This window comes from Brachyistius frenatus, unplaced genomic scaffold (assembly GCF_029030835.1).
Source record: "Brachyistius frenatus isolate BFR_SWC_R1_liver_20210118 unplaced genomic scaffold, ASM2903083v1 Contig_199, whole genome shotgun sequence".
NCBI lineage: Eukaryota > Metazoa > Chordata > Actinopteri > Embiotocidae > Brachyistius > Brachyistius frenatus.
In genome coordinates, this window is record NW_027210798.1 from 443612 (window position 1) to 515000 (window position 71389).

General features: G+C 43.6%; 3 protein-coding genes across 8 annotated transcripts in view; 1 reads left to right on the top strand and 2 right to left on the bottom strand.

The window, feature by feature from the left end:
* Positions 1 to 6556: 6556 nt before the first annotated feature.
* On the top strand, positions 6557 to 15655 carry tmem175 (transmembrane protein 175). Its single transcript, XM_069718770.1, has 10 exons — positions 6557 to 6958; positions 9539 to 9577; positions 9721 to 9818; positions 10677 to 10728; positions 10832 to 10867; positions 10954 to 11037; positions 11126 to 11290; positions 11777 to 11855; positions 11939 to 12074; positions 13691 to 15655. Exons 1-10 carry the CDS (start codon positions 6761 to 6763, stop codon positions 14361 to 14363), a joined length of 1560 nt encoding a protein of 519 aa, XP_069574871.1. The 5' UTR covers positions 6557 to 6760; the 3' UTR covers positions 14364 to 15655.
* Positions 15656 to 27859: 12204 nt separating this feature from the next.
* Positions 27860 to 60147, bottom strand: cds1 (CDP-diacylglycerol synthase (phosphatidate cytidylyltransferase) 1). The gene is made up of 14 exons (XM_069718798.1): positions 59862 to 60147; positions 47527 to 47684; positions 42298 to 42394; positions 42117 to 42214; positions 39788 to 39927; positions 38229 to 38287; positions 37253 to 37335; positions 36857 to 36944; positions 35477 to 35545; positions 34949 to 35101; positions 34631 to 34750; positions 33598 to 33701; positions 31751 to 31870; positions 27860 to 28823 (listed from the first exon to the last, which is right to left on the bottom strand). Exons 1-14 carry the CDS (start codon positions 59922 to 59924, stop codon positions 28811 to 28813), a joined length of 1365 nt encoding a protein of 454 aa, XP_069574899.1. The 5' UTR covers positions 59925 to 60147; the 3' UTR covers positions 27860 to 28810.
* Positions 60148 to 66512: 6365 nt separating this feature from the next.
* Positions 66513 to 71389, bottom strand: part of wdfy3 (WD repeat and FYVE domain containing 3) — a 110310-nt gene continuing 105433 nt past the window's right edge. For 5 of the 6 annotated variants that reach the window (XM_069718776.1, XM_069718777.1, XM_069718773.1 and 2 more), the window contains 5 exons: positions 70760 to 70903; positions 68703 to 68942; positions 68476 to 68587; positions 68174 to 68371; positions 66513 to 67283 (listed from right to left, as the gene is read on the bottom strand). In XM_069718776.1, the coding sequence (XP_069574877.1) occupies positions 67163 to 67283; positions 68174 to 68371; positions 68476 to 68587; positions 68703 to 68942; positions 70760 to 70903 (815 nt within the window). In that variant the 3' untranslated portion in view covers positions 66513 to 67162. The remainder of the gene's footprint in view (positions 67284 to 68173; positions 68372 to 68475; positions 68588 to 68702; positions 68943 to 70759; positions 70904 to 71389) is intronic. The other variant, XM_069718774.1, reaches the window with a different exon arrangement.

Sequence of the window (71389 nt, forward strand, 5' to 3'; positions counted from 1 at the left end):
GTTGGGTGGTAAACACAAACACAGACATGATTGGTCAGCTGATCTGAGGGATGTGGAGGTGTGATTGGGGATGACGGATGCAGGTACTGAATAATGTCTGAATGATGACAAATCACTTTTCAGAGATGAACACAAATTAACTAAAATACAAGTCGTCTCTCAGATGATGATGTTTGCATGTAATTCCCCAAAATGATCTATTTATTTCTAATCCTGCTTGGATTTCAACCTGACAACCATTCTGTGTTTACTTCCTTTGAGCGTCTCTTGAATTAACCAGAACTAATATTATACAGTGAGACTGAGAACATTTAACACAAATCCTAAAGCTTTATCAATAAATGAAATGTACTGAAACATTGAAATTCACAGCGGGCTCATAATCTCACTTTTATTTCATTTGAAGAAAGTTTTTTTCCACAACAGATAAGCGCTGTAATTAATCCCATTTTCTCTGCAGGAAGATATAAAGAATTCATATTGCTGCCTTGTAATTTCCCCCACTGGGTTCTGGGGGTGAAACAAACCTGTCAGAGGCCCACTTCCCCTGATCTGCTGTAAAAGTGTTTATTAGAGACCTCATAAAGTGAAATGCTGCTTTCATTTCCAAAGCAGCACCTCAGTGCATCATCGCTGCAGTCACTAATGGCTCTAATGATGAGTCATATATCAGCATTAGTGTGTGTCACCTCTCATCTCATCACCTCACTGCTGGAACTGAACATCACCTGAAGAACTTCACTCCTTAACTGACCTTCACACGTTGAAATGGGATTTATTGATTTGTTGTGATTAAAGTCCAAACAAATGTTAATGTTTCCGTATGTGTCCGACCGTCTCCGGTCTCTGGTGCCGGCCTCTCACTCTGTGTCCTCAATGAAATCCTTCCCTCAGTTCACACAGATTTGATTTCTGTTTGAAAGTTGTTCTCTGAGTTCTGCTGCCGACGCGTTTCTCATCCGTACTGAGACAGAAACCATCAGTGCAGATAAATCTTCTGTTTCTCATCATTCTCAGATACGTCGGCTTAAGACTTCAGACCTTTTCAGACACTGATGCATTTATGAAATGTGATGTGGTGTTAAAGCCACAGATGTGACCACTTTGCATTTCTTTGTTTGACTTTGGTCTCCATCAGTTCGACGTCATGCTTCTCTGGTGACTCAGAGGATCCAGACTTTTTGCAGTTTTCCCACAATAACAAATATTGCATATTCCTCTGTGAGTGCCGGTTTTCTGCCATTTATTTTGTATTTCTGTCCCAGACACAGTCTACCATCAGAGATGAGAGGCACTCTGTAACATTTCCCATCATGTCATGTTCATTCTACATACACAGGTCCATTAAAAGGTATCATGAGACCTGCACCAACCAACTACAAACATCTGTTCCACTGTTAGGACATGATTTCTGTTTTCTAAAGTTTGCAGGTTTTTAGAGTAATTCCACTTTGACAGCAGCTTCCTCAGATTAGCAGATTTAAAGTTTTGACACAAACATTGTGAAAAACATTTTTAATTCAGATGTCGGGTTGTATATATTTTATATGTTATATCAAATTTAATAGAAAATTGTTACTACTTATTAATATATAAATGTACAAATATATACCTCATACATTTTATTTTATACTATATTTAATATACATTTTATACTATATTTATTTTTTCCTTACATTTATACTATACCACTGCATAATATATATACCCCATGCATATTACTCATAAAGTAAACCATATCACTGATGTGCAATTTCTGTGCAATATACAATATATCCTGAAAATTCAGAATATTTTTATAATATCTGTTTTTCTTTTCATTTCACTGTATATGTCAAGCTGTAGTTATTTATTTTGTGTATATCGCTTGTGTGTGTATTTATTTACATTTACTTATATTTTTTTACAGTTTACAAAAAAAAATTTTTTTTTATTCTATTCTTTTTTTTATTGCATGCGTATTTGTATTTTTTTTTTCTGGGGTGTACTTCTCTGTATTCTTACGCTGTTCTGACAGTCCACAAGTCCAAAACACAGCATCTCCGATTTATTTATCCACATTCAGGTTTAAACAAACATTCATTTGTACGTCCTCCTGATCTTCTCTCTCTCGTCCAGGAAATAATCCACCTGTCTTTTATTGATAAAGAGTTTTACGTTGTTCAGCCAACACCTATTGTTGTCCTCCAGAAACTGATCTTATCCTGTGATTATATGAGCTGACTGTAACCCAAAGCAACAAAAATAGAACCACAATCACATGTCAAACAAGAAAATATTATCATCTAATCTTATTTTTAAGGATAAATCAACTCTTCTTTTACCATAAAAACTGACTTGACTCTTACACAGGTGAATCGTAAAGAAAACTTTGATTCGGTTTTGAAATGTGTCCATCAGAGGTGTTTGTAATGATCTGTGGTCACAACAGGAAGCTGCCAGCGTCAGCAGGCCTGTTACATCTGACAGAGTTTATTAAGTCGAGGTGATGAGCTGCAGATCCAGACAGCAGGGGTTGTGATGGCAGCCACCACCGCTGTCCAAACTGATTAAGATACCGAGTGTCACGGCTGGGGGGAGGGGGGCAGTCTGAGAACAACAATATATCCCAGACGCAGTCATGTCTTAATAATGGGATGTGAGCGCTCAGATGGGGCCGGAGGAGGAGGGGAGGGGAGGAGAGGAGAGGAGAGGAGAGGAGAGGAGAGGAGAGAGGAGAGGAGAGGAGAGGAGAGGAGAGGAGAGGAGAGGAGAGGAGAGGAGAGGAGAGGAGAGGAGAGGAGAGGAGAGGAGAGGAGAGGAGAGGAGGGGAGGGGAGGGGAGGGACCGTGGTGAGGAGGAGGGGAAATGAGACGAGGAGAGTGATAGGCTATCACAGAAAGGACTCCTGAACACGAGACCATGCTGGGAAGTCTTTCCGGGGAGATGGCTTCGGATGGGAGGTGGAGAAGTGAGGAGAGGAGAGGATGAAGAGGAGGGGAGAGGAGAAGTGAGGAGAGGAGAGGATGAAGAGGAGGGGTGTTCTGGTTTCTGGGTGAACCGTAGCTGCGTTGTGTTATTACTGGTGTGTGTTATTACTGGTGTGTGTTATTACTGGTGTGTGTGTGTGTTATTGCTGGTGTGTTATTACTGGTGTGTGTTATTACTGGTGTGTGTTATTACTGGTGTGTGTTATTGCTGGTGTGTGTTATTGCTGGTGTGTTATTACTGGTGTGTGTTATTGCTGGTGTGTGTTATTGCTAGTGTGTGTTATTACTGGTGTGTGTTATTACTGGTGTGTGTTATTGCTGGTGTGTTATTACTGGTGTGTGTTATTGCTGGTGTGTTATTACTGGTGTGTGTTATTGCTGGTGTGTGTTATTGCTGGTGTGTGTTATTGCTAGTGTGTGTTATTACTGGTGTGTGTTATTACTGGTGTGTGTTATTGCTGGTGTGTGTTATTGCTGGTGTGTGTTATTACTGGTGTGTATTATTACTGGTGTGTGTTATTGCTGGTGTGTGTTATTGCTGGTGTGTGTTATGTGGTGTGTGTTATTGCTGGTGTGTGTGATGTGGTGTTTAAGGCTGCGGTCACTGCTGGTGTTGTGATTTTGTTGATTTTTAGTGTGTCCGACCCGGTATCATGGCAAAGCGTGAAATAGACACGCATGACAGTTTAACGTTTTCCTGTAGTGGATGAAACCTACTGCATGTTTAGAGCTGTGTGATTTATAAGAAAATGGAACTTTTAGCAAAAACACATGGTTCTGGTTGCAATTTAAGAAAAACGTTGACACATCCCAGATCCAAACCTCGGTCACATGATCCCACATCACTTGACATTTACGCATTTGAAATTTTCACACTCATACAACATTTAACTTTCACGCCTAAACAGCCAAAAGCGTGGCTATCTGACGTTTTGCTGTTTTGGACCGGCGTGTCTATTTCACGCTTTGCCGTGATACTGCATCGGTTTGTGCAGTACTTTGGTTTATGATCAAACATCTGCAAAATTAATGAAATTATCATCAGCTTCAGTTACTATATAGTGATACTCAGTAAATGTTAAATTATATGGTGAATCTTTTACATTATATTATAATTTATTTTAACGCACGACATTATGTAACATTTCACTGAATTTGCTGCTGGTTCTGAGTCAGGGTCTGGGTCTAGGTCTAGGTCTGGGTCTAGGTCTGGGTCTAGGTCTAGTTCTGGGTCTAGGTCTGGGTCTAGGTCTAGGTCTAGTTCTGGGTCTGGGTCTGGGTCTAGGTCTAGTTCTGGGTCTAGGTCTAGGTCTAGGTCTGGGTCTAGGTCTGGGTCTAGGTCTAGGTCTGGGTCTAGGTCTGGGTCTAGGTCTAGTTCTGGGTCTAGGTCTGGGTCTAGGTCTAGGTCTAGTTCTGGGTCTGGGTCTGTTATTCTTATAAGAAACGACATGTTAAATAAAACTACTACACTTTATTTGAACCCGGGTATACATGCAGAAAGGTACTGAGTGAATCAAAGAAACAGAAATCATCACAGACACTGTAAAACTAAAACGTTATGAATAGATATTCACTTTAGTTTTAGATTCAGCAACAATAAGAACGATGAAGGGCGGAAGAAAACTTTGCCTCACTAAAACAATTGTTCAATAACTCCATATTGTGCATTTTTAAGCAGAATATAGAAAATGTCCAGTATGACTGAACATTAAAAAAATGCAAAATGTAATCATATATTTCAACACATATATGTAATGATATGTTAAGTTTCCAATATTAAATGAATAACATACCAATTTCTAACTAAAATGACAGTAAGAAATCATTATTTTATTGTGTTCATTATTAATTATGTATAATGAGTACCGAATTCCAATTTTAAATTGGAAAATATATATATTTAATTTTTAATTTTTTTTAATTTGCTGAAATTATTTAAATTAAAATGGTGTGAGATGAATCAGAGATGGAGGTTCGAATCCAGGACGTGACAACGATGTTTTTTGTTTCCTAACCCAACCACCTTTTCTTTCTTAAAAGTTTCATCCTCCTGTAAATCACATGGCTGCATGCATGCAGCAAGTTTCATATTCTTCCACTACAAGAAAATGTGAAACTGTCACGCTTAGAGAGGCCAAAGTGTGTCTATTTCACGTTTTGCAGTGATACCGGGTTGGTGGTTTTGGTTTTGCCGGGCTGTTCTGTACCGAGCAAAGGGCGGCTGGCAGCTAGCGGGTGAACAGAGGGGAACACTGAGCAGCTAAAGAAACGGATCTCCTCCTCATAACACAGTGAGTTGATGCCTCTGTACACACACAGGGAGTTGTGTATTTCAAAAGCTGGACGCTGCTGGTGAGTGTTGTGATCACTGCTGAACTTACTCCTTCTGTAAATGAGTATCAGCAGCGATGAACCTCCTGCAGCTCAACTGTTCCTATTCGTGCTGCTGAAATCGGACTTATTGCCCTTTAAATCTTCCTGACTCAGCTGTGGATCACAGAAAGAGTTCCTGTGGATGCTGAGATGTCATCAGGAGAGACATCCTCAGGTGCTGCCTGCGGCGCTGGCAGCAGAGCAGCCACCTGTGGTTGGATAAGACTGCAGAGGCCGACAGACAGCAGCAGAGCGTCATCACAAAGAGGGATGAAGCAAGGAGCTGCAGAGAACAAACCTTCACAGGAAATAAAAGATATATTCAAAATAACACCAGTAAACATGTCAGTGTGCTGTGTAAAGTCACAGGACACAAAAAACAGCTCCAACCCCTTCAGTGACAGCTGAAGTGTGATGTCGCCCTCTGGAGGCAGAAGAGAGCTTCACATGTCTAATCTGTGTTTGGTAAACCGTGTTACATTAACAGACTTCAGAGAGTTATTCTGAAAGAGTTTGAAAAGGAGAAATCTTTATTAAATATCATCCTGAAGAAATTAGGAAACTCACTTTAAAATGAAAAGCGACATCTATCCTTGTATTGACTTCCCAAGACAAAGATTTAACATAAAGATAAAAAAGAAATGACTGTATTTTAGGTGATTCTTACATTGAAACTTTGTTCTCTGCTTGTCATCATACCAGACGGAAAGATGATAAGCACTCTGAATCAAATTTGGAGTTAGATTACAAGACCGGAAAAGGGAGATGCTGTATAACAGCCTGATTATTACGGCCAAACGATTCATCCACAGATGCAGATTCATTCATGTTTAGAAGACCACTCTTCTTAGTCTTCATGAATGAGTTCATTCATTTTAAGAAAGCTTTAAAATGACTAAAAACTAAATCACATACGGAAATTTCTTCCTGATTAGATCTCTTGACTTCTTTAGTTATTTTTTTATGTCTTGTTTTTGTTTTCTTTCATTTAATTATTGTTATTATTCTCTTTATTTATCTATTTTCTGTTGTTACCACTGGATTATGATTATAGCTCAGTTTATGATATATTGTTCCTACTGTATAATTTATTGTGTGCTAAATTTTATTGAAATAAAGTTACAAAAAAAGTGTCTGAAAGAGTAAAGTACAAACTGATCAGACAGTGAAACCACCTTGTGAAGTACACCAGTTGTTTGAGTGTACTCAGTTTATTTCCACCTCTCAATCAGAGACCTGGATCCGTTTTTAAGCTCAGAGTGGCGACTCTGTACAACTGACGATCTTTGCTGAAAAACAGGAAGTGAGCCGCGCCGCTTCTTCCTGTTTCTTGACCCCGCCCCTCAGTCAGCTGTGTCCCACTGTTTGCAAAGCGCTCCGTCCGTGGGCTCCGCGCTCCCCGCTGCTGCCACCGCACGATGGGGGACACCGAGGACATCATCGAGCACCACGTCGAGGAGGACATGGAGAAGACGGGCGCGAGGAGCTCCTCGTCGTTCCTGGGCAGCGTCAGTCCGTCCGGCGGAGAGGGGGGGGGGGGGCCCGGGAGCACGCAGTCCTCCCACAGACTGCTGGCCTACAGCGATGCACTCATCTCCATCATCGCCACCGTCATGGTAAGACGTCGGGCATCCGACAGCTGGGAGGAGAGAGGAGGAGGAGGAGGAGTGAGGGAGGGAGAGGAGGGGAGAGGAGGAGATGGAGGAGGAGGGAGGGATGGAGAGGAGGGAGATGGAGGAAGAGGAGGGAGAGGGACGAAGAGGAGGGAGAGGAGGGAGGAAGAGGAAGGAGAGGGAGGAAGAGGAGGGAAAGGAGGGAGAAGAGGAAGAGGAGGGAGAGGAAGGAGAGGAGGAAGAGGAGGAAGAGGGAGGAAGAGGAGGGAGAGTTTACCACCCAACATGAGAACTTCCCCCTCCAATGATATCTTAAGACCCAGATGACAAACTGGATATAAAACTACAGACTGGATGTAAAACTACAGACTGGATATAAAACCACAGACTGGATATAAAACTACAGATGATATAAAACTACAGACTGGATATAAAACTACAGACTGGATGGATATAAAACTACAGACTGGATATAAAACCACAGACTGGATATAAAACTACAGACTGGATATAAAACTACAGACTGGATATAAAACTACAGACTGGATATAAAACTACAGACTGGATATAAAACTACAGACTGGATATAAAACCACAGACTGGATATAAAACTACAGACTGGATATAAAACTACAGACTGGATATAAAACTACAGACTGGATATAAAACTGGATATAAAACACAGACTGGATATAAAACTACAGACTGGATATAAAACCACAGACTGGATATAAAACTACAGACTGGATATAAAACCACAGACTGGATATAAAACTACAGACTGGATATAAAACTACAGACTGGATATAAAACTACAGACTGGATATAAAACTACAGACTGGATATAAAACCACAGACTGGATATAAAACTACAGACTGGATATAAAACTACAGACTGGATATAAAACCACAGACTGGATATAAAACTACAGACTGGATATAAAACTACAGACTGGATATAAAACCACAGACTGGATCTAAAACTACAGACTGGAGATAAAACACAGACTGGATATAAAACTACAGACTGGATGTAAAACTACAGACTGGATATAAAACTACAGACTGGATATAAAACCACAGACTGGATATAAACTACAGACTGGATATAAACTACAGACTGGATATAAAACTACAGACTGGATATAAAACCACAGACTGGATATAAAACTACAGACTGGATCTAAAACTACAGACTGGATATAAAACCACAGACTGGATATAAAACTACAGACTGGATATAAAACCACAGACTGGATATAAAACTACAGACTGGATATAAAACTACAGACTGGATGTAAAACTACAGACTGGATATAAAACTACAGACTTGATATAAAACTACAGACTGGATATAAAACCACAGACTGGATATAAAACTACAGACTGGATATAAAACTACAGACTGGATATAAAACCACAGACTGGATGTAAAACCACAGACTGGATATAAAACTACAGACTGGATATAAAACTACAGACTGGACGTAAAACTACAGACTGGATGTAAAACTACAGACTGGATATAAAACCACAGACTGGATATAAAACACAGACTGGATATAAAACTACAGACTGGATATAAAACCACAGACTGGATATAAAACTACAGACTGGATATAAAACTACAGACTGGATATAAAACTACAGACTTGATATAAAACCACAGACTGGATATAAAACTACAGACTGGATATAAAACTACAGACTGGATGTAAAACTACAGACTGGATATAAAACCACAGACTGGATATAAAACACAGACTGGATATAAAACTACAGACTGGATATAAAACTATAGACTATTTATAAAAGAGTTCGTAGCTTCAGGTCTGTAAAATGGTTCTGATCCAGAAGTGTCTTCGGCTGCAATACCAGCGAGTGCCACTAGAGGTCGGCTCCAAAAAGCCTCCGGCTCCATAGACTCCCATTCAACTTCTCTCATCAAATCCAAAGTGAATAAAATGTGTCCATCAGTTATCTCGGTGTTGTTAGCTAAAGTCACTCCTTCTTCTTAGTTTTCTGGAGGTCCATCTGAAAATAATCCCTCATTCATTAGAAAAGAAGATTCAAGAAGACCTGTTTTTGGGGGCGTGTCTGTTTGATTGACAGGCCTGTGGTGCAGTCAGGTTACAGCTATCGGTGGGCGGGACGTAGTATCGCCAGGTTTCCGATCAGATCGGTCAGATCCACCTCTGGCTCCTCCCCCAGCTCGTCCAAATATGGTCACTTCCTGCTCCAAACCGCTCCGAACTAGTAAAGATGGTGACGGACAGAATCTGAACTGGAGGATTCATAACGTTCACAAACCAACGATGACATCACTGATGGTTGATGACATCACTGATGGTTGATATTTAGGGTGGAAAGTGTCCAGAGTTTCACTTCTTCTTCTTTGGAGCGTTCTGAGTGCTTCATCCTGGAACTTGTGGTGTTCTGATGTTTCTGTACTGACAGAACAGAAACATCTGGAACACAGCTCAGGTTTCATGTGACATCCTCTCATCCTGAGGTGTGCAGCGTCTCCAGAGGTGGAACATCATGTGACTTCATGTCTTCTGACCCTGTTTCCTTTATTTACAGATATTACCGGTGGCCCACACCAAAGTAGAAGATAACGAGGTACCGTTGGACTTCAGTAACACATCGGCAACATGTCGTCATTTTTCTTCCTTACAAACGTCCTTCAGTGAAACCTCCTGGAGCAGTCGGTGGTTTCACTCTGAACGTTTCACACTTCATGTGCGATTGTTTTTTGTCTGCAGGAGTTGAGGCAGAGCGTTCAGCTGCTGCTGACAACAAAGATCGCTGTTTACTTGATGACGTTCCTCATTGTGACGGTGGCGTGGGCCGCCCACATCAGGTAACCGGCTTCTTTACAAGGAGATGTTCAGTGTATCAGAATAAACCAGCAGCCATGTTGTGATGAAGCTGGATGAAAGAGTGCAGCTCTGAACCCTGAATCATCAACTCTGAGATCCTGGTGGACGTTTGTTTTACTGAACGACGTACGTCTTCGACTCCAGAGGATGTAATGAGGTTCAGAGGGAGCGGGAGTCCTGCAGCCGTGGTCCTGAGGGGAGGGACGGTTTCAGACAGCCAGAGATGTGAGATCAGAGTGTCAGTGAGGTGTGTTGAGACTAAAGGTGGTCGGTATCACCAAGATGGCTCTCTTTTAACCTGGCCAGATCACCATGGTAACTGATGCTGCAAACTGAACCTGGTCCGGAGCAGGATAAAGCCCCTCCTACTGACCAATCAATTCTCTCCGAAAAATGACATCACCAATCGGAGAAGATTCATTTAGTGAGACTGTCCTCTGAGGAGTGAGACGGTCCCCTGTGCAGTGAGACGTCCTCTCTGTCTTTGCCCGATGATTTATGAGATATAGATTATTTCACTAGTTTTCATATCTGACAGTAAACCTTCCTGCTGCTTTGAATTCTGATTTTATATTCATTAATTTGCTCTTCGGTGCGTTTGACTCCTCGGAGGCTGCAGGTGAAATGAAGAGACTAAAATGTTCATACACGTCATGAGAATACATCTAATAATAAATTCATTTCATTAAATAAATACGTGTAATTAGTCCGATCTTCCTGTGCACTTTATGGTGATATTATCAGTCTTTCAACTTCAGCTACACTTTCACACACTCTGAGATTTTTGTCACGTCCTTAATCATTCAGCAGACGTGCTGGTTCTCGTTTATTTTCCGCAGGTTATTTCAGGTGATTGTGCGTATTGATGACAGCCTGGCGCTGCTGAACCTCGTAAGTACTTCAGTCAGTGAGATCTCTGTGGCTTTCAAATATTTTCTGATTGTGTGACCTGAAGTGTATCGTCGATATTTGATGAAGTCACGTTGTGTTTCAGGCCTGCATGATGCTGATAACCTTCCTGCCGTACACAGTGAGTACGAGCATCTGTTCCAGTACATGAAAGAAATACATGTTTTATGTGTTTTATTTAAGCTCTCGAATGTCTTTTGTTCGCAGTTCTCTCTGATGGCGACCTTCCCTGAGAACATCCTCGGGATTCTGCTGTTTTGCGGATGTGTGATGGTGATCGGCCTCATTCAGGTGAAGCCATTTAAACCTTTCATTGTCGTCCTCTCGTCAACACTAACCGTCGTATCGTCACAGCTCAGTCTGTGTTGTTGTTCCGTAGTCGGTGATCGTGTTGTACGCCTTCAGCCGCCCCTTCCTGCTCAACGACCAGATCCAGATCTCAGAGAACCAGATCTTCTACAAGCACAACATCCTCAAAGTCATCATGAGGGTCCCCATCATGTGCTTCTTCGCCAGCATCTTCTCCTTCATCTTCTTCCAGCTGGTTGGCGTCACTTTTTCTTCAGTGGTTTAAAACTGCTCCAGTAAACAATAGAACATCAGAGGGTGATTATGTGACAAGAGGGTCGTCTCCTGTTGGACATCGCTGCATCATTTTCTCAGTGAATCAACCAACTGTTTAATCCAGAAATGTAGAAATAGGAAAAGTGTATGTTTCTAGATCCTGAGGTGACGTCTTCCTATCGAAGCCTTCAGGCCTCCGTGGAGCCACGTCAGACAGCAAAGACACAAATCTTCACCGTGTTTTGGCATTTTTGAATAATATACCAATTTAACCAATTTGATTTCTCTCACCAATCAATTAACCAATAGTTTCGGCACTCATTTTTGTTGTTGAGGCTTTTTTTATTCCCGATCTGGATGCAGAAATGTTCAAACAACCCAACAACAATTCTGTTGCTGTCCCTTGTTCAAGTATTCTGGTGTCTGAATCTTTTCCGTCGTCTAACGTTCTCATTTCCTCCTCCAGTCGTACGTTCTCTTGGCCATCGTCATCTTCCTGCCTTACATCTCGCAATGTTTGAAGTGGTGTCGCAGCAAAGCCATCGGTAAGCAAAGCGCTCGCCTCTGTTCACATATCCTTTATTTCAGCGACATGTGCATCACTTTTCTTAAACACAAACCCTTTCAGGTCATGTGGAGGAGACTCCGGACTCCATGTTGTTCTACACCTACCTGCCTAACGAGCCCCTCAACAAGGAGCGAGTGGAGGCGTTCAGCGATGGAGTTTACGCCATCGTAGCAACGCTTCTCATCCTCAACATATGGTTTGTTTTACTTGTCTCCTTTTTTTCGTCTCTTCCCTTAAATTTTCAGTGAAATCTCCATAGCTGCTTTTAAAATGGTTCATTCCCTGCTGCACTCACAAAAAATACCTGATGAGTTTTATCCAAAAACAAATGAAGTTTGTACAACCCCGTTTCCAAAAATGTGTAAAATGTAAATGAAATCAAAATGCGATGATTTGCAAATCACATAAACTCATTTAATTGAAAATAGGCCAAACACAAAATATCAAATGCTGAAACAGAAATTTGATGTTATGTAAAGTTAAAAGAAAAAATACCTGGTTGAACATTTCACAACTAATTTTGTTACCATGGCAACAGATCAGTAACATGATTGGGTATAAAAGATGATTTCAGAGAGGCAGAGTCTCTCAGTAGTGAAGATGGGGAGAGGTTCACCACTCTGAAAGACTGTGTTGGAAAATAGTTCAACAATCTAAGAATAATGTTCCTCAACGTAAAACTACAAAGAATTAGTGGATTTCATCGTCTACGGTTCATAATATCATTAAAAGATTCAGAGAATCTGGAGAAATCTCTGAACACAAGGGACAAGGCTGGAAACCAATATTGGATGGTGGTGATCTTCAGGCCTTCAGGCAGCACTGCATTAAAAACACACTATTCTGGAGTGGAAATCACTGCATGGGCTCAGGAACACTTGTGAAAACCATCGTCCGTGAACACAGTTCATCGCTGCGTCCACAAATGATGTTAAAACTCTCCAAAGAAGAAACCAGATAGAAACATGATCCAGAAACACCGCCGCCTTCTCTGGACCGAGATCATTGAAGATGGACTGAGGTGAAGTGGACAACTGTCCTGAGGTCTGATGGATCACAATCTGAGATTCTGTTTGGAAATCATGGACGCTGCATCCTCCGGGTTAAAGAGGAGAGGGACCATCCAGCTTGTTATCAGCTCAGTTCTAAAGCCAGCATCTGTGATGGTACAGGATGCATTAGTGCACGTGGCATGGGTAGCTTGAACATCTGGAAGGAAGCATTAATGCTGAATGATATATTCAGGTTTTGGAACAACATATGCTGCCATCCAGACAACGTCTCTTTTAGGGAAGGTCTTGTTTATTTCAGCAGAACAACGTCCAACCACATTCTGCACGTATTCCAACAGCATGGTTCTCTAGTAGAAGAGTCCGCTGATAAACTGGCCTCCTGCAGTCCAGACCTGTCAATCATTGAAAACATCTGGAGCATCAGGACATGAACAATACAACAAAGGAGACCCTGAACTGTTGAGCAGCTGAAATCCTCCATCAGGCAAGAATGGGACCACAGTTCACTTTCAAAACTCCAGAAACTGGTCTCCTCAGTTCCTGGACATTTAGAGTTTCAACATTTGATATGTTGTTTTTCTTCTATTTTCAATTAAATATAGGTTTATGTGATTTGCAAATCATTGCATTGTGTTTTTGTTTACATTTGAAACTCCCAACTTTTTTTGCTGTAGAAGGTTTTGTTGGATTTTCTGAACCATAAACGATTATGGATTAAATGTGACTAATAGGCTAAAAGGTGCATTCAAGTGGTTTCAACAAGCTCGTACGTTAAACTCTTCTGGTTCCTTCCTTTTAGCGAGGACAATGTTCCCGACCCGATAGTCGTGCAGAAGCAGTTTAACGGGAGCCTGGTAGCGGCTCTGCAGGTCTACGGCCCGGAGTACCTCGCCTACTTTGGTTCTTTCGCCACCGTCGGCCTTCTTTGGTTTGTCCATCACTCACTCTTCCTCCATGTCACCAAGGCAACACGCTCCATGGGCCTGCTGAACACCTTCTCGCTGGCGTTTGTCGGGGGTTTACCTTTGGCCTACCAGCTAACGCACGAGTTCCCGCATAACTCTCGTAATGAACTGGAAGCCATTCAGATTAGCTGTGTCATCATTTTCTTCGCAGGTATATTTCAGCTGGCCATTTGGGTGGTCGCTCTTTACAATGAACAGGAAACTCTGCACCCCTACGTGTGGTACGGCGGGCGTGAGCACGCGTTCATGTTCGCGAAGCTAGCTTTGTACCCCTGCATAGCCTTGGGGACGTTTTTCCTCACATGTATTTTGAGTAAATTTAGTGCTTCAATTTTCCACCTGATGGAGATTACGGTGCCTTTTGCTTTTCTCGTGTTGAGGCTTTTAGTGCGCGTCGGGTTAGCGCTGCTACGGCTAATCTTCTGTCCTGACAGGCCCGATCCGAGGACGGTTCTGGAGGAGGAAGCTGACGAAACAAGAGTCCCATTTAATGCTCTTGTCACCTAGCTAGCTTGATGGGAAGTGGCCACAGAAAATGAAGGGGAAAAGCTGTGAGGCATTATCGCTGAAAGCTCTCTGACAGAGGTACCGTGTAGGTTTGACTTCCCATCAGGAGCCTGTTGATGGGGTCATGTGACCACCCATGTTGAGACGTGGACCAGAGTGGTGAAGGATACAGTACTGATACTGACAGACAAAGCTCTTTCAGTTTATTTCTGAACAACACCATTAAGAATATACTCATGTAAGTTAGATCAGCAAATACTTAACAACCATCTTGAGTGGGCTCGTCCTGAGATGATAACCAGGCACTCAAGGGCTCAGTTTATCCTGCTTTGTTGTGCACAGTTGGTGACTGTTGGCCTTAATTCATTTATTTTGGACCCTCTGGTCACCACAGAGGAGTTTCTGAGCATGTTCAGACACATCCAGCCGCAGAACGCCAAACAGCTGATGGCTGAAGTATTTCTAAATACTTGTTGGTGAAAGGTGAATGTTGTAAATGTGGGAGATGTTTTAAGACTGGAGTATCGAGCACTTTAAACACTGTTCTGAACTGGGATGGCCATAACATTTCAAATTGCACTATTTATCTGTCCGATATGTGTGTGTAGTACCCACGGGAATGGACTCTCACCTTACATCACAATATTGTTTTATCTCTACTGTTATATTTGAATAATGCGCTTCACTCACCCCTAAAACTTTGGATGTAAAAACAGAAAAAGATCCGAGTGCGAATGGCTGTTTCTGATTTTTTTTGTTGTAATTTTTGTTTCAGATGTGTTGTAATAGTGACCTGGACGCACTTTAATAGAAACCTGCCAGGTGATGGAAGAGGGACAGAATAGGGACAAAATAACCGTGGCAACAAAAAAAACAGTTGTTTTTTAAGATGTATTTGGTCTGTTTTGGATCACGTTCAAAGCGAATTAAGTATGGCTATTTTATGTGTAATATTAATATTTAGTGGGATCTGGAATCATTGGTGATAATTTTGAAAAGGAAAACTAAAATCTCTATGCTGTTATAGAGGAATGAATGCCAGGATTTTATCTCCTTTCCATCAAGACGCTTCCTCTAGAAACAAATATTTTCTCTGTAATCACCTTTCACTCGTCACTCCTCCAACATGGTGGTGAGTTTATTGAGGCCAGTTGAGTCGGAGGGGAGAATCTGAGGAGCTCTCAATGCTTTGATGTCTGTTTCACACTGTGCAAAATATCTATTTTTTAAATGTCAAAATTGTCACGCTTTGTTTTGTGAATAAATCCGAAGTTGGTCCTTTAATGTGAAAATGAATTCTCTGTCTTGTCATTGAAGAGATATTTCAACCGTGCAAAGATGATGTTTGTATGAAACCTGGTGCAAATATTTCTTAAAATTGGTGCTCCATGACCAGAGAAAAGAGAGAAAATGGGCTTTAGTATTCATTTTCGCTCAAAAGGCAGAAGTCTTAAGAAACCCAGAATGCAGTGCACTCGTTGCGTTCCCTTTCAGGCCACTTCTGTGTTGTTTCTATAAATCAGACCGGCACTTCCTGGAACTTTGGGTTTCAGCACGTCCACGCCCCCTTTTGGGGGAAAATAGCATCACAAAAACCAATCCATTTTAAACCACCGGATCAAAATGACACGACAGCACAATGTCCAGGGATTATATTTCCACTCTGCCATACAACACGCTGGATAGATAAAAAAAAAAGGTTGATTTGATGCCTCCTCAGTCACATCACGACAGTCTTCCCTTGTGTAGAGTGGTGCCATAGAGCCCTTCTATCAGGATCTTTTTTAGGACATGACAGGGAAAAAGATTGGAGATAAGAGTTTTCACATCATTGTTGGTTCAACTAACTAAAAAGCAACTCTTTGGCATTATTTAAACTGGTTAGTTTGAAGGAGAAATTTGGATAAAAGTCTCAGCGACTAAATATTGTCATCCAGGGCGGGCTGTCATCACCACGCTCCTTTCTGAGGGAAAACACGCAGACTGCTTTGGCAGCAACGGAGAATTGAAGGAAGTTGAGAAAATGTCCCTGTATTGCTCTTGGTCCAAAATATTATAGTCTAGCATGTGGTCCAAAATATCATAAAAATGTCTTAGTGTAGCATTTGGTTCAAAATATTGTAAAAATATAATAATATAGCATGTGGTGCAAAATCAGATAAAAAGTCATCCCATAATATCATAGGATAGATCAGACAGGAAGAGGAGCAAAAAAGAGACAGAAAGAGAGTCAACTTTTTTTGAAGTAAAGATTGTTGACAGACAACTATAACAAGGAAAGAGACAACGAAGGAGAGATGCTCAACGTAAAAAAGAGAAGCTTAAAAGCCCAAAATCTCCTGAAGCCCAGCGGGTCAACACCCACGTTACAAAAGCCCTGAAATGTCACTCTGCTGTTTTGAGAGCACTAAAACGTAAATACAAAAGTTGTAAAGACTCAAAATCAAAACGAGGCTTAGACCGGAAATTTAAAAAATGTAAATTACCTGGAAGAGTCGTGAGTTGTTATTTCCTCTAATGACTGAACAGGCTGACGGAGCGTCTCAGCAGAGCTGCTGCAGCAGGAGGAGGCGGAGCTCGTTCCACCCGAGGACTTGTCTCTTCCCTAGTGGACAGGCTGTTTATCTTCAGGAGACCTTTTTAACATTCGTTGGCAATACAACACATACAAGAACCTCAGAGAGAACTACGTCTGTAAATATTCCAATGAACTCTTTGGGGGGTCACATCAGCAGGTGACCCTCCACCTGCCATGTACCATCTCCCCCAGCAGAAGACAGGACCTGCTTTATGGGCTCATTTGGATCCTATTCTTCAGTTCCTGGGAAAGGATCACCCCGATGTCGTTTTTAGTGATGGACCTGCCAACAAAACGCTCAAACCTTTACATCGTATCAACTGAGCCGCACCAGAAGAGTTTCTCCACAGTGACGTGGAGCTTCTTCGAGGCAAGTTGTGGAAAGGGTGCACCACATTCGTTCGTCAAGGGAAAGATATCCCTGATGCCCGGAGCTTTTTCCAGCTGCTGAAGGATACAAGTAAGGTGAAACTCTATGATGGGAGTGAGGAGAAATGTGAAAAGGAAGCAAATGTCCTTGTTCACCATTAGAGGCACAATGAAAATGCACGAGGTCCTCAGCGTGTCTCCTGGCGTCCTCATGTACAGGGATGTCAGCTGTTTCTGCAAATCTGGCGAGGGAGTGTTTGACTGTCCGAGCCACCATCTACAGGAGGTTCCTCTTGTTGCTATGGATACAATCGATCAAACAAGGAAAGATTACAGACCCGAAGAGATCGGACAGAAACACATCGGCCAATGGTATGTTGTGCAGGATGATGAACACTTGCATCATCCTTCAGGTGGAGGAAAACAACGGGAAAGTCAAATGCACGCAACGGGGTGAACAAGTTCTTCTGGCCGAGCGCTAGAGATGATAGTAACCATGGCGACGACCAGATCACAGGCCTGATTTCAGAGCCCAGTTCACATTCCTCAGCCTTTCTGGGAGTTCATTATGGACATGGAAACCAGGTACCATGACGGCTGCATAAGTATGAGGCACCATGAAATGGAAAAGACTTCAAATGTGTTTTTAAACTGTTGTTTGTTCATTTTTTACAAAAATAACCAGCATGAAATGTTCAATGCTCAGAGTTTAACACTATTAGTCACAGACTTGTAATATAATATCAAACAACACAACATAACTTTCATTATTATAATTGAGTTAAATTGTGTTTTTAAATAATTGTGAATGATCTTTCACAACATTTTAGTCTCATCTACTTAAAGGCGAGAGTTTGACTTTTAGGCATCTGTGAAAGATCTTCTTCCTGCTCTCCTTTTCCAGCCTCTAAACGTCTTCGGGTCCTCGTCAGCCTGCCTGTTGAACACAAATGAAATGACTGCTCGTGCAATAAAGCCTTCTTTGACAGTAGTGGTCCTGACGGACATGAATTAAATTCACATCAACTACAAAATTGCTTTGACTAAAAGTGATTTGCTTTGTTTTGCGTGCATTTCCTGTCCCAGCGGCCCCTTTAAGGCCAATGTTAATAACACAACGACTTGTCAGCTGTTTTAAAAAATGGTATTCATGCTTAAACTGTGTAAATGTGAAAGAAGCCACAAGTTGAGAAGAGACTGAAGTTACAGTGCAGTGCGTGTCTGAAAGCGTTCAGAATCTGTGTTTAGTCCAGCCTAGTTCATGCAGCGGTATACACACATGTATTCATGTTTTATTATATTTTTGAAGAGTATTCATTTGTGTTCGCGGTCGTTTTATTTTTATATTTGGCCATTGTAGGTTTTGAAAATAGTTTTACGTCTTTGGTTGGTGCTGTTTGATTTCAGTGGTTGCCTCCAAAATCAAACCACCATCCAAGAAATCGAAAATAAAACTACAACCTTACTTTAGGTGATTTTTTTTTTGTAGGAAAAACCGGAGTTCCCGGAGTAAACCTAATGAGATCAAGTTAACTTACGACAGCATACGTGTGCAGCTGTGGATCAGCTGATGAAGCGCGTTGTCCACTAACTGGATTCAGATTGTAAAATATCTATTATCGTTGTAACTGCGATCGGAGGACGTTTTCTCTATATTTGGTAACATCTGTCGAGATTCGGTGGAAATTTGATCTGGTGTCACCGCGGTTTGACGGGATCGGTGGGTTCCTGGCCGGTGAACAGGTGTTTGACGGTTGCCCGCAGGCCTCGTTGGCCGCGTTTGTCCACTGCTGTTGGTTGGTGGAAACGGGTGGAAGGACAGACTTTGCGGACGGCCGTCTGACTGTAGAGACGGGCGTGAGGACCGACTGTGTCGGCTGCGTGTCGGTAGAAATGGGCGGGAGGACAACCTTCGTGGGCTGACGCGCGTCGGTGGGCGAGCGGTAGTCGATACCTCCGACCGACTCCCTTCCACCAAACCTCTGCCGGGCCCGTCCTCGAAGGTGCCGTAGACGGCAGGACTCCTTGTCCTCCATTGGAACGGGCAGGATGCTGAACGGCTGACGGAGTTGAGGGCCACCGATCTTGCCACGTTTGAGCAGTGGACCGCCGGTCTGTGAGCAGCGGTGGTCGGACACCTCCTCCTTGTCCAACACACATTGAGGAATATCAACGGGTCCTTCGGCTCGGAGAAGTTGGCCCTGAAAACGCTGCTGGAGACATCTTTCCTTCTCAGCAGCCTCTTCTGCGTTCTTCACTTCAGCCATTTGTTGGTTCCTCCTCAGCTGCTCAGCAAAGACACGTTTTCCTGCTTCCATGGCCAGATTGCTGCTGTCAACACACAACCTTCCTTCTCGCCTCCTTTCAGCTGCTTCCTGTTTTTCTATTTTATACAAGTTGTCTGAATCGATTTGCTCTTCAATCCACTTCCTGTTGGTCTTTTCCTCACTTCTTTTCTCCTCCTGCTTCTGCCTCATCTTTGTGTTTCTGAACCCTGAAATAGACTTGAACATTGCAGCTCTTTCCTCCTTCATCTCCTTCTGCCGCTTCGCCTCTTTGGCTTTTTGCTCAGCCACCTGTTGCCATCGGTTACTCTCCTCCAGAGCCATCACGGCAGCCTCCTCTTTCTGTACGGCTGCCAAATGATCAGTGAAATCTTCTGTGCATAACTGGCGCTGTCTTACTTGTTCAGCGAGGTATTTCTCCCCCAGCTTGAACTTCTTGTCCATTTGACACTGCACATTTCTTCTGAATTCCTCCTCATACAGGACTTCTGACTGTTTTTCTTTCTGGAGGTTTTTAATTGAGATTTCCTCGAATCGCTCTTTGGTGGCTGTTTTTTGATACTCAGCTTTTCTTAAGGCTTTGACTCTCATCTCCTCTTCGTACTCTCTTTTCATGGCCATCACCCTGTCTCCCTCTTTTCTTTCCTCGTCTTCCTTCGCTTGGTTCAATTCTTTCTTCTGTCTCATTTGTTCCAGCTGGTAATAAGCGAGAGCTTGCCTTTTACGCATATTTAAACGCATTTGTTCCTGCTCTCCTTTTGCAGCCTCTAAACATCTGCAGGCCATGTCCTCGTCAGCCTGCCTGTTGTAATCTATTTCTCTCTTCTCATTTCCTTTTTTTATCTCTATGAGCTCCTTATTTTTTTTTAGCATCAGTGCTGCATTGACTGCCTGGTTCAATCTTCTGTCACAGCCCTCCTGTTGAAAGCCCGACTCGACCTGACTGGATTTATCCAGCAGTCTGAGCCGCTTCTGTTCCCTGAACTCGGCCCTCTCTGCAGCAGCCCTGCTCAGGTATTCCTGATTCACTTGGTGCTCGGCTGACCTCCAATTACTCAACTGGGCCGCCGCGATGGAATCCTGTGAGGAGGAAGAAGGAGCCCTGGGAGTAAATCTTCTTTGTGGTGAAGCCATTTCAGACAAACTGATTGTCTCTAAGGTGTTAATGTAGTTGATGTTGTTGTGAGAGCGTGCGCGTCGTTCTCATTAATATGTAGTCAAAGTGTAGGCGGCGCGTCCGGCTTCCTTTCTAAAGTGGATATGGACAGAATGTGGCTGATTATGACATCATCAGAAGGACTCCTTTGATGTGTTCTAATGCTTTGTTTACTGTTGCTATGCAACTGCATGCCCCGCCCTCTTGGGTTACTGTTTTCTTCCCTGTGATTTCTTTTACTGCCTTAAAAAGATCTCCAGAGTGATTGGAAGATGAATGTGACTCAACCTCCTCGCACTTCTTTTCAAGGAAAGCCTGCTTCTCCTGTCTAGTCCTACGTTGGATTGTCCTGCTCAGATCTTTATACTGCTTTTTGTCCTTTCAGATTGTAGGCCCTTTGCTTTTATCAGCCTAAAGTCGCTCAGATCTAGTCGCTGCCTAGCAGAGCGTAGTTCTGAGTTGTACCACGGAGACAACTTCCTCTGGTTCATGACTCTTCTTCAGAGGGGCGACATCATCTAGAGTTGTAGCAGAGATACTGCAGTGTTTTCTACCAGATGATCCACTTGTGTGGGACTAAGATCAACGTAGATGAAAGGAAATGGTGTTCCAGAAATATGGCAGTGTGTATATATATATATATATATATATATATAAGTATAAGGGAAGAAAACACCAAAGTTGAATGTAGTCAAGGATGAAGATGGAGAAATTCTTACTGAGGATGATCAAATCAAGCGAAGGTGGAAGCAGTACTGCCGAGGGTTGAATGCTCGTAGAGATGGTCTAGGACAGGGGTCGGCCTCCCTCTGCCGTGGCTCCCTGTGGCTTTGAGGAAATAATGTGAATAAATAATGGCTATTTTAAGTTCAATACATTTCATTCTATTTAGTTAATTTTGTCAATTTAATAATTATGATTGTGGAGATTTGAGTGATCTTGTAACATTGAAATAAAACGTGTTTTAATATTTTGTCGATCAAAATACGAGTCGCACCTTGTGTGCGTCACCTGTCGCCGACAGGCTGGTGACTTATTTTGAGCTCTGGAGCTCGCCATGGATACGTCCAAAAAAAGAAACGTCTCTGAGGAAAATAGAAGGTTTAATGCTTCATGGACAGATTCATTTGCTTGGGGGCGGGGCTTGTAGCTGCATCACACCTCTTGGGGGCGGGGCTTGTAGCTGCATCACATCTCTTGGGGGCAGGGCTTGTAGCTGCATCACACCTCTTGGGGGCGGGGCTTGTAGCTGCATCACACCTCTTGGGGGCGGGGCTTGTAGCTGCATCACACCTCTTGGGGGCAGGGCTTGTAGCTGCATCACACCTCTTGGGGGCGGGGCTTGTAGCTGCATCACACCTCTTGGGGGCAGGGCTTGTAGCTGCATCACACCTCTTGGGGGCAGGGCTTGTAGCTGCATCACACCTCTTGGGGGCGGGGCGTGTATTGCATAACAACAGTAACCCAAGAGGGCGGGGCATGCAGTTGCATAGCAACAGTAAACAAAGCATTAGAACACATCAAAGGAGTCCTTCTGATGATGTCATAATCAGCCACATTCTGTCCATATCCACTTTAGAAAGGAAGCCGGACGCGCCGCCTACACTTTGACTACATATTAATGAGAACGACGCGCACGCTCTCACAACAACATCAACTACATTAACACCTTAGAGACAATCAGTTTGTCTGAAATGGCTTCACCACAAAGAAGATTTACTCCCAGGGCTCCTTCTTCCTCCTCACAGGATTCCATCGCGGCGGCCCAGTTGAGTAATTGGAGGTCAGCCGAGCACCAAGTGAATCAGGAATACCTGAGCAGGGCTGCTGCAGAGAGGGCCGAGTTCAGGGAACAGAAGCGGCTCAGACTGCTGGATAAATCCAGTCAGGTCGAGTCGGGCTTTCAACAGGAGGGCTGTGACAGAAGATTGAACCAGGCAGTCAATGCAGCACTGATGCTAAAAAAAAATAAGGAGCTCATAGAGATAAAAAAAGGAAATGAGAAGAGAGAAATAGATTACAACAGGCAGGCTGACGAGGACATGGCCTGCAGATGTTTAGAGGCTGCAAAAGGAGAGCAGGAACAAATGCGTTTAAATATGCGTAAAAGGCAAGCTCTCGCTTATTACCAGCTGGAACAAATGAGACAGAAGAAAGAATTGAACCAAGCGAAGGAAGACGAGGAAAGAAAAGAGGGAGACAGGGTGATGGCCATGAAAAGAGAGTACGAAGAGGAGATGAGAGTCAAAGCCTTAAGAAAAGCTGAGTATCAAAAAACAGCCACCAAAGAGCGATTCGAGGAAATCTCAATTAAAAACCTCCAGAAAGAAAAACAGTCAGAAGTCCTGTATGAGGAGGAATTCAGAAGAAATGTGCAGTGTCAAATGGACAAGAAGTTCAAGCTGGGGGAGAAATACCTCGCTGAACAAGTAAGACAGCGCCAGTTATGCACAGAAGATTTCACTGATCATTTGGCAGCCGTACAGAAAGAGGAGGCTGCCGTGATGGCTCTGGAGGAGAGTAACCGATGGCAACAGGTGGCTGAGCAAAAAGCCAAAGAGGCGAAGCGGCAGAAGGAGATGAAGGAGGAAAGAGCTGCAATGTTCAAGTCTATTTCAGGGTTCAGAAACACAAAGATGAGGCAGAAGCAGGAGGAGAAAAGAAGTGAGGAAAAGACCAACAGGAAGTGGATTGAAGAGCAAATCGATTCAGACAACTTGTATAAAATAGAAAAACAGGAAGCAGCTGAAAGGAGGCGAGAAGGAAGGTTGTGTGTTGACAGCAGCAATCTGGCCATGGAAGCAGGAAAACGTGTCTTTGCTGAGCAGCTGAGGAGGAACCAACAAATGGCTGAAGTGAAGAACGCAGAAGAGGCTGCTGAGAAGGAAAGACGTCTCCAGCAGCGTTTTCAGGGCCAACTTCTCCGAGCCGAAGGACCCGTTGATATTCCTCAATGTGTGTTGGACAAGGAGGAGGTGTCCGACCACCGCTGCTCACAGACCGGCGGTCCACTGCTCAAACGTGGCAAGATCGGTGGCCCTCAACTCCGTCAGCCGTTCAGCATCCTGCCCGTTCCAATGGAGGACAAGGAGTCCTGCCGTCTACGGCACCTTCGAGGACGGGCCCGGCAGAGGTTTGGTGGAAGGGAGTCGGTCGGAGGTATCGACTACCGCTCGCCCACCGACGCGCGTCAGCCCACGAAGGTTGTCCTCCCGCCCATTTCTACCGACACGCAGCCGACACAGTCGGTCCTCACGCCCGTCTCTACAGTCAGACGGCCGTCCGCAAAGTCTGTCCTTCCACCCGTTTCCACCAACCAACAGCAGTGGACAAACGCGGCCAACGAGGCCTGCGGGCAACCGTCAAACACCTGTTCACCGGCCAGGAACCCACCGATCCCGTCAAACCGCGGTGACACCAGATCAAATTTCCACCGAATCTCGACAGATGTTACCAAATATAGAGAAAACGTCCTCCGATCGCAGTTACAACGATAATAGATATTTTACAATCTGAATCCAGTTAGTGGACAACGCGCTTCATCAGCTGATCCACAGCTGCACACGTATGCTGTCGTAAGTTAACTTGATCTCATTAGGTTTACTCCGGGAACTCCGGTTTTTCCTACAAAAAAAAAATCACCTAAAGTAAGGTTGTAGTTTTATTTTCGATTTCTTGGATGGTGGTTTGATTTTGGAGGCAACCACTGAAATCAAACAGCACCAACCAAAGACGTAAAACTATTTTCAAAACCTACAATGGCCAAATATAAAAATAAAACGACCGCGAACACAAATGAATACTCTTCAAAAATATAATAAAACATGAATACATGTGTGTATACCGCTGCATGAACTAGGCTGGACTAAACACAGATTCTGAACGCTTTCAGACACGCACTGCACTGTAACTTCAGTCTCTTCTCAACTTGTGGCTTCTTTCACATTTACACAGTTTAAGCATGAATACCATTTTTTAAAACAGCTGACAAGTCGTTGTGTTATTAACATTGGCCTTAAAGGGGCCGCTGGGACAGGAAATGCACGCAAAACAAAGCAAATCACTTTTAGTCAAAGCAATTTTGTAGTTGATGTGAATTTAATTCATGTCCGTCAGGACCACTACTGTCAAAGAAGGCTTTATTGCACGAGCAGTCATTTCATTTGTGTTCAACAGGCAGGCTGACGAGGACCCGAAGACGTTTAGAGGCTGGAAAAGGAGAGCAGGAAGAAGATCTTTCACAGATGCCTAAAAGTCAAACTCTGGATTATTATAACCTCCAACAAGTCAGACAGAGGACACAGTTAGAAGAAGTTAAGGAAGACGAGGAAAGAAAAGAGTGAGACAACGTGACGGCCCTGAACGAAGAGGACGGAGAGGACATGAGAGTCCAGAACGAAAGAAATGCTGAGTGTCAGAAAACATCCACCAAAGAGCGACTGGAGGAAATCTCCTTTAAAGACCTCCAGAGAGAAAAACAGTCAGAAGTCCTGTATGAGGAGGAATTCAGAAGAAATGCAGCGTGAACAAGAAGTTTCAGCTGTTTTCAGTCAGACTCCACTGAACTATTAACTTCAGTTTGTATTACTCCTCTTCGGTGGTCCCAGATACCGTCCGCTGGAAAACCAACGTGAGCCGAGTCGGTTCTGTCGGTGGAGAAGCGGCTCCACCTGGAGAAAGAAGCTCTTCCTGTGGCAGTAGGTCATCTTCATCATCATCTTCATTTGATGGTGATCTTGTTGGTAGGATTTGAACCGTGTCTTTCTGTGTGTGTGCAGGTGTCCTCCGTCATCTCCCCTCTGAGAGTCATGGAGCCGGAGACACAGCGCTCCTTCTGGGTGGACCAGATGTTCTGGATGTGGGAACCCACCGGACCGACTCCAGGTCAGTGTTGGCTCCTTATGGGTGGAGAGGGACTCGGTTATCAGTCCCTCCAGGAAATCATCATCTTGCGATCACAATAATTAACACAAATTCAAGTAAACTCCACAATATTTGCAGGAGTTTGCAATTTTTTTAGATTCCCTGGATTTTTCTGCAAAAAACATCGTCATCAGAATCTGTGCTGAAAGTATTAAAAGCAGAAAGTTCATATTTACAAACAGAACTCACTTTATTAGCACAATTAACTTCTCATTTACAGGCTCTCCTCCGTTCATCTCCTCACGAAAACCAACTCTGTTCACTGAGGAAACCAGAACAAGTGGAAAAACAGGAAGTGGCGGGGAAAATGTGTTCTTCACATGAAAATGATGATTAAATGTTTGTGATCAAAGGAAGTGATTCCATATTACTGGATGTTAAATGAGTTTTCTCCACACGTCCAGTTGTCAGAGATGTCTCTTTGTTTGTTTCATCCAGCAGCATTTTTACTTCTCAACTCGCAACTTTTTGTAATTCCTGCAATTTTATTGAAACAACTAATTAAAACTCCACAAATTAAATCTTAATTTTTTAGAAAATCCACCGCAAAATCAAAAATGTTTGATCAAAACAATCAAAAAAACCTGAAATCCTGGAGGGCGTGAGTTCCTACCACCCCGGTGACATTTCAGAGGCGTCTCCGAAGACTTCCTTCCCTTCCAGCGCTCCAACAACGTTCACCGTCTATGGACGTCCTCACTGCGGCTCACTGAACAAAAACACGAGGTGTCCATGTCTGTCTGTCTTTCTTTCTATGTCTGTCAGGGACTGAAGACGGAGGACGGTGAAGCGATCCGCCTCGGGGCCTTTTATACGATTCATAGTTGCAGACCTTCCAAATTCTTGAGTGTTGATATTAAATACTAAGAGTCCATATTGGAAACTATCCAAACAATGGCTGCAGAGCCGGCTGGGCCGGTTCCCCCTGAGAGGAAGAAAGTCCGAGTCAGACTCGTATACCAACACAGAACATTATCAGAACAACAACGGTATCTGAACCCAGCAAGAAATATCTGGAGAAACAAATGAGGAAATCATGTCAAATTTATATTATGAAAATAATCTGCAACTCACTGATAATCCAAATAGAAAATAAACTGAGATATTTTAAACACTGGAAACGAATCTAATCCATTCAGAAACTAGAATTTAGAGAAGTTAAAAATTGTGTGAAATGTTTTTGCGTTGAGTGAAATATTTGAAATGTTTCTGTGTTCAGTGTTTCCTGTCAAGTCCACCGTATTTATCGATTATAAACTTCCGACCCAAGTTTGAATGTTTTTCTTTTCAGCTTGTATGAAGGGATGAAAGTTATGTTCATACAAGTATCATATCTCCATATATTCTTATTGACACTGAGCCTGTGTTTCCTTCACCGACGCAGACAGACATGAAACAACTGCATCAGTCGAGCTCAGGATGAGGAGATGATGAAGATGAAGATAGAGGAAGAGCAGCTCCCGTCCCTCGTCATGTGTTTGACACATTTCTAGAATTCAAATCTAAAATGTGGTAAACTCTAACACTGGAAAATAAGTGTGTATGATTTGACTAAATTATCTTTAATATATTTTGGCCTGAGACACGAGAGAAGACGGAGATGAACAGAAATCATGTAACGTTTAGGAGAGAGAGCCCAAGAAGAGATGAGAGACAGCTGCTGTCTGAGTTTGATCAGTTGAATTGAAATGTATTTCCAGATTGTTGTGAGAATCATTGAATGCAACATTTAACCTGATTCTCACTTCATTTATCCACTTTGAATAGATTATAATCCACTTGTTGCTCTTCATTTGCCTTAAAATGCATTTCGGAGAAATCAAAAATTCAAACCCTCCATCTTTGGATCTAGTTTTTTCTAGAACGTTGGGCACAGCCATGCTCATCAGTAAAGTCATATTCTGCTGGCTCCTCCCCCAGCTCGTCCAAATATGGTCACTTCCTGCTCCAAACCGCTCCGAACTAGCAAAGATGGTGACGGACAGAATCTGAACTGGAGGATTCATAACGTTCACAAACCAACGATGACATCACTGATGGTTGATGACATCACTGATAGTTGATGACATCACTGATGGTTGATGACATCACTGATAGTTGATGACATCACTGATGGTTGATGGTTGGGGAAAATCAATACAAATCAGGTTGAAAAGTATTCATGAAACAATGAAGAAAAATGTGAGACATTTTAAAGAAAACCAACTTTATTCACCTCCTTACAATAAACAGCTTCACAATAACCCTAACAATATATCAATATGTGGTTTTACACAGGACTTCGTCTTGTCCCAAATATTAACAGCATAGTTCTTCAGTATCATTTTCATCTTGTCCGCTCCAGAAGCTCGAGGTTTTCATTAGAAAACATTTCTGCTGAAAGCAAATCACACAAAATATGCACATGATAAATTAAAAAGAATCTGCAGTGCATCATCCCGACACCTGAGCCGCCAAAACTACTGCTGCTCATTTCTACCTCTTAAAATAATAACTGATCTAACGGTGGAGTCTGGAGCACCACAGGAATAATACACCTATTAAATATAATCATTAAGTTTTGCCAATTCACAATTCTTTGAAATTTTATTGACAATAAATTTACGGATGAACCAAAAACAATTTAAATTTGAGAGCTTTTGTTTTAAGGAAAAATGATACAAAGATGCATTATTCAGTTTTTTGTTTCATAAAGGCACTTTAAAAATGCATTTTAAAGTTAATTTATTACAAAATTGAATCTTTAATTTGAAACTTTAGAATTAAAATAGTTGACGGTTGATTTATTTGTGATTCTGAGGACCAGGGTTCAGAGATAATTCATGCTTTCTGAATGCTGATGAACTGATCGGTGTTGAATTATTCCGGCGAGACGCTCCAGACTCGTCAAACATCAACAGGAAGCTTCAGGAACTTCCTGCTGACGTCGGCGTCCTATTTTTGGTCAGATCACTTTCGTGTCACCGCGTCTGCAGGTTTGACGTCGTCCTGTTCGGTATGAAGGTCCAACAGCAGCAGCATGCAGAACGCTCCTTAAAGCAGTAGTGTGTTGATCAGTGTTTGGGTTTAAAGTCATTCATACAGAACTCGGCTGGTCCCGGAGATCCGCCCGGCGCCCCGATTGAAGGGCAACACGCTAAAATGCACTTCTAAAAGGAAAACATGAGGAGAACAGTGGAAAATAAATTAGAACATCTCTTCAACCGACAGCTGAAGGACGTGGACACATTGCACGAGCCACGGATGCAGAAGGTCGAGCTCCCGTCTGCATTTTGGGTCCAAACGATTCTGACCGCCCGGACCAGGACCTGGACCTGGACTAGAACCTGGACCAGGACCTGGACCATGACCAGGACCAGGACCAGGACCTGGACCTGGACCTGCAGCTCCTTCACCAACAGGAGATCAGAGGTGATCACGCAGTGCTTTGGTAAACATTTCTCTCTGACAGGAAGTGGTTTCCATCAGAAAACGGCCTCGTAACTCGTGGAACGCCTCGTCTGATTGGTCGCAGCGGGAACGCTTCCGGTCCGGAAAACCATCCGACCGCTGTTCTGACGGGTCCAAAGGAAACTTGCATAAAATACAGTATTGCTAATAAAACCACCTCCCAGAGTTTCTACTTCCTCAAACGTGTGACGACATCAGTCCACACACACACACACACACACACACACACACACGTCGTACAGTGTCAATCATTGGAAACATCTCAACCTGCAAACTACATTCAAAACTTTCTTCAGATTCAATGTGGAGGAACTCAAACAGGCCGAGGATGAAGAGAACCTTCAGAACCGTCTGGTGGAACCCCCCCCCCCCCACCCCCTACAGTGCAACTAAAATCATTGGTTTAATCAGTAATGGAAGCACTGCCTTCTTAAACCGAATATTTGAGCTCACTTGTTTTCTTTGTCAGACGTGAAGGTTGTCTGTCGTTTCTAAACATCCAGCTCAACGCTGGAGTCTGAAGTTCCTCCTGTAAAGATCACATCCAGATCTGGGAGCAGTTTAAGACTCAGTTTAACCATCTTTAACTGGAAACAGCTGGTCTGTCAGTTTTTAACAACCTGACAGCGTTCAGAGGAACAGGAACTTCCTTCATCTCCTCTCGCCGGCCGCTTCGCTGCTTCTCCAACTTCACTGAAGTTTGAGTCGACGAGTTGATCAGCGAACGTCTGACGGACGTCGAGGAGTTCAGTCCATTTTTACATCTCTTACATGTACAGTTCAAATCATTCATTCACATGTCAAATGTTCACGTCTAGTGAATTTGACCAAAATGTCAGAACCAAGTGAAACAGGAAGTTCAGACGTGGTGCTGAAGATGTAAATGAAAACTATTTCCCTTTTTGTTTTCTACATTTGAATGAAAACGATCAGGTCCATAAAGTAAAGTGAGGTCGTCACTCAGCTGGAACGACTGCAGGAGCTGCTCTCAGTTTATGTTCCAGGAGAACGCCCATTAGTTTGGACATTTTAGGAAAAACAAAACATGGAAATAGTTCAGATTTACGATGAACATCTAACGATGAAACCTGCTGGTCCACTATAAATTCACTGGAGATGAAATTATAACATGCATGAGTGATTTTGGACTTCTCCAGTTTCAGTCTTCTAGTTCTCCTGAAGTAAAACAGATGTTCTGACCTTCTCTGAGCTGCTGTGGAGACGTCCTGCTGCTCGTTGTGAACTGTGCAGATTTCAGAGCTTCAGTGAGACTCGTGCCATCTTCATGCTATGCTAAGCTAAGCTAAGCTAAGCTAAGCTAAGCTAAGGCTCTCCCGCCGCTCGGTGCTTCAGGTCCAGATGTGATAGCGGTACCGATCTTCCCTCCAACAAAGAAAACTATTATTTCCCATGTTTTGAAGGACCTTTTGAAGCTCAGCCTGAACACTCCCAACAAGCCTCGCAGGTCATTTACATCGCTACCGGCTACAAATCTAGTTTGTTCATGCTAAGAGCTAAAAACGAGTTACATCATCTTTTTTTTTTTTCATATCATTTCTCATAACTTCAAAGTGTTTTTCTTTTTCCGCAGCAGGTCACATAAGTACTTATATATTAGGTATTTGTTCAGCTAAATATTTTCAGTATATTTATGTACAATATGTATTCAAGTGTTGAGTGTCACTCTACGCTCTGAACATGCCGACGGTCGACCGGCGCCGACCCAAATTGTGCAAGTTACTCCAGAACCTAAAAGCTAAACGTCGGGTTTGTGGAAGTGGAGAATAAAACATCCAAACATGCTACATGTTCTGTAATGCTGCGAGTTTAGAGATAGAAAACCACGTCGACAGGACGTCCGACAGCCCGACAGTCCGCTGGCTGAAGCTCGGGTCCACGTGTCGGCCCGGTTCTGCTGGCTGAAGCTCGGGTCCACGTGTCGGCCCGGTTCTGCTGGCTGAAGCTCGGGTCCACGTGTCGGCCCGGTTCTGCTGGCTGAAGCTCGGGTCCACGTGTCGGCCCGGTTCTGCTGGCTGAAGCTCGGGTCCACGTGTCGGCCCGGTTCTGCTGGCTGAAGCTCCATACATCCCTTCAGATAAAGTCAGTACAATATTTTGAGCTCCTCCTCCTCCTCCTCCGTCTGGTGCCCAGAGCTCCAGGTCGCTCTGATCTTCGGTCCGTGGTGTCCGTGTGACGGGTCAGAGTCCAAAGGAACCGGCTGGTTGGTGTTTTTCTATTCGGATGCTTCCTCAGGTTCAGTTGTGATTTAGAGCTGGTCGGAAGTTGAATGAAGAGCTGACAGGAAGACGATGGAGGCTCCGACACCATGTGAGTGAGTGTGTGTGTGTGTGTGTGTCTGTGTGTGTCTGTGTGTGTGTGTGCGTCTGTGTGTGTGTGTGCGTCTGTGTGTGTGTGTGCGTCTGTGTGTGTGTGTGTGTGTGTGTGTGTGTGTGTGTGTGTGTGTGTGTGCGTCTGTGTGTGTGTGCGTCTGTGTGTGTGTGTGCGTCTGTGTGTGTGCGTCTGTGTGTGTGTGTGTGTGTGTGTCTGTGTGTTCATGCTTACACAGACTTTCCCACCTCTCTCTCTCTCTCTCTCTCCCCCCCCCCCTCCCCCCAGGTGTCCTCACTCAGGGGGGGGCAGCATGCCTCGGTCCCTCAGGTGGGTGTGCAGCGTGTGGAAGATGCTCAGCTGCTGTTCGGGTTGAAGCATCAGCAGCTGCTGCAGAACTTTGCTCGGGTTCGGACCCCTGAAACACACAAACCATCACCGTGACGACAAGGAAAACACACGTCACACCTTTAAACTCCTCTCATGTTTCATCCTGTAACTTCTATCTTTTTAATGAATTGTCTTTATTTTAACTTCTTATCTCACCGTATTTGACCACTTTTAATCTATCTTCTACATCTCTATCATCTCTATCGTCCTGCATGCGTTGGTCTCAACGGGGTTTTTAAATCGTCTTATTTTCCTTTTAATTTGTTCTCAAATTGAATTTATTTTTCTGGTCTACAGCAGTCTGTCTTATTATTGGCCTGTCAATCATCTGTAAAGCACTTTGAACTGCATCAAAATGTTCAAAAACTGATTTATAAATAAAGTTTGATTGATTGAAAATTCAAAAACAAAAGAATCTCTTCCAGACCGACAGACCTGAGAGGAACGTGATGGCGGCTAGCGGCTGCAGCGGTGAGCCGTGGTATTAAAAACAATGGTCACCATGTCGATGGTCATGTTGATGGTCACCATGTCGATGGTCATGTCGATGGTCATGTCGATGGTCACCATGTCGATGGTCATGTCGATGGTCACGTCGATGGTCACCATGTCGATGGTCATGTCGATGGTCATCATGTCGATGGTCATGTCGATTGTTATCATGTCGATGGTCATCATGTCGATGGTCGTCATGTCGATGGTCATCATGTCGATGGTCGTCATGTCGATGGTCATGTCGATGGTCATGTCGATGGTCATCATGTCGATGGTTATCATGTCGATGGTCACCATGTCGATGGTCATGTCGATGGTCATGTCGATGGTCATCATGTCGATGGTCATGTCGATGGTCATCATGTCGATGGTTATCATGTCGATGGTCATGTCGATGGTCGTCATGTCGATGGTCATCATGTCGATGGTCATCATGTCGATGGTTATCATGTCGATGGTCATGTCGATTGTTATCATGTCGATGGTCGTCATGTCGATGGTTATCATGTCGATGGTCGTCATGTCGATAGTCATGTCGATGGTCATCATGTCGATGGTTATCATGTCGATGGTCATGTCGATGGTCATCATGTCGATGGTCATCATGTCGATGGTCACCATGTCGATGGTCATCATGTCGATGGTCATCATGTCGATGGTCATGTCGATGGTCATCATGTCGATGGTCATGTCGATGGTCACCATGTCGATGGTCATCATGTCGATGGTCATGTCGATGGTCACCATGTCGATGGTCACCATGTCGATGGTCATGTCGATGGTCATCATGTCGATGATCATCATGTCGATGGTCACCATGTCCATTGTTATCATGTCGATGGTCATGTCGATTGTTATCATGTCGATGGTCATCATGTCGATGATCATCATGTCGATGGTCATCATGTCGATTGTTATCATGTCGATGGTTATGTCGATGGTTATGATGTCGATGGTCATCATGTTGATGGTCATCATATCATGCACAAGAGCTTAATACCAGTAGGTTTTCTTTTAAATGCAACAAACAGATGCGAAGAAAACAAAACTGGTCACATCAATCTGACCCCCCATCAAACCTCCATCAGACCTCCATCTGACCCTCCATCAGACCTCCATCAGACCCTCCATCTGATCCCCCCATCAGATCTCCATCTGACCCTCCGTCTGACCTACATCTGACCCTCCATCAGACCTCCATCAGACCCTCCATCTGACCCCCCCATCAGATCTCCATCTGACCTCCACTCATCCTCTTACCTGATGAAGCTGGCTATATAAACGTGAGTGAAGGTGGCCATCAGGTACTGACAGTCGAAGCGGTCCATGATGCCCCCGTGACCCGGGATGGTGCTGGCAAAGTCCTGAGGGAGAAATCAGAGTCATCTCAGGTGAAATATGAAATACATAGATAGATAGATAGTTCCTTTATTAATCCAACAAGGGGACATTTTTTCGCTACAGCAGCATTATAGGTACATGTCAGGTAGGATTCAGACTGATAACTAATATATCAAATAAAGATGAATCATTAAATGTGGGTGGTTTAGTAGTTTAATGCTGCATTTTTCAAAGCTCAGCTGTTAAACACATCCTGCCAATAGGTGGAGCTGTGTTACACAGGCACTGACTACATGAACATTAAGGCCCCATCCCATTTCCCATCCCTTGCTTAGGAGTGTCCTCTAGTGGAGCTGGAAGGGGTGGGGCTTAAAATCTTAAACTAAGGAAATGGGATACCACTCCGTGTCAACAGCTGAAATTCTCCAAAGTTAATTATTTATAAGTTTTTAAGTCTCAGGAATTTATGTAAATATGACAAAACTGTGTATCTCAGATGCTCACAAACTAAACTTTTTTTAATCTGTTTGAACCAGACATAGCTTTATTTTCCCAAAGATGCTCTTCCAGACTACAAAAACATTCTTAAACATTTTTACAAATGTATTTTATGGACCATTTTTCTTGTTGTTTTGTTTCAATTTCCAAAAGGACTCTTCTACCACTCTGTTTGAAGTCCAAGTCTGAAGATTTAACCCCTCAGTGTCCACCGGGAGAAGACGGCTGTGATGAGTGTGTGCTGCTGTGTGAAAAACAGCCGACGTGTCTGTCACTTTAAATCAAATCTCATCTCTTCACTACGGTCGGAGCGGTTCAACCAGTTTCTGCAACAGTTGACTTAAACTGATTTGTGTAATTAGCCTGCAGCTGGAGGTGTGGCTGCTCTTCTTCTGGTGTAATAGTGAAACAAACTTAATCTCTACTGAAAAACTGATACTGAGAAGCTCTTTACTTTTATTTTGAAGGCTCGCTTGAAGCCGCTGGCGAAGAATCCGCCGAACGGTCCGATGAGCGACCCGAACGAGGAGAGGAAGATGCTATGGATCTGGAAGGGGTACAGGTTCACCGTTTTCTGCAAGCAAAACAAGACAAACACTGACATGTCAATGAATTAACAACAAAAAGCCTGATTTGAATTCATCCCAGTGATGGTGTTCAAATAAAAACTGATAAAACAGGCTTTAACATGAAAAGTGTGGTTTATTTTTATTTATGTTGAAACATTTCATGTGAATCATCTCTTGTACTTCAGATTAAAGGACAGTCTCACCCATCTCAGTGTGTTCTGCACCACAGCAGGAAGCGTGTACTCCTGCATCACGAAGATGTCCGACGGCTCACATTCCACCGTGAAGCCGTTGGTCTCGCTGTTGAAGCCCACAGGACACACGAAGTACTGGAACTGAGACAGGAGGTAGGCCAGCTGTGGGACCACAACACAGGGACCAACATCAGGTCCTCATGATCACGTCTTCATCACAGATAGCTCATGTGGTACAATGTAGGACTACAGCGTGAACTGATCTAAAAATAATCGTCTGTCCTGTTTGGTTTGAGGTTAAATTACAAAAGTTAAACACATCATTGTTTTGTGTGACAGAGTGATGTAAACTGTCTCTGCAGCTGGAAGCACGATGGGAAACAACTCAGAAACGTCTTTGTTTCATATCTACATTAGTATTCCTGCAGATATCAAACCTCATTTTACAATTGCTCTTCACAGACTTTCCCTCCCTGAGGACGTAGAAAGTGTGTCGAAGGAAGTTCAGACCATGTGATGGAGGCGAAGGGAACTCACAATGAAACCAAAGACCACGGTGGCGAAGAAGCCTCCGATGAAGCCCTCCCAGGTCTTCTTGGGTGAGAGCTGCGGGGGTAAAGGGGGATGGGGGGTGGGGGGAGGACAGGCCGTCTTTAACATCAACATGACATGAGGGTTTTACTCAGCTTCACCACAAACTGCTTGTGACTTCAAATAAAACTCTTTTCTCCTCACTGACCTCAGCTCAGAGTCACTGAGTCGAGTCTGTGTGGAGAATCAGGATTAAAGGTCAAGCAGCTGACCGACACCATCTTGGCCGAGCCTGACCAATCAGCAACCATCAGTGACGTCATCGTTGGTTTGTGAACGTTATGAATCCTCCAGTTCAGATTCTGTCCGTCACCATCTTTACTAGTTCGGAGCGGTTTGGAACAGGAAGTGACCATATTTGGTCGAGCTGGGGGAGGAGCCAGAGGTGGATCTGACCGATCTGATCGGAAACCTGACGATACTACGTCCCGCCCACCGATAGCTGTAACCTGACTGCACCACAGGCCTGTCAATCAAACAGACACGCCCCCAAAAACAGGTCTTCTTGAATCTTCTTTTCTAATGAATGAGGGATTATTTTCAGATGGACCTCCAGAAAACTAAGAAGAAGGAGTGACTTTAGCTAACAACACCGAGATAACTGATGGACACATTTTATTCACTTTGGATTTGATGAGAGAAGTTGAATGGGAGTCTATGGAGCCGGAGGCTTTTTGGAGCCGACCTCTAGTGGCACTCGCTGGTATTGCAGCTGAAGACACTTCTGGATCGGAACCATTTTACAGACCTGAAGCTACGAACACTTTTATATCCAGTCTGAGGTCGGGACCGACTCGCTTTTGGAGCCAAACTCGAAAGGCCACTTGAGGAACTGCAGATTTTACCAGTTCATTTTTCAGTCCCAGTTTTGCTGCTTGGTTTCAGACAGTTCAGGTCATTGGACAGTTTGCCTGACTGTAATTCTGTCCGTCCATTCAGGCTGTTGAGAAAACAGTTTTCTGTTGAATGGCGGAAAGGAGGATGAGAATATTTGGAGGAGCCGAACTCATCCGTTTGTTTTTCTGACATTTATTCGTCACATCTATCGGATCCTCGGGGGACATCTGGAGGTGTACGAAGGACAGATGGAAAATAGAACAGGACAACTCTTCTGGGTCTCCTGAGTCTGACACGTCACCACTGATGCTGCACAGGTTAACCAGGTAATCTCGCGCTCTATTTACTTGTAAACATTTGGGGCAGAAACACTTTCCAAGATTAAGTTAAAGGGCTTCAGAGGTTCTGACTTTAATCCACTTCAGACTCAGAACCAGAACAGATCTCAGTGTGAACAACATAATATTCAGATGACATCGTTGGGTTCACCTTGATGAGAGGAGTCCTCCCGAAGAAGAACCCGAACAGGTAGGCCATGATGTCGTTGCAGATGACGATAGAGATGGGGACGATGAACCTGCGATGAAACAGGAAGTTCAGCTGTGATGTCAGGTGGGGGAGGAGGGAGGGGGTACACAAGAATCTAAATCTGGTACTTTAATGTATTAAAATAGAAAGAGAATGACTTATTTTAATCTTAGAGGAGCTCATTAAAACAGAGTAAGCTTTGTTTGTGACTGATTTGTAAAACCACTGTCGCCTCGGGTCACGTTTCTACTGCTTTAATCAAAGTTTAAAAAGGCACCACAACAGAGAGAACACACTTATGATATGACGCATATGCAACAATAGTGAGAGACAGAAGGGCAGGTTCCTCTGGCTTACCAGATCATTCCTTCAAACAGGTTCTGAATGACAAGGTGGGACTGAGTTACCACAATCAACAGGGTCACATGGGTCCAAGCAAACTGGAATGGCAAACACAAACACAAACACTACAGTGTCACTGCACTGGAATGTAGCCCAGCCTGCTCAAAGTCAGAAACAGAGACGGACACGCGGTGGACGGCGGAGACAGAGCAGCAGCAGGAGGATGGAGACGCAGCAGAATCATGTGACGGCAGGCAGCAGGTGGACAAACATGTCGGGCTAAAATAATCATTTAGAAAGCAGAACTTTGTGACAAAATGATTCAAATGTCCTACAAAAATCAAACTAACACAGCAGCACGATGGAACCAGCGGAGACTGAGAAGAGCTCATAAAGTGCCCAATAATTACAGAAAATATTGCTGTGTAATAACCAGATTTATCCCCATTCTAAACTTAATAATGTAGTTCAATAAGAAATATCTGCATTCGTGACACTTTACATGAATTTGTTAGTAAAACAAGCTAATATGAAAATTCAGTTCAGGCCAAAGAAACGTGAAGCACAGCGACGGCAGAAAAAGCCAAACGGATGCATGTGAATGAAGAGAAGCTGAAGCCACTGCAGAAGTCGTGAATTCATCCGGGATTTATTGAGGATTTTATATATTATGTGGTGTTGTGTTTATGAATTTGTACGGCCGCCGTCTTGGCCAGGTTTCTCTTATAAAAGAGATTTTTTTTCATCTTTTTAACAACTCACTTCTTATGGTCCACGTGGACAGATCATCTGTGAATAATGCAGAGTACCAAAAGAAGCAGCATCTCACAGCAGGAGAAAAGAGAAACGAACTTCTGCAGAGGCGACAGCAGCATGTGAAATCATTTTCCAGCCTTTTCTCAGGAGGACACAGAGCAGGAGGCAGCGCAGGTGATGGGCAGTCGGGTTAGTGTGGTGCAGAACAGGAAGTGGTTACTGGGCTGATACACACCATATAAAACTGCAGGCGGTAATGTTTCTTCACTAAACTCAGCACAAACATGCAGAAACCTGTGAAAGAGCAGACGACATGCTGTCAGTTTTTACTCCAACTTAAAAAACGAAATAAAAAACGTGTGTAAGGTAGATTTAAAAATAAGAACCACACAGAACAAATGAAATACTTCTTCACACAAACATCTTCATCCTCCAACACTTCACATTTTACTCTGTGGACCTGAGAAGACTGAAAACAGACTGATGCTGTTTTCATTTTTAATTAAATGTACAAACACACATATGATGCACTTTCTATAATAAACTGGGACTCAGCTAACACACATACACACAGATTTTTAGAGTTTCTGAACTAAACTACTAAAACTGGCATTTCTGTGCAGCAATTTCTGGTTAGTGATTGGCCAACATTCATGCTGCCACCAACATACTGTATGTGTGATGAACTGCAGTCAGTGGGCTCATTTTTAACCCCTTAACATCCACCATTTATTTTTTACTCAAACAAGGCAGAAGTTCAAAAACTACATTGAAAATTGAGCATCTGAAGTTCCACTCAGTCTGTATTCAGGCTGGTGGGTGTTAAAAGTTTTAAACCTGCATCACAAAATACATTTCGTTCCCGATTTCAAATAGGATGATGTTGGAGCAGATTATTCAGGAAAACAAGTAACTTTAAATCTCTGGATTATAATGTTCATGTAAAAGGACCCCAGTGATGCTTATAAGTAAAACACGATAAACACTTTCTAACTCTGATTACTGTTGAACTGAACTGCAGTATCAGTATGTAGATATATTTCTTCGTCTTTATTATGCAGCAAAACAAGTTTTGGAAGCAAATTTCTCACTGCAATATAAAATCAAGTTTGTAAGTAAAAATATATAAACTGAGAATATAACTATTTGGATTGCAAACAAATTTGCTCAGTTTTGTTCACAGAATTAAAACCTTTGCGCTCAAAGAAGGGATCGTCATGACAACGTGAAATATAACCAAAGTGAAAGCCGAGTCGTCACTTTTAAAGCATTTCACGAGGAAAGAGTGATATAACGTAAGCAGACCTCTGATGTAGCTCAACGCACAGGAGGCAGCTGATCCACCAATAGAAACTCCCGTCTCCTGTGTAAGCCCCGCCCACTACATCCAACTCAACTCAGGTTTTTGATTTGAAAGCAAGTTTTAATTCTGAAAACTAACAAAACTTTCAGAGAAAAGGGTTAGAAAACCCTAACCCTTTTGCTTGCATAATAAACACAAGAACACCTTCATATGTCAGGTGCATGTGTTTCATTAAAAGTAGAAAAATCACAGATATTTTGTCCTCCAGGATGTGAATCATTAGTTAACGGGTATCTTGATAAAAAGCTTCATCTTTGCTCTTTTACGGCCGGCTGCAGTAAAGCGTGTTATCAGTGGAGGAACGGAGGAATCAGTCTGTGAACTCAGAGGTGAGTTTATTCTGAAAGAGACTATCGGCTCTGCTTCCTCTGCAGGAACGTTATCTGTGTGAAATGTGATGTTGGAGGAAGCAGCACACATCAGAGACCGACCTGCGAGGTACAGAGCGAAGGAGATGAAGCGGTGGTAACGAGCCAGGAACTGCAGAGGCTCCTCCCTCTGCACCAGGGCGCCGAAGTAGTCCGCCACCGTCTCACCGTAGAAGAAGTAGTTCACGCAGATCAGGAAGTACCTGAGCAGAGAAAACAGAGGGAGTTAGTTTACATTTCATTTATGTTGTATTATTCTCAGTATTTGGAGGGTGCATGGTGTATTTATACTGTGAGAGTTTCAATCTGAAATCTGTTAATAATAATAACTAACTTTAGTTCATATAATAAATGCAGCTCAAAGTGCTTCACAGCAAGAAAATCTGTGTTTCACATGAAAACAGATAGAAAGGAACATAAAAATATAGAAGAGAAATCAAATTAAACAAACAACAGCATTTTAAAGGCGGTTAGTTTGTGTTCAGCATGTGTTGGATCACCAGGTTTATCTGTCTACCTGTGTTTCTTCCCACTGAACATTGACCTGCTGTGTGTGTGTGTGTGTGTGTGTGTGTGTGTGTGTGTGTGTGTGTGTGTGTGTGTGTGTGTGTGTGTGTGTGTGTGTGTGTGTGTGTGTGTGTGTGTGTGTGTGTGTGTGTGTGTGTGTGTGTGTGTGTTGGTGGTGGCCTTGGTGAAAGCAGCATGTTTCAATTAGCCTTCATTCACTTCCAACATGGCAGTGATCTTTGCTCTGAGCCGCTGTCACGTCCTGTGTGTGTGTGTGTGTGCGTGCGTGCGCGTGCGTGCGTGTGTGTGTGTGTGTGTGTGTGTGTGTGTGTGTGTGTGTGTGTGTGTGTGTGTGTGTGTGTGTGTGTGGTAAACGAGGCACCGTGCAGGTCAGTGTGTGTTTCTTGAAGGAGCAGCAGAGTTTGGTGAAGTGTTGCCTGTCTATGACTGCAAGTCAGGCTCAGTGTGGACCGTAGAGAGTTTGGAGATATTTTAGTGTCACCTGGGACACAGAGTGAGCAGCCAGAGAGCTGCGTGCTGATTGGTCTGTGACCGGCCGTGTGGACGGATAGAGCTGCGTGCTGATTGGTCCGTGAGCAGCCGTGTGGATGGACAGAGAAACTGAAACTCTACCGTCGCTACAACTACATGTTAAAAAAAAAAAAAAGGCTCAACTTAAATTTTATCATGTTTAACCACGCCCACTAGTCACTGATTGGTCCATACTTCAGAATGGACCTTCAGAGAGTTTCCAGACTAACAGAGTGAAGAAAACAAGGTTGGAGCGACAGTCTGGGGATTATTACGACAATAATGACGTTAAAGAACCCTCGATTGTAATATTGCAATTATACAACAAGTTAACATCTAAATATAACATGTCATCTACAAGTGTTCATAGAGGGGCCATTCGCTCTCAAAATATAAAACTTTTTGTTAGTGATCTCCGTTTCCATGGCAACACACAGGGTATGACTAAAGACTGGAAAACAATCAGTCCCGTCAGTAGACTCTTATGTAACGTACGTAATGTTTCCTACTCGAGGAAGTAGTCCAACCCTTAGCAACCGCCTAGCAACAGAGAGGATTTCTAGTCTCCAACTGAATAAATACAGAAAAATAGAAACACTAAACTGATCAGCTAGTTCAGTCTGGTTGGAACAAAGATATCTGATGAACAAAGATATCTGGTGAACAAAGATATCTGATGAACAAAGATATCTGAAGAACAAAGATATCTGATGAACAAAGATATCTGATGAACAAAGATATCTGATGAACAAAGATATCTTATGAACAAAGATATCTGACAAACAAAGATATCTGACGAACAAAGATATCTGATGAACAAAGATATCTGATGAACAAAGATATCTTATGAACAAAGATATCTGATGAACAAAGATGTCTGATGAACAAAGATATCTGACAAACAAAGATATCTTACGAACAAAGATATCTGATGAACAAAGATATCTGATGAACAAAGATATCTGACAAACAAAGATATCTATGAACAAAGATATTTCTAGTGATGAGCAGGATGTGATGTCATGAGGATTTGACCAATCACATCTTTGGGGCAGAGCTACTGGTTGTATAATGGTAGATATTTAACAGAACATATACAACAGATGTTTCCTGTATCCGTGATACTGGTGTGACCCCAAAACCTTCAATGAGTGTCCGTCATGTATGTTCCTGTTCATGTATCTGTGATAACGAAGAGAATCACCCAACTCTATCCTGTCAATCACGCTGCCATGTTAAGATGAGAGCATGATTTAAAGTATAAATTGTGCAGCGTCGCCCTTTAAAGGGAAACCTCCATTCAGGTGACAGAGTAACTCCAGTATCTGCTGATGAATGTGAAGTCTGTTCTCACCAGCTCAGCGTCCTGAACCAGGGCAGCTCGTAGGAGTGATAGACTCTGTAGCCGATGGTGATGATTTCTTGGAAGCACTTGATTTGGACAGTCATGACCTGAAAATACAAGACATTAACATAACTCAAAAAAACAAAATAATGAACTAGAAACAGAGTTAACACGTCAGAGCATCACTTACCACTAATATAAGAGTGACAGGTCCCATGTAGATGATGAGGAAGAAGCCTGAAATCATGGCGAGAGACAGAACTCCTCGTATCCAGTAGTTCTTCCATCTGCAGGATGACAGAAGCACTTCACTCATTCATGCTTCATTTCAGTTGACCCAGATTTGACTTGCTGTCAGCTCCATGTCCATATTCAGACTTTATAAAACAGGGACTGCATCAAATTTCACATTAAAACCATGAAATGATGATAGTAGATGATGGTGAGCAGAACCACAGATGAGCTCATGTCCATGAGCTGACTGGTGGAGTTAAAGAGCAGGAAGGCTGATCACCGTGCTGCAGTCACTGGTCCTGTAACGTATGGAGGAGTGTGTTCTCATGGAAAAACACCTGGTGTGTGTGTGTGTGTGTGTGTGTGTGTGTGTGTGTGTGTGTGTGTGTGTGTGTGTGTGTGTGTGTGTGTGTGTGTGTGTGTGTGTGTGTGTGTGTGTGTGTGTGTGTGTCAGTGTGCAGCCATGCTAGCAGCTCTGTATGAAGGTCAGTGAGCACAGCAGTACTTTGAGCTACATGCTAACAGGAGAAGTGACAGCTGTGACATCTTCATTGAGCTGCGATGTCCGTACAAAACTTCATGAAAATGCATCCAGAACATAATTCAGCCTGAACCAAAGTGATAAACCAATCACAGTCCAGGCTGGCGTTCACACCCTGGTTGTCATGGCGCCTGTGACAGTTGGAAGTTGCCCTTTTGATTGGTTGACACCCTAAAAAAAAACAGGTGTTGTATAACATGGAACTGCCTGAGGGCATCAGAGGAGGGAGGGGGGAGGAGGGGGGAGAGAGAGGGGGAGGGGGAGGGAGGAGAGGGGGAGGGGAGGGGAGGGGAGGGGATGGGAGGGAGGAGAGGGGGAGGCGGGGAGGAGGAGGCGGGGAGGGGAGGGAGGAGAGGAGGAGAGGGGGAGGGACATGTTTCAGAAGAAGAACTGAAGGAGTTTGATTTCCTTCTGTGTGAGAGGAGGACTGGAGCGGTCCGACCCACAGACTGGATATAAAACTACAGACTGGATATAAAACTACAGACTGGATATAAAACTACAGACTGGATATAAAACCACAGACTGGATATAAAACTACAGACTGGATATAAAACTACAGACTGGATATAAAACCACAGACTGGATATAAAACTACAGACTGGATATAAAACTACAGACTGTATATAAAACTACAGACTGGATATAAAACTACAGACTGGATATAAAACCACAGACTGGATATAAAACTACAGACTGGATATAAAACTACAGACTGGATATAAAACCACAGACTGGATATAAAACTACAGACTGGATATAAAACCACAGACTGGATATAAAACCACAGACTGGATATAAAACTACAGACTGGATATAAAACTACAGACTGGATATAAAACCACAGACTGGATATAAAACTACAGACTGGATATAAAACCACAGACTGGATATAAAAGAGTTCGTAGCTTCAGGTCTGTAAAATGGTTCCGATCCAGAAGTGTCTTGAGCTGCAATACCAGCGAGTGCCACTAGAGGTCGGCTCCAAAAAGCCTCCGGCTCCATAGACTCCCATTCAACTTCTCTCATCAAATCCAAAGTGAATAAAATGTGTCCATCAGTTATCTCGGTGTTGTTAGCTAAAGTCACTCCTTCTTATTAGTTTTCTGGAGGTCCATCTGAAAATAATCCCTCATTCATTAGAAAAGAAGATTCAAGAAGACCTGGTTTTGGGGGCGTGTCTGTTTGATTGACAGGCCTGTGGTGCAGTCAGGTTACAGCTATCGGTGGGCGGGACGTAGTATCGTCAGGTTTCCGATCAGATCGGTCAGATCCACCGCTGGCTCCTCCCCCAGCTCGTCCAAATATGGTCACTTCCTGCTCCAAACCGCTCCGAACTAGCAAAGATGGTGACGGACAGAATCTGAACTGGAGGATTCATAACAGTCTGGCTAGATCACCATGGTAACCGATGCTGCAAACTCAACCTGGTCCAGGGCAGATTGTGTTGGAGATATCGGATCAAAACGTACCAAAGCTCCGCCTACTGACCAATCAGTTCTCTCTGAAAGATGTCGCCACCAATCAGAGAAGATCGTGAGGAGTGAGACCACCATTTTGTATGAGGTATAGATTCCTTTCAACGTATTTTTTACTGAAGACTGACTGAAGCATTAAATCTTTGTTTTTACCAGCACATCCTTCCATCATCCAGAAGCTGTGCTGCTTTCAGTTGGATTATCTCTTTAACTTTTTCATATTTCTCTAAAATTATAGTTTGCTCTTCGTATGTGTCTCTGCTGTCAGTACTGTGTCCATGTTGGTGATTGGTCAGATGCTGCAAACTCCTCCTCTTTTATGTGAACACACTCACACACACTGAAGCAGGAATCCTGAGTTAACAGAAAGTTGATAATGAGTCGTAGCAGCGCTGATCTCTGACTGTTGAGCAGCTGAGACAGAGAAAGCCTGAGTATGTTGAACTTCCTCTGGGTATCTTCACTGCAGCTCAGATGAGTCCTGCTCCGTGTTTTTATTGGACATCGAAGTCTTCAGCCTGTGTTGTCGTCTTTAAGCAGCCGGTACAGCTGTGAGGCCGAGCGCTTCTTAATCCTCTCCTACAAATCCTCCTGCCAGCTCCTCCTGCACCCTGACAGGAGAACGGCTGCAGATGTGGAGAGGAGTGTTGATGTCACACGGCCGGCCGGAGCTCAACAAAAGAGGAAAGAGCTGCCAGCTGTATGAATGGAGAGGAAAACAGCTGCATCAGGAAAAAAGATGCTGCTGCTTCCACTCAGCACTGTTTGCTCTCACACACACACACACACACACACACACACACACACACACACACACACACACACACACACACACACACACACACACACACACACACACACTCACTCACACACAGACACACAGAAACACACACTCACTCTCTCTCACACACACACACACACACACACACACACACACACACACACACACACACACACACACACACACACACACACACACACACACACACACACACACACACACACACACACACACACACACACACACACACTCACACACACACACACACACACACACACACACACACACACACACACACACCATCCCCCCCCCACACACACACACACACACAATCCCACCATCACTCTCCACTACCTCCTCTTCACCTATCACTCCTCCTCCTCCTCCTCCGATAGTGAGCCCATGGGGGGGGATTAGTGGCTCCCTCCTCGTGAGCCTTTAAGCCCTGTGACCTGGCCGTCCCTCATTGGTCACACCTTCCACCTCATCGGTGGATAAAACAGCCTCATCCATGTGTGACCACTACACATCTCAGGGATGTAAAGGGAGCATCACACACTTTCTAGAGAAGTCCATAAATGAAGGTTAACGACACACAATCAGAATCAAACCCGACGTATGAAGGACAGCGAGGGTGAACAGTCTTTCCTCCATGTTCCCAGACGCCATGCATCACCAGAACAAACTCATCAGTTCATCCTAACAGGCAGCACAGCTTTCACCAAACACTGTCCTCACAACATCTCTGAGAACTTCTCCCTGCATGTGGACATGAATGTATGGAAGTCCTGTGGTGAGCTCCATCTCATCCCTGAATTAATACACGTTCCAACATCTCCCCAAGTTACCATTGATTTCTGCTCCATGCTGGACACATGATCAATCACCCTGCTGGGCTCATTTCATGATGGATGGAGGGAAAACTGCTTCTTACAGCAATATGATGACTGAACTACAACACAGTCTCCAAAACAGCTGGGACGCTGTGTAAAATGTCAATAAAAACAAAATGTAATGATTTACAAATCATGTAAACTCTTATTTAACAGCAAATAGACCAAAGACACCAAATCAAATGTTGAAACTGAGAAGTTTTATTGTTTTATGATAAATATCTTCTCATGTTGAATCTGATGTCATCAACACGTCTCTGTAAGTTGTTCCAGGATCATGTTCACCACTGAGCTGCATCAACTCTTCTTTTAACAACACTCTGGAAACCTTTGGGAACTGAAGAGACCAGTTTCTGGAGTTTAGAAAGTGAAATGTGGTCCCATTCTGGCCTGATATAGTATTCCAGCTGCTCAACAGTTCAGGGTCTCCTTTGTTGTATTGTTCATGTCCTGATGCTCCAGATGTTTTCAATGATTGACAGGTCTGGACTGCAGGAGGCCAGTTTATCAGCGGACTCTTCTACTAGAGAACCATGCTGTTGGAATACGTGCAGAATGTGGTTGGACGTTGTTCTGCTGAAATAAACAAGACCTTCCCTGAAAGAGACGTTGTCTGGATGGCAGCATATGTTGCTCCAAAACCTGAATATATCATTCAGCATTAATGCTTCCTTCCAGATGTTCAAGCTACCCATGCCATGTGCACTAATGCATCCTGTACCATCACAGATGCTGGCTTTAGAACTGAGCTGATAACAAGCTGGATGGTCCCTCTCCTCTTTAACCCGGAGGATGCAGCGTCCATGATTTCCAAACAGAATCTCAGATTGTGATCCATCAGACCTCAGGACAGTTGTCCACTTCACCTCAGTCCATCTTCAATGATCTCGGTCCAGAGAAGGCGGCGGTGTTTCTGGATCATGTTTCTATCTGGTTTCTTCTTTGGAGAGTTTTAACATCATTTGTGGACGCAGCGATGAACTGTGTTCACAGACGATGGTTTTCACAAGTGTTCCTGAGCCCATGCAGTGATTTCCACTCCAGAATTGTGTCTGATTTTGTCTTTTTTAGAAACGGGGTTGTACATTCGAACAGCTTCTTTGATTCCGGATATGTGAAACAGGAAGTCATCTGACCCGCACATCTTAGATGCATATTTGGAAAAACTACGAACTGTGAAATGTGGTTTGTATTTTTCCCTGCTGGTAATCGGACAAATCTTTACTCTGGTTCTATTTTCTGTTGAGACAAACATCATCGTCCAACAGCAGCACACCTGCAGGCAGTGATAGCTAACATGGACTCTCATGAGAATTCATAACCTGATTTTTACAAGTGTACGTGCTGAATGTTTAAACCCGCAGTACAACAGGATGAAGCTGCAGGGTCGGTGGGTCATTTCTCAGCAGTGACAGCTACAGGATGCTCGTCAGGATCACATGACCTGTGTTGGCATCATCTCAGGTGAGTGTGGTGTCAGAGGAGTGCATACCTGGGCGGTAGCCCCTCCAGAGCTTTGTTCAGGCATTGAGGAGTGTTGTCTGTGTCTGCTGAGGACAGAGGAACATCTGGAGTGTCTGCTTTGGAGTCACCGTCCCCTTCTCCCTCAGCGTCGCCTGGCAGGCCGAGCCTGTCGTCACCATCAGCCTCCTACCAACACAAAAACACACACACACACACGTTTTCAAATACTGTCTTAAGATGGAGTCCTCACAGGTAGGTGTAGACGACGCCGGCAGACAGAAGAGCAGAGCGTAATCCTATCAGACAGGAGTTACACTGAGCCACACAGATGGTGCTTTAATTAGGCCAGAGGTTATCCTGTCACCTGGGAGGGGGCGGAGCCTGGAGAACTGCTACGTGTGCCCTCTACACTGGGCTGTGATTCAAGTAGGTCTGTTTGTCTGAAGACCAGAGAGTCTGCAGGATTCTCACACAGTAGCTTCTTGATCAGGACTGAGAGGGTTGAAGGTTACGAGCAGGACGGTCCTCATCGATCAGGGACCCCCCCACCGACGGACATTATGGTTCTGATACACACAGACATCGAACCCCCCCGTCTGCCTCCAGGGAGAACCCGCCTCACTGCACTCAAGGTTCTGAGTCGGGACCAGGACCGGGTGTCAGATCTGCAGAGAGCAACAACAACCAAGACGTCCACCACGAGCTGCTGAGGAGCAGCGAACAGACCCTCAGAGATCAGAGACAGCTGATCATTCTCTGACTGATGAACAGTTTGAATCATAAAAAGAAGCAAACAGTTTCATCTTTGTGTTGAACAACCAAATCAGAATCGACTGAAGAAATTGTGAGTCCGGTTCAGCCTGAGATTAAAATCTATTCTCAAAATTTGAATTAATGCAGAAACATTAAATGAGTCAAATGGTTTTCTGATTAAACATCACAGTCCCGTAACAAAGTGAAGGAGTCCTCATTCAGAGGCAGCAGTCATCCTTGAGGTGACACAAGTACACGCTCACACTGAATAAAGCAAACTGGTTTCATCAGAACAACTGGAAATCCAGCAGCCTGGTTGGAGGGTCGTTCGGAGGCTCCTCCGAGACCCACACAGGAACATCTACCCAGACACACTCAAGGTTTTCACCTGAAAGGTTTGAGTAAAGGAGTCTGATGACTTTCCAAACAGCTGTGGAGGATGAAGCAGGACACGGTTTGGATCTCATTTAAATCCTGTGTTAATCCGTCCCTCCAGGATGTTTTTCTGATTGTTTCGATCAAAAATGTTTGACTTTGTGGCGGATTTTCTCAAAATGTTGATGTAATTTGTGACGTTTTTTGCAGTAAAATTGTGTATATAGTCGAGAAAGACATTTTGGGTTTTTTAAGCACTACCTGATAAAGTAATAAATCTGTACTCATGTCCTGTGATAATAATCCTGCTGCACATCAGAAATATTTTAGTTCTCATCTTTTTAATGTATTTATTGAACTTAGAGAACCGTGGAGATCAAAGCTCCTAAAAGGTCCTAAAAGGTCCTAAAAGCTGCGTATGTCTCCAGAACAGAGCGTCTGTGACTGGAATATAGAAACAAGGACTACATCAGCCTTTCAAAATAAGAGCTTTAGATGCTGTTTAATTCATGTTCATTCAACACATAGACCTGCTGGATGAAACAAACAAAGAGACGTCTCTGACAACTGAACGTGTGGAGAAAACTCATTTAACATCCAGTAATATGGAATCACTTCCTTTGATCACAAACATTTAATCATCATTTTAATGTGAAGAACACATTTCCCACAAACCCCGTCACTTCCTGTTTCTCCTCTTGTTCCTGTTCCTCCGGTGAACAGAGTTTTATTTGGAGATGAAAACAGCAGCAGAGACTTTCTGGTTGAAATGAGGAGTTCTTGTTGTTAATGAAGAGAGTTTTGTTTGAAAAGATTTACTTTATGTTTTAATACTTTCAGCACAGATTCTGATGACGACGTTTTTTGCGGGAAAATTGTGACAATTTGAAAAAATTGCAAACTCCTGCAAATATCACGGAATTTGCTTAAATTTGTGTTAATTATTGCGATCATAAGATTGTGATTTCCTGGAGGAACTGATCAACAAAGCACCAATCTGTGAGGGAACTGACAAAAAAAAAAATACTTAAAATCTATTATTGCGATGCCAAGAGTCAGTAAAAAGTTGAAGCTGCACGACTGCAGCTGCTGTGAACAGCGTGAACTCGGATCCTGTCGCTCTCAGCATTAATAAGTGACGTCCTAGAAGCTCCTGCAGCCCTTTTGTTCTCCAGTTATCACCAGTGAAGCTCTATCATGTAACAAAGAGACAGTGGAAGTGTGTTTCTCCCTAAAGAGGCTATTTTTAAAGTCTACGGTGGGATTAGGTTTCCTTTTTGCACCCGAGAGGCTCGCCGATGCTGCCGGACAATTTCCTGCCTTTCATGGTTGCTTTTACTCAAAACGCTGCTAAATACGGTCGGAGAGGTCATCAGGGTTAAAACCAGAGAGCTGCTCGGTCACAGGGAGATCTTTGCCAGGCATAATTGGCTTAGAAAGCACTGACAGATTGAGGAGGAGCAGGAGAGGGAGGGGGGGGGCACTGGAGGTGTAATTGTAGAGCTCTACTCAGGTTTTAATGAGGACACATTGATGCTGCAGATCTAACCTGTGCAGAGCGGCAGAGCTCCGAGTGGCAGACGAACGTACACGGCAGGACTGACGAAGGAAATCAGCTGCAGTCAGAAGTCAAAGTCAGACACACCGACAGTCGGAGTTTTATTGGCCATTTTCTTGGCAAGAAATAAACCGAAGACGTGATAAACGCTGCTGAGTTTTAGCATCTTTTTTTTTACCAGTTTGTCACTTTAAAGTAATCATGAAGCAGCACAGGTGGTTCATGATATTTAACAGATTTCACTGGTATCTTTACCTCAATCCATTGAGGGATAAACCTACGTTTACTCGTCATGTGACTTTCAGCCTTTTGACTGGTCTGAAAAATAAAACCTGTCAGGACCAATCATCATCCATCAGTGATGTCATCAACCATCAGTGATGTCATCATCCATCAGTGATGTCATCGTTGGTTTGTGAACGTTATGAAGCCTCCAGTTCAGATTCTGTCCGTCACCATCTTTACTAGTTTGGATTTGATGAGAGAAGTTGAATGGGAGTCTATGGAGCCGGAGGCTTTTTGGAGCCGACCTCTAGTGACACTCGCTGATATTGCAGCTGAAGACACTTCTGGATCAGAACCATTTTACAGACCTGAAGCTACGAACTCTTTTATAACAGACTGTGTTCAGGACCAACAGCTGCTTCATGTGATCTGAGCAGTTAAAAGCACCTTGTTTAAATACCAACACAGAATCATCTCTGTTCCAGGCTAAAGATCAGCTGTTCCACCAGGTAGCCATGAAGAGCTGTTGTGCCACTGATGCAGTTATTCATCAGTTCAGTAACGATGGTACAACATGAATCAGGCCTCAGTGTCGTTCCCTGCAGAGCGACAATATTAATCTGGGTGAAAGCACTCAGGCTTCTTAATGAAACTGTCAAACACCACTAATCCTGTTGATACAGCAAAGAGTTGAACTGCTGAGAAATCACTGAAGTTAAACTCCTCAAACAGCCTGAACAGACACGGATTCACTGAGAACACACGGAGGAAGCATGAAGGGTGGTTCATCCAGAATAACAGCGTTCCTCCTCCTCCTCCTCCTCCTCCCTCTGACACAGCGCACCTTTACCTGCAGCAGCAGCTTTTAGACATGAACCGGAGGGCAGGACGGACCGAACCATCGGATGCCTTTTGTGGGGGGGGGGAGCCTCAGAGAACCTCAACTGGTCTTTCCTTTCATCATTATCAGTCTCTAAACTGATTTATTCTGCAAATATTGATTCAGATATGACAACAAATACAGTGGGGCAAAAAAGTATTTAGTCAGCCACCAATTGTGCAAGTTCTCCCACTTAAAAAGATGAGAGACGCCTGTAATTTTCATCATAGGTATACCTAAACTATGAGACAAAATGAGAAAAAAAAAATCCTGAAAATCACATTGTCTGATTTTTAAAGAATATATTTGCAAATTATGGTGGAAAATAAGTATTTGGTCAATAACAAAAGTTCATCTCAATACTTTGTTCTATACCCTTTGTTGGCAATGACAGAGGTCAAAGGTTGTCTGTAAGTCTTCACAAGCTTTTCACCCTGTTGCTGGTATTTTGGCCCATTCCTCCATGCAGATCTCCTCTAGAGCAGTGATGTTTTGGGGCTGTCGCTGGGCAACACGGACTTTCAACTCCCTCCACAGATTTTCTATGGGGTTGAGATCTGGAGACTGGCTAGGCCACTCCAGGACCTTGAAATGCTTCTTACGAAGCCACTCCTTCGTTGCCCGGGCGGTGTGTTTGGGATCATTGTCATGCTGAAAGACCCAGCCACGTTTCATCTTCAATGCCCTTGCTGATGGAAGGAGGTTTTCACTCAAAATCTCACGATACATGGCCCCATTCATTCTTTCCTTTACACGGATCAGTTGTCCTGGTCCCCTTGCAGAAAAACAGCCCCAAAGCATGATGTTTCCACCCTCATGCGTCACAGTAGGTATGGTGTTCTTTGGATGCAACGTTCTCCTCCAAACACGACGAGTTGAGTTTTTACCAAAAAGTTCTATTTTGGTTTCATCTGACCATATGACATTCTCCTAATCCTCTTCTGGATCATCCAAATGCTCTCGAGCAAACTTCAGACGGGCCTGGACATGTACTGGCTGAAGCAGGGGGACACGTCTGGCACTGCAGGATTTGAGTCCCTGGCGGCGTAGTGTTTTACTGATGGTAGCCTTTGTTACTTTGGTCCCAGCTCTCTGCAGGTCATTCACCAGGTCCCCCCGTGTGGTTCTGGGATTTTTGTTCACCGTTCTTGTGATCATTTTGGCCCCACGGGGTGAGATCTTGTGTGGAGCCCCAGATCGAGGGAGATTATCAGTGGTCTTGTATGTCTTCCATTTTCTAATAATTGCTCCCACAGTTGATTTCTTCACACCAAGCTGCTTACCTATTGCAGATTCAGTCTTCCCAGCCTGGTGCAGGTCTACAATTTTGTTTCTGGTGTCCTTTGACAGCTCTTTGGTCTTGACCATAGTGGAGTTTGGAGTGTGACTGTTTGAGGTTGTGGACAGGTGTCTTTTATACTGATAAGTTCAAACAGGTGCCATTAATACATTTAACGAGTGGAGGACAGAGGAGCCTCTTAAAGAAGAAGTTACAGGTCTGTGAGAGCCAGAAATCTTGCTTGTTTGTAGGTGACCAAATACTTATTTTACTGAGGAATTTACCAATTAATTCATTAAAAATCCTACAATGTGATTTCCTGGATTCTTTCCCCCCATTCTGTCTCTCATAGTTGAAGTGTACCTATGATGAAAATTACAGGAGTCTCATCTTTTTAAGTGGGAGAACTTGCACAATTGGTGGCCGACTAAATACTTTTTTGCCCCACTGTACATAGAAGTCAAAATCTGAAAACTAACTTTTTCTGTCAGAATGACGACAGTAGGAGGATCCAAACTCTTTTCTACAGCCGTGACTCAGCTCTGGAAATCATCAAATCCTCAACCTAAAACCAACTGACACCATCGACTGAACTGACTCGATCCGAAGGAACCAACACGGAGGAGCAGCACCGGTGAGGTCCAGACCAGCAGCCGGGCCGGGCTCTGGAGGATCACGGAGGGGGCTGCACACCTCACCGACCTGAAGCAGCATCTTTCAGTTTGCAACAGCTCTGCATTTTTATTTCCAGCTGCAGCACAAAACAGGAGGAGTCATTTTTCAGGAGAACGTCTGAAGCCTCGCAGGTTCGACTGAACGGCTCCTCACAGAAATCAGTCATGTTGGAGGGATGAAAAACTGAAATGCAAGACGGCTGTCATGTGGTCTGTTGACCTCTGAGGGGTCAGGGGTCAAAGGTAATACATGAAAACTATGCACTGCATTAATCAAACAGTTAAGAGATCTGGACAGAATCATAATGAACGAGGTCAGCATCCTCTAAAACTACAGACTGGATATAAAACTACAGACTGGATATAAAACTACAGACTGGATATAAAAGAGTTCATAGCTTCCAGGTCTGTAAAATGGTTCCGATCCAGAAGTGTCTTCAGCTGCAATACCAGCGAGTGCCACTAGAGGTCGGCTCCAAAAAGCCTCCGGCTCCATAGACTCCCATTCAACTTCTCTCATCAAATCCAAAGTGAATAAAATGTGTCCATCAGTTCTCTCGGTGTTGTTAGCTAAAGTCACTCCTTCTTCTTAGTTTTCTGGAGGTCCATCTGAAAATAATCCCTCATTCATTAGAAAAGAAGATTCAAGAAGACCTGTTTTTGGGGGCGTGTCTGTTTGATTGACAGGCCTGCGGTGCAGTCAGGTTACAGCTATCGGTGGGCGGGACGTAGTATCGTCAGGTTTCCGATCAGATAGGTCAGATCCACCTCTGGCTCCTCCCCCAGCTCGTCCAAATATGGTCACTTCCTGCTCCGAACCGCTCCGAACTAGCAAGATGGTGACGGACAGAATCTGAACTGGAGGATTCATAACGTTCACAAACCAACGATGACATCACTGATGGTTGATGACATCACTGATGGGTGATGACATCACTGATGGGTGATGACATCACTGATGGTTGGTGGAGACACATGAAGGTGTTTTTAAGTCCAAAACCAACAGAGTTTGAATGTGTGCTGTGAGTGAAGCTGTGACCAGCAGAGCGTTACTCAGCTGCTGGAAGCCTCAGAGACGACCGGCTGGCCGACGGACCGCCAAGGTCAGCTGTCAGGAGGATTCCCGAGCAGCCGCTAACTGTCCCGGCAACAGGAGGCCGGAGCATTCAGGAGACGAGAGCAGACTCATTACTGAGGATGGAAGTGTGGCTCACTAACCAATGAAAGCAAATATTAGCCTGGAGAGGACACACTGGATGGGTGGATACTTCAGCTCCTAAACAGACACCTGCCTTCACTGACTCTCGAGAACATCTCCTGAACATGATCTGTATGTGTGTGTGTGTGTGTGTGTGTGTGTGTGTGTGTGTGTGTGTGTGTGTGTGTGTGTGTGTGTGTGTGTGTGTGTGTGTGTGTGTGTGTGTGTGTGTGTGTGATACAGCAAAGTGATTCTTTAACCTCCAAAACCCAACATGCACCCAGCTGACTCATCCCTGCTCCGACCAACACCTCACACTGTCTGACACCACCTGACGGAGGAGTCCTCCTCTCTCACAGTCTGCAGATCTCCGACACCATCCAAAGAAAAGGAGACAACAGAAAACAGCTCAGGATGGACAGCAGAGAACATTCAGCTGCTGTTTCTTTGGGTCACATCCAGAGTTTGTCCCTTCAGGTTTAAATCAGAAAAGAAAGCTTCATTTTGCTGCGTCGTTGGATGGAGTAAACTTCATCTCAGACTGTGATGGTGTCTGGATCCACTTTACTGATCTGATGGATGACATCACAAATCTGTTAAACCCACAGACTGGATATAAAAAGAAGATTCAAGAAGACCTGTTTTTGGGGGCGTGTCTGTTTGATTGACAGGCCTGTGGTGCAGTCAGGTTACAGCTATCGGTGGGCGGGACGTAGTATCGTCAGGTTTCCGATCAGATCGGTCAGATCCACCTCTGGCTCCTCCCCCAGCTCGTCCAAATATGGTCACTTCCTGCTCCAAACCGCTCCGAACTAGCAAGATGGTGACGGACAGAATCTGAACTGGAGGATTCATAACGTTCACAAACCAACGATGACATCACTGATGGTTGATGACATCACTGATGGTTGATGATTGGTCAGCTGTGACCACGAGCTTCAACCTGACATGAAGCGTTGGATGTCTTCATCTTTCTAATGTAACCTCACAGCCTGTTTACAGAGTGAAGTGGTGACTTCATGTGTTGGAGTAACTCCTGTTCACCACGAGGTTGCTTCATGTGTCTGTTCCTGGTTACGGTGTGTTTACAGTGAGATCAACACTGGAACATTTACAAATCACTTAAAAACATTTGACATCGATGAGTCTCTGATCATGGTCCAAATATTGTGACACTATCGTACTGAGAGTTACACAATTGGACACAAATATATCAAGACACTTATCCATTTAGTCTCACACACACACACACACACACACACACACACACACACACACACACACACACACACACACACACACACACACACACACACACACACACACACACACAGATGATGTTCACACACACACACACACACACACAGATGATGTTCACACACACACACACACACACACACACACACACACACACACACACACACACACACACACACACACACACACACACACACACACACACACACACACACACACACACACACACACACACAGATGATGTTTACATGAGATGTGCTCTTAGAGTCAGTGAAGGAAGGTGTCTGTGGTCTGTTAACCTTTTTACAAACAACACAATATCAGTTTTTAAATAACTTCTACAGGTCTGATTTAACCAAGTATCACCCATCAGTGATGTCATCACCCATCAGTGACGTCATCAACCATCAGTGATGTCATCAACCATCAGTGATGTCATCGTTGGTTTGTGAACGTTATGAATCCTCCAGTTCAGATTCTGTCCGTCACCATCTTTACTAGTTCGGAGCGGTTTGGAGCAGGAAATGACCATATTTGGACGAGCTGGGGGAGGAGCCAGAGGTGGATCTGACCGATCTGATCGGAAACCTGACGATACTACGTCCCGCCCACCGATAGCTGTAACCTGACTGCACCGCAGGCCTGTCAATCAAACAGACACGCCCCCAAAAACAGGTCTTCTTGAATCTTCTTTTCTAATGAATGAGGGATTATTTTCAGATGGACCTCCAGAAAACTAAGAAGAAGGAGTGACTTTAGCTAACAACACCGAGATAACTGATGGACACATTTTATTCACTTTGGATTTGATGACAGAAGTTGAATGGGAGTCTATGTGCCTCAAGAAGAAAGTGCTGACGTAACTTCTGACGGGAATAGCAGATTCTTGTTTTTTCAATTTAACCAACTTTGTCTGGAGATGACATCCGTCTGCTTCCAATGAAAATCCAGTTTTTAAAACTGGTAACGCGTCCACGTGTTGTTTTTTTATGCTACAGGACATATGATGAGACCGATGATCAGTCATCTCCATCCTGACAGTCAGACAGACTCACAAACACAGACAATCAGGGTTTCTTACGTCACAGGAGCCAATTCCATCAATTCGGGGGAGGGGCTTACCCTATGATGGAGCTGCAGGTGGAGGGGTGGGTGGCAATAGAGGTGGGGTCGATTTGAATATTAATAGATTGTTTTGTCTATAAAATGTCAAACAAATATCAAAGCATCAGTGGTTTTTTCACCTTTGTTCCATCAACAGTCCAAAAACCAAAAATACTCTGTTTATCGTCATATAGAAGAAAGAAAAGCATCAAATCTTCTCTGCTTGAACAGTTTCCATCGTCCCGCGACGGTCAACTGAAGATGTTGTATTCCTAGATTGTTGTCTTCACTAAAGGAGACGTGAAGACGTGGACTCTCTGTCACACTGATGGTACAGATATCCAGTTCATAGTTCGTGAACATGACATCCGGAGCTGGTTCAGCCCTATATGGACTGAAACCATCAGTCTGCACCGAAGGTCCACACGGAGGACCGAGTCTCCTCCTCTCATCTGTTGTGGTTACCGTGACGACACACGTCCCAAACAGCTGACCTCTGTGAATCATACGTGTGATTTAACGGCCGTCTGCAGCGGTTCTGCTTCGTTCTGGACTCTGGGTCCATTTCACAGACATCATCAGTAATAAAAGCTTCGTTATCACTCAAACGAGAACAAAAAGTTTGAACATTCAAGGCTGCAACGATCAGTTACTTTCATTATGATCTTCTTTGTTTGAATCATATCGCTGTTGTTATGACGACAGTCAGCGGTGAAAAATGTCTTTGAGAACTTTCCTCTGACGGTTCAGAGTCCAAAGATATTCATGTTCTTGTCATATCTGACAGACAGAAGCATCAATTTCCTCTCGATATATTAATTAACTATCCAGAGTAGTTAGAAATATTTTCAGTATTGAATATTTTATTGATCTTTTCTTTAATTATTCAATTGTTTACTTTGGCAATTGTAAAAAAAAAAGTAAAAATAAAAATATCCAAACCCAAAGTGACCTGACCAGAGAGTTAGAGTGTTTTTTTTTAAGTTTATAAAACTAGTTGAAACCAACAGATTTGTGGATCATTCAGCTCAGAGACCAGCAACACATGCAGGAAGGCTTTTACTTTTAATAACCAACAACATATTTACCTCTAATGCATCTTACAGTACGTTCAACACGGATCTAGTTATTATTTTGTTGACTCATGAATGTGATAGTTTATAACATGTCATGCACATCCCAAAATGTACAATGATCCTAAACACCAAGATATTTAACTCAGGATCAATATCAGAACACCAGCCGTACATTTAGACATGACCGGCTTCACAGAGACAAAGAGCACAACGTGTCCAACCAGCAACGAGGACAGCCGAGAGGGACGCAGGGAACAAACTACCAACATCATAGTTATCAAAATAATTGATATAAATATAATCTAAGAGGGAAAATAATGTGGAAATATTCACTCTGGCACACGAAGAAGGAGACAAGAGATGCCAGTGATAAATATACAATAGGACAAGGAAAAGACGATTAAATGTCCTGTATGGTCGTTTTAAAAAAGGCAAGTAGAAGGTAGTGTTTGTATTGTTTTATATTTTTCACTGAGTAGAGAGACGAGGAAGTTGGAAAATAAGTGCAGAAACCTTTGGAGGTTAGAAACACCTACAGAATATGAATAAATAACGAAGCAAGTTCTCCATCTGCTATTAAAAACCATCCCAGCAGGAGTTCCTCATGAAGACCTTCAGGCCTCTCAGTCTGAACACAAGGACACTTTCCGTGGACAGCTTCACTGGTTGTCTTGACAACAAGTTCACCAAAATGATCTGCAGTCTTCACAGTTGACAACAAACTGGCTGATGAGGTGGAGAAGCTCCAGAACATTATTCTACTGAGCTGGACCTGAGTGGAGGTTTATTAACAGCATTCATGGTCTTACACTGTAAGAGGCTTCGAGGTAACCCAGGGAGAGTTCAACATCTGTCCCGAGTTCAACATCTGTCCCGAGTTAACCATCTGTCCCGATTTAAACATCTGTCCCGATTTAAACATCTGTCCCGAGTTAACCATCTGTCCCGAGTTAAACATCTGTCCCGAGTTAACCATCTGTCCCGAGTTAAACATCTGTCCCGAGTTAACCATCTGTCCCGATTTAAACATCTGTCCCGAGTTAAACATCTGTCCCGAGTTAACCATCTGTCCTGATTTAAACATCTGTCCCGAGTTAACCATCTGTCCCGAGTTAAACATCTGTCCCGAGTTAACCATCTGTCCTGATTTAAACATCTGTCCCGATTTAACCATCTGTCCTGAGTTAACCATCTGTCCCGAGTTAACCATCTGTCCTGAGTTAAACATCTGTCCCGAGTTAACCATCTGTCCTGATTTAAACATCTGTCCCGAGTTAACCATCTGTCCCGAGTTAAACATCTGTCCCGAGTTAACCATCTGTCCTGATTTAAACATCTGTCCCGATTTAACCATCTGTCCTGAGTTAACCATCTGTCCCGAGTTAACCATCTGTCCTGAGTTAAACATCTGTCCTGAGTTAAACATGTCCTATAAATACATGTTTCTGGCTTCATGGAGGGCTGCTGTGACTCTGAGTCGGGTTGATTCACGACAAGAATGATAGAAATAAAAAGATAAATGGCAGTTTTCAGTCCGTTTGGAGCATGAGTGGAGCATGAGTGGAGCATGAGTGGAGCATGAGTGGAGCATGAGTGGAGCCCTGGTTTCTGCCCCTCTTCCCCCTCCAGGCCCGCGGGCCCTCCGACCTCTCCGCGCTCATCTGCCCGCCTCCAAGTGGACCTGCAGCGGACGCACGCAGTCTGAACCGCGGGGGCACGACACCGAGTTCGTCCCGTGATGACAGCGATTAACCGGGGAGAACATCCTCCGCCCGGTGAGGACGTGAACCCCCCGACGGAGAACAGGTCGTCGGTTGTGACTACCGAGCCGTTTCCGTGACCGTGTTGCGGTCGGAGCCGGATTACCGGACCGGAGCCAGCGGCTAACTCACTAGCTTACGTAGCTCCGCTGCTAACCGGAGCGCCGCCCGGCGAGGTCTCGCGCAGACGCCGGGGTCCGTTGACCGGCCGGGGTGCACCTCACCTTGTCGCTGATGTTGTCGGTGCTGTCCGGGTCTCCTCCGCCTCGCTTCCTCAGCTCCGTCATGTTTCGCCGCCGGGACGTTAATGTGTCACATAAGCCGACTCCGAGGGGAGGAGCGGGGGTGAAGTCCTCCGGGCGTTTGAAACGAGCTCCGGGGCGTCGGAGCGGCTGTAACAGTCGGTAGCTCGGCCCGTGAAGAAGGTCGGCCTCCCTGGAAGTGTTCCGCGGCTCCTCACGACACCGCGACCCGCTGCGTGTGTTTGTTTATCACCGCAGTCCTGAGCTCCTCCCACCGCCGCCGAGCCCGGGGAGTGACGACACACCACCTCCGGTTCAGACTTTCAGAGTAAAAGCAGTGCCGAATTTCTTTTTCTAATACTCAAATCTTTTCTCCTGCATTCACTCCTCTGTGGTATAAAGACAGCTACAATTTGCTGATAAAGATTTTACATATAAACGTGATCAGCTTGTAAAATATTACGCTGAAAGTTTTAAAATCTGGTGCAAAGCCAATAGTTTCCAAATATTTGTATGTGAGGCTGAATGTGTATAAAAGACGTGTTCACATTTTGAAGAAAGTCTTGAATTTTAATTTCAGATTTAGATTTAGATTTTAGATTTTTGACTTTATTGATCCCCCTGTGGGGAAATTCAGTCGTCACAGCAGCATAGAAAGAAAAGGTGCACACAATATGAGAAAAAGCAGTGAATAGATACACAGACCATATACAGACTATACAGACTATATACAGACTATATATACAGACTATATATACAGACTATATACAGACTATACAGACTATATATACAGACTATATATACAGACTATATATACAGACTATATACAGACTATACAGACTATATATACAGACTATATACAGACTATATATACAGACTATATACAGACATACACAGACTATATATACAGACTATATACAGACTATATATACAGACTATACAGACTATATATACAGACTATATACAGACATACACAGACTATATATACAGACTATATACAGACTATATATACAGACTATACAGACTATATATACAGACTATATACAGACTATATATACAGACTATATACAGACATACACAGACTATATATACAGACTATATACAGACTATATAGACTATATATACAGACTATACAGACTATATATACAGACTATATACAGACTATACAGACTATATACAGACTATATACAGATTATATACACAGACTATATACAGATTATATATACAGACTATATACAGATTATATATACAGACTATATACAGACTATACAGACTATATACAGACTATATACAGATTATATATACAGACTATATACAGACTATACAGACTATATACAGACTATATACAGATTATATACACAGACTATATACACAAAAGAACCAAATATTATAAATACAAATAAATAAATACAGTTTGGGATGAATAGAAAAAGTGCCCAGTGCAATAAAATGAATATCAATATGAATATTAATATCAATATGAATATCAATATGAATATTAATATCAGTATGAATATTAATATCAATATTAATATCAGTATGAATATTAATATCAATATGAATATCAATATGGATATTAATATCAGTATGAATATTAATATCAATATGAATATCAATATGAATATCAATATGAATATTAATATCAGTATGAATATTAATATCAATATGAATATGAATATTAATATGAATAGTGCCACATCATTTTATGGTGTTGAAAAGTCTAACAGCGATCGGAACAAACGACCTGCAGGTGGCGCTCTTTCCTGCTCTGAGGGTGCAGCAGTCTGAAGGAGCTGCTTGAAGCTCCTCCAGCCTCATGGAGGGTGAGAGGTGGTGTCCATGATCCTCCTCTCCCCCACCTCCTCTATGGAGTCCAGAGGACTGTCCAGGACAGAGCTGACCTTTGACCTCCTGTCCATCTCTGTTCCTGCACAGCTCCAGCAGATCGCTGCATACAAGATGGCCGACGCCACCACAGAGTCCTAGAACGTCCTCAGCGGAGTCCTGCAGACTCCGAAGGACATCAGTCTTCTCAGCAGATGGAGGCGACTCCGGTCCTTCTTGAAGAGGACGTCCGTGTTGTCTGACCCGAAAAAAGTAACTCCAAAGTGATCAATAACAAAAATCAGTCACAATAAATAACTGAACACAATATATCAATCACAAGGACTTAACAAATCTAAACATACGACCTGCTGATCACTTCTGTCCATTCTTCAAGTGTACGTTTGACTGAAATCAGAGTTTGAATCCATCCATCATCTCGACCTGCTTTATGCTGAACAGGGTCACGGGGGGCGGAGCCTATCCCAGCTGACTGAGGGCGAAGGCAGGGTTCACCTGGACAGGTGGTCAGTCCATCACAGGACAGAGACACAGACGGAGACAAAGACCGTCCACGCTCTCATTCACACCTCAGGGACATTTGTAGAACCACCAGGTAACCTGAGGTTCATTGTTCTGGATGGTGGGAGGAAGCCGGAGAACCCACGCAGGCACACGGAGAACCTGAAGACTCACACAGGAAGGCCGGGATTGGAACCCGGAACCTTTTTACTGTGAGGCGACCGTGAAAACCACTGAACCACCACTCTAGATATCTTACAAAATAGATTACATTTGTAGATGTAATGAATGAAACAAAAGGACAGATTTAATAAATTGAATCTCCACTGAAAGCAACGCTGTCAATCACCTTTTGTTAACTTTTATATCTGCGGTGTCTGTGACTTTGTGGATTTCAACACGAGTTGATAACCTTGTTTCCATGATCTAAATGTGAACTTTTCACAGTGTGACAGTGTATGAAATGTCTAAGAAACTCTAAATATATATAAGAACATATTGGAATCATTTTACAAAGAGAATGAAGCTGTAAAATTATCAAAATAATGCATTAAAATAAAATGTCTGTCACCTAAATAAAAGTGAACATAAATAATAATAACAGGTTAATGTCAGGTCTCTGCAGGAAGTACCTCAAGCTGCTTTCATTCAGTTATCAGATGTAACAATATATTTCTACTGTATGTTGTTGTGGTAAATACATTTAAGGTTTATTTTGAAGTCCGAGTTAATACACTTCCGGTCTGAGTCCCGTTTCTTCTTTGAACTTGATGAGTCTGCTGGTGCTACTGCGGAGGACACACACACACACACACACACACACACACACACACACACACACACACACACACACACACACACAGACACACACACACACACACACACACACACACACACACACACACACACACACACACACACACACACACACACACACACACACAGACACACACACACACACACACACACACACACACACACACACACACACACACACAGACACACACACACACAGAGACACACACACACACAGAGAGACACACACACACACAGCTGTTTCATATCTGTACCAGTTTTGTGAGGACTCACTGACATGATGCATCTGCAGCCCCTCAAACTCACCTGCAGCACCACCACAGTGACTCCAGCTGTGACCTGCAGATGAACCCTCCACCTCACATCTGTCCGCACAAACACAAAAGTACTGAACTTTAATTTCCCCACAGACAGAACCTGAAGATGAACTCTAAAATTAACCGATTAACTGCTGCTGTGTTCCACACTAACACACACTAACACACTAACACACACTAACACACACTACTCTGACATGTCAGGACTCTCACTGTGCACACAGTCCTGTTCATTCAAACCACACTGACAGGAAATGACCTCATCATGTGAACACATCAGCCTCCACAATATCTGCAGCTGTCATTATTTTACCCAGAATTCAGTGTGTTTTTGTGTACTCAATAAAACCTCTGATTCTTCTGTCCAGCAGCAGCAGAGAACAAACACGTTGTGTTCAGGAACAGCTGCAGCTTCCTCACACGCTTTTAATTTGAAAATCCTTTATGTCAGTGGCCCCGCCCCCTTCCTCTACGGAGCCAAGATGGCGACCGTTTAGGGTAGAAAGTGTCCAGAGTAGGACAGTAGAACATCTGAAACACAGCAAGAGTCTGAACCTGAAGCAACTTTTTGAATTAATAAAGTCGTCATTGAGGGAAATGCTCCGTGAACGTCGTTTCCATGGTTACAGATGAAACAAGATGCCATTGGTGGTAAACAGCAATTATTTATTGAAATGAAATAAAAAGGATAAGTACCAGATCTATTGCATTATTGGAACATTTTGTTTCTGTAAGGGGGTGGGTTGGGGGGGGGGGGTACTCTACAGTTGTTTTCTCTGGGAGGATTTAGTGAACACAAATATACAAGGAACATTCAGCTATCACAGATTGCACACCAGATACCGTAATAATGCAGTCTAATACAAGACCACCAAAATAATCCTGGATTTATTCTCTTTTTTTTCTTCTCTCATCAAGTCCTGAATTTTCTCCGTAAAGAGTACAAAAGTCCTTGCGGGGGTTCGGGGACGTGATTTGCAGCTCTGTACAACAAACCTGTCGACTTGTCAAAAAAAACAAAAAAACAACCAGAAAACAAGAGAAGAGGAGAACCTAACGGCGAGAACATGTACAATGCACTGACACAGAAAGTCAGCTGTGTTAATAGACATGCAACAAGTAACAAAACTTGCTGAAATCGCAATAATCATTAAAAAAAAAAATCTAAAACCAGTTATAATTGCATAAATACTTTGTACAGTCGATTTCTCTGTTGTGAAATTCACCTTCAGTTCGAAAGACAACGTAAAAACTCGTCATTCCTTTTTGTTTTTTGTACACGTGAAGAAGGAACTCGTGATTGATAGACTTCAGCTGGGTGGCGTGATTGCACGTTAAAGGACAGAAATGTAGAACGATATCAGAAGGACGAATACGAGAGCAGGTGAGGATCAGGACGAGGAGGAGCAACGTTTAAGGACCACAGCTGGGACTCGAACAGGGAGGGAGGGAGGGAGGGAGGGAGAGAAAGAAAGAGAAAAAGAAAGAAATACAAAAAGAAAGAAAGAAAGAAAGAAAAAAATACAGAAAGAAAGAAAGAAATACAATAAGAAAGAAAGAAATACAAAAAGAAAGAAAGAAAAAAATACAGAAAGAAAGAAAGAAAAAAATACAGAAAGAAAGAAAGAAATACAGAAATACAGAAAGAAAGAAATACAGAAAGAAAGAAAGAAAGAAAGAAAGAAAGAAAGAAAGAAAGAAAGAAAGAAAGAAAGAAAGAAAGAAAGAAAGAAAGAAAGAAAGAAAGAAAGAAAGAAAGAAAGAAAGAAAGAAAGAAAGAAATAAAGAAAGAAAGAAAGAAAGAAATACAGAAAGAAAGAAAGAAATAAAGAAAGAAAGAAAGAAATACAGAAAGAAAGAAAGGAAGAAATACAGAAAGAAAGAAAGAAAGAAAGAAATACAGAAAGAAAGAAAGAAATAAAGAAAGAAATACAGAAAGAAAGAAATACAGAAAGAAAGAAAGAAATAAAGAAAGAAATACAGAAAGAAAGCAGCAGTTTGTCGCCCACTGAGACACGAACGAAGTGACACGTATGAAGAGTGAGGAGGATGAGGAGGAGGAGGAAGATAATTTTCAATTAAATTCATATTCAGTCGAAACATATCAGGACAGACTCACTAAAACCTCTTCAAGTCATTTCATTAAATGCTGAATGAACTCAGACTTCTGAGTCCGATCCAGACGTGTCTTCAGCTGCAATACCAGCGAGTGCCACTAGAGGTCGGCTCCAAAAAGCCTCCGGCTCCATAGACTCCCATTCAACTTCTCTCATCAAATCCAAAGTGAATAAAATGTGTCCATCAGTTATCTCGGTGTTGTTAGCTAAAGTCACTCCTTCTTCTTAGTTTTCTGGAGGTCCATCTGAAAATAATCCCTCATTCATTAGAAAAGAAGATTCAAGAAGACCTGTTTTTGGGGGCGTGTCTGTTTGATTGAAAGGCCTGCGGTGCAGTCAGGTTACAGCTGTCGGTGGGCGGGACGTAGTATCGTCAGGTTTCCGATCAGATAGGTCAGATCCACCTCTGGCTCCTCCCCCAGCTCGTCCAAATATGGTCACTTCCTGCTCCAAACCGCTCCGAACTAGCAAGATGGTGACGGACAGAATCTGAACTGGAGGATTCATAACGATCACAAACCAACGATGACATCACTGATGGTTGATGACATCACTGATGGTTGATGACATCACTGACGTCACCGCTACATATTAAGAAATCAAACGAACCACGTGGAAGACTTCAGATTGAACTTGATTTGAACCTCTCAGTCTAAAGCGTCTCCTCTGTTCAAATCTGAAATTATGACGTGGATTTAATTAATTTAATACCACAAAACATGTTTAAAATGTACGGACGCTGCTCCCTGCATCTGATGTTAACATCTGTCTGAACGGTGTGAACGTGAGAGGGTGAAGGATAAAGTGTGTGAGTGCCGTGAGATCAGACCTGCTGCATTAATGCCACGATGTTGGTGAAGTCCAACCAACAACAAATCTGACCAGAAACCAGCAGCATCAATAAAAACGCTTCATGAAGTCCCTTTTTGTGGACGTGTTCAGGAAGCTGCACGTGAAACGGAGACGTGTGCAGCTACAACACACGTGTGCAGCTACTTGATGTTTCCCTTCAGGACAACAGGAAGTGACAGAACACGAAGATAAACGGAGTGATATGGTCGATAATGAACTGATAACATTTTCAGGAAGCAGCAAACAAAAAACATCATAATTGATAAAAAATAAATTGGCAAATAAAAAAGGGCGAAGCCGGTCTGATGATGGACGCCGTGGGCAACGCAACACAAATCTGTAAACAACGAGAACAACATGATCGGAGAGACAACGCAGGTCATTTTGCATAACTCCGCCCACAGACGGGAGTTACTGACAGGCTCCGCCCTCGCGCTGCTCCTCCGGACGACGACACACGATCCGTTTGTTTTTTTTAAAGCCGGGAGTTGTTAGTCACGACGCTATGTTACACGCTGCGGCTGCTTTTTTCCTCATTGACCTTATTTTTTTTCTGCGTTGTTCCTGTCGGAGTTAAAAAGGCCATGATACCTATTTACACTATCAACAAGTTCTGCTCCAAGCTGGCCGGGGACTTTCTCCCCGGCAGGTGATTGGTTGAAGCATCACAGCCCCGCCTCCTCCTGTTTCATCCCGCCTCCCTCGCCGAGCCACTTCGTGTTTCAGTCCATGTGGTTACTGGATGTTTGAAGGTGGGGGAGGGGGGGGGGGCACTACGAAGCAGGTGGAGAAATGAAACGCTCCCCAGGAGGCGGCGGGTGGAGGTGGGCGGAGCTCAGTTTCTGCAGCCGTCCTCGGCGCTCCGCTCGTGTTGCAGGTTGTAATAACAGTTCTGACAAACGCGAACCGGAGACGAGATCTTCAGCCGCTTGATCTCCGACTGGAAGCGACTGCACCTGAAAACAAGGAGAAACCAGGAAGTTGGAACACCCAGCAGGAGGCGGGAAACTCAGGGTGGAGGAGGAAGATAAAAATCTATCAAAATAAAAAATATATACAGTCGCTGTGCAAAGTGTTTAAATCCAGAAACGTCATGAACAGAGAAAATGAAGAAAATGAAGAAAATGAAGAAAATGAAGCTGACGAACAGGAAGTCTCAGCAGAAACCTGCAAACGCCTGCTGGGTTTCACTGGTTCTTCACCTGTCTCACCAAAATGACGGGGTTTGTGGGAAATGTGTTCTTCACATTAAAATGATGATTAAATGTTTGTGATCAAAGGAAGTGATTCCATATTACTGGATGTTAAATGAGTTTTCTCCACACGTCCAGTTGTCAGAGACGTCTCTTTGTTGGTTTCATCCAGCAGGTCTATGTGTTGAATGAACATGAATTAAACAGCATCTAAAGCTCTTATTTTGACAGCTGATGTAGTCCTTGTTTCTATATTCCAGTCACAGACGCTCTGTTCTGGAAACATACGCAGCTTTTAGGACCTTTTAGGACCTTTTAAGAGCTTTTATCTACACGGTTCTCTAAGTTCAATAAATACATTAAAAAGATGAGAACTAAAATATTTCTGAAGTGCAGCATGATTATTATCACAGGAAGTGATTACATGTTTATTACTTTATCAGGTGGTGATTAAAAAATATCTAATTTTCCTTTCTCAACTCCCAACTTTTCTAATTCCTGCAATTTAATGCAAAAAACTCACTTAAAACTCCACAAATTACTTCGACATTTTTGAGAAAATTCACCGCAAAATCCAAATGTTTTGATCACAACAATCTCAAAACAATAAAACATGCAGGAAGGAGGAGAGTGGAGGGTGTCGGTGATCTTACTTCTGGCAGAAGAGCTGCCCGCAGTTCCTGCAGTGGTGGCGTCGCTCCGTCAGCGAGAAGCGGACGGTGCAGCCGAAGCAGCTGTCCACCACCTCGTCCTTCACCCAGTGGTCCGCCGCCGACCGGCCCGGCTGCTCGCTCACCGACCAGCTGAACACTCGGCCGCGCCCATCACCCACCAGGATCTTACTGTGGTCCCTGGAGGGAGAGGTCGGAGGTCACGGGGAGGACAGGCGGGTTAGAGGAAGACGGACGGACGGACACGTTCGTCTGGAGGACAGTAGAAAGGAAGTTGGTCTTACTTGGAGATGGAGAGCGAGGAGATCTCGGCCGGCTGAGCGTTGTCCTTGCGGTCGAACGCCGTGTGCATGGTGAGTTTACTCCGGAAGACCAGCTGGCGCTCCCACCGGTAGCCTGAACACACCGAGACAAACACCGGTTATAACTTTACATTCTTATTAAATCAGAAGAAGCAGCTCAGTCAGCAGCTCAGAGGAGAAACGCTCCCTTCAGACCCTGGAAAACCCACCGGCCCTCAGCTGGTTGTACGTCCGGGCCTCGGCGGCGGAGGGATGGAGGGGCTGAGGCACCGGGTGAGCCGGGTGGGGGTGTGGGTGGGGATGTGGGTGGGGGCCTTTGGTCTGGCCCTCGGAGTAGTTCACGAACACGAAGCCGTCCTTCTCGTCGATGCTGAGGGTGTCGGACCAGCGGTGGGAGTCGTCAGAGCCGCTGTCCATCGACCAGGACGCTCCGGGTCGGGCCGACGGACCTTCAGGGAGCAGACGAGGACCAAATCATACCATCAAACAAAACAATAAACCACAGCGCTCCTTTATAGAGGAAGAGTCTCTGCAGGAACAAAGCTGAGACATACAGTGGTGTGAAAAAGTGTTTGCCTCCTTCTTGATTTCCATGTTTTTGCATGTCTGTCACACTTAAATGTTTCAGATCATCAAACAAATTTAAATATTAGTCAAAGATAACAAGTAAACACAAAATGCAGTTTTTAAATGAAGGTTTTTATTATTAAGGGAGAAAAACAATCCAAACCCACATGGCCCTGTGTGAAAAAGTGTTTGCCCCCTCCTGTTAAAACACAACTTAACTGTGGTTTATCACACCTGAGTTCAATTTCTCGAGCCACACCCAGGCCTGATTACTGACACACCTGTTCTCAATCAAGAAATCACTTCAATAGGACCTGCCTGACAAAGTGAAGTAGACCAGAAGATCCTCAGAAGATAGACATCATGCTGAGATCCAAAGATATTCAGGAACAAATGAGAAAGAAAGTAATTGAGATCTATCAGTCTGGAAAAGGTTCTAAAGCCATTTCTAAAGCTTTGGGACTCCAGAGAACCACAGTGAGAACCATTATCCACAAATGGAGAAAACATGGAACAGTGGTGAACCTTCCCAGGAGTGGCCGGCCGACCAAAATTACCCCGAGAGAGCAGCGACGACTCATCCGAGAGGTCACAAAAGACCCCACGACAACATCCAAAGAACTGCAGGCCTCACTTGCCTCAGTTCAGGTCGGTGTTCATGACTCCACCAGAAGAAAGAGACTCGGCAGAAATGGCTGCATGGCAGAGTTCCAAGACCAAAACCACCGCTGAGCAAAAAGAACATTAAGGCTCGTCTCATTTTTACCAGAAAACATCTTGATGATCCCCGAGACTTTTGGGAAAATACTCTGTGGACTGACGAGACCAAAGTTGAACTTTTTGGAAGGTGTGTGTCCCGTTACATCTGGTGTAAAAGTAACACCGCATTTCAGAAGAAGAACCTCATACCAACAGTAAAACATGGTGGTGGTAGTGTGATGGTCTGGGACTGTTTTACTGCTTCAGGACCTGGAAGACTTGCTGTGATAAATGGAACCATGAATTCTACCGTCTACCAAAACATCCTGAAGGAGAACGTCCGGCCGTCTGTTCGTGACCTCAAGCTGAAGCCAACTTGGGTTCTGCAGCAGGACAATGATCCAAAACACACCAGCAAGTCCACCTCTGAATGGATGAAGAAAAACAAAATGAAGACTTTGGAGTGGCCTCGTCAAAGTCCTGACCTGAATCCTATTGAGATGCTGTGGCATGACCTTAAAAAGGAGGTTGGTGCTGGAAAACCCTCCAATGTGTCTGAATTACAACAACTCTGTAAAGATGAGTCGGCCAACATTCCTCCACAGCTGGAAAAGACTCATCGCAAGTTATCACAAACACTTGATTACAGTTGTTGCTGCTGAGGGTGGCCCAACCAGTTATTAGGTTTAGGGGGAAACACTTTTTCACACAGGGCCATGTGGGTTTGGATTGTTTTTCTCCCTTAATAATAAAAACCTTCATTTAAAAACTGCATTTTGTGTTTACTTGTGTTATCTTTAACTAATATTTAAATTTGTTTGATGATCTGAAACATTTAAGTGACAAACATGCAAAAAAATAAGAAATCAGGAAGGAAACACTTTTTCACACCACTGTAAAGTCCAGCTTAAGTGAAAGATTCTCTACATTTCTTCATCATAAACAGCACAAAGTTTCTCCAAAGTTGTAAAAGCCCGACAGGCTGTGACTGAGTCGGTACCTCTGGGTCGGTGGACGGCGCTGCCCGGCTGGCTGCCGCCGCCCGTCGACGGGTCGCGCGGCGCTCCGGGCTCCTGGTTCAGACTCGGCTCGTCTCCGTCCGACTCGCTGCTGTCGTCGTCGCCGTTGTGACTCTCACCGCCTTCTGTGACACCAGCAGACGTTGTCAACATGTTTTAATGAGAAATCTATGGTGCAAATAAAGTTCTATATATCATATAATATATAGATATATATTATATGATATAATATATATATTATGACATATTATATATATATATTATATGACAATATATATATATATATATTCATATAATACGATATGTTTATGGGTGATGAGTCGGTGTCTGGAGAAGGTTTTCTGTCAGCGTGTCCAAGTTACACCAGAACACTTCACGATGGGTAAATCCTGGAGGTTCTGGACGGTTCTGAAGGACATCAGGACAGTTTGGATCTATTTAAGTTTGGGAATATAAAGACTTGTGTGATGGGGATGGCATGTGTGTGTGTGTGTGGTGTGTGTGTGTCCAGGTGTGTGTGTGTGTGTGTGTGTGTCCAGGTGTGTGTGTGTGTGTCCAGGTGTGTGTGTGTGGTGTGTGTGTGTCCAGGTGTGTGTGTGTGTGTGTCCAGG

Coding starts and splice junctions, on each gene's coding strand:
- tmem175 (XM_069718770.1), top strand. CDS start 6,761: ATGGGGGACACCGAGGACATCATCGAGCACCACGTCGAGGAGGACATG. Junction 9,819..10,676: donor GCGTGGGCCGCCCACATCAG/GTAACCGGCTTC, acceptor TATTTTCCGCAG/GTTATTTCAGGTGATTGTGC. Junction 10,729..10,831: donor GCCTGGCGCTGCTGAACCTC/GTAAGTACTTCA, acceptor GTTGTGTTTCAG/GCCTGCATGATGCTGATAAC.
- cds1 (XM_069718798.1), bottom strand. CDS start 59,924: ATGACGGAGCTGAGGAAGCGAGGCGGAGGAGACCCGGACAGCACCGAC. Junction 38,288..39,787: donor CTTCGCTCTGTACCTCGCAG/GTCGGTCTCTGA, acceptor GCTCTTTCACAG/GTTTCTGCATGTTTGTGCTG. Junction 35,546..36,856: donor GGAGGACTCCTCTCATCAAG/GTGAACCCAACG, acceptor TTACCCCCGCAG/CTCTCACCCAAGAAGACCTG.